This window comes from Onychomys torridus, chromosome 21 (assembly GCF_903995425.1).
Source record: "Onychomys torridus chromosome 21, mOncTor1.1, whole genome shotgun sequence".
Taxonomy (NCBI): Eukaryota; Metazoa; Chordata; class Mammalia; order Rodentia; family Cricetidae; genus Onychomys; species Onychomys torridus.
In genome coordinates, this window is record NC_050463.1 from 3635132 (window position 1) to 3707220 (window position 72089).

The window sequence follows — 72089 nt, forward strand, 5'->3', positions numbered from 1 at the left end:
CTGCTGCCACTCTAAGTGAGCCACTTCTGCACTTCCTTAGGCTTCTATCATTGTAAAAACCACCACACAGTCTCAGCTCACAGTTACACATGAGCAGCTGCAGCTGCCCTCAGCCAGGCTGTGCACCATCTTTGTTCTCTGCCCAACTATGCTATGCAGGGACAGCCAGCCTCATGCTTCACTGATATAAACAGCAGATTTGGTGAAACAACTGGGAATTCTTAAAGAAGGGAATTATTTAAACAAAAGAGGTCTTTTTTATTGTTAAAATGGGAAACAATTTTACAATGAAGGGAGGTAGACCTCTGTATGATTCCATAATGGATGGTTTGAAAATGGAACAATTAAATGAAGAAATAATTAACATAACTGATATTTACATAATGTCAAGTATAATCATCACTAGTTTGGTAATTCTTATTTTAAACCTAAAAAGTTGATTGATATCAATGCCAAATATGAAAAATTGACTGATAAGATAAAATCCTTAGAAAGACAGACTAAAGGAACAAATAAAAATATTCACTCACAGTCAGAGGAGTTTAGAGCAGAAATTAGCACACCATTGCATTTTGAAACTGAAGAGGAATGGCCCAAGGTTATTAGAAAAGCAACCTTAGTTTATCTAGTTACCATTCAAGAATGACCACCAGATGATAGGCACTCCCAAGGCTGCTTAGAAGTAAACTGGGATCCTGCAGAAATACTGGATTTGAAGAGATTTATGGAATCAATAGTTTCATATGGTATGTATTCACCTTTTGTGAAGCAGATGTTAAATGCATGGGCCATTTGGAATAGAATTATTCCACAAAACTGGAAAGATTTAGTTGCAGCAGTATTGAAAGCTTGTCTTCAGTTACAGTGGAAAATTGGTGTAGAGATGGAGCTAGGGCCAGTGCACAATGAGTTATGGTTAGATGTTATGAGATTTCCCAAGATCAAATCCTTGGTAAGGGCCATTATGCTGATGTGGAAAGACAGAGTACATTTGATGATCACACCTTGGCCCTGTGCCATACACCAGCTTTGAATGCTTGGGACAAAATTGAAGAATTAGGAAAGAAGACTGAGCTATTTACTAAAAATTATATAAGGCCAAAAATAAGCCATCACTGATTTTTTTTTTTACAGAGATTGACTTCAGCTGTAAATAGAATGATATAAGACCAGGAAGTTGGATGAATATTAATTGAATCTTTGGCTTTTGAAAATGCTAATTCAGGATTTAAAGGGGTGATCAGGCATTGAAAGGTGAGATCCAAACCCATAGAATGGATTAGAATTATCCCTGATATTGAATCTAATGCTTATGATGATATTTGGATATAAATGACTTCTAAAAATTTTAAGAAAAATCAAAAAGTTAGATGTGTTAATTGTGGTAAACCAGGTCATCTGAAAAGGGATTGTAGGCAAGGCATTCCTACAAACAATGTTTTTTTTTTTTTAGAGAGAATCCAAACATAAGGCCCCAGCTTTCTAGAATATGCAGAAGGTATGGCAAAGGCTGACATTGGACTAATGAATACAGATCAACATGGGACAGACAAGGTAATCCTTTGCCACCAGGAAACACAAGAGGGGGCCTCTGGCAGTCTCCCATATCATTTGGCTCAATCATTCTCTGTCAGCATTGGGGAAACTCTTCCACAGAGCAATTAAAAGACTTAGCACATATTATGCAAAATTATACTGTTCTGAAATGACAGGACAGCTTTTAGAAGATAAAATAAAATTTTCACAAGAAACCATAAAACAATTATTTTGGCAAACTTCTATAAATGATCAAAGACCAAAGTTAAAAATATGAATAAATGGCATTGTAACTGAGGGTTTGCTAGACACATGGGCAGATGTAACAATAATTGGACCAAAACCTTATTGGCCTCTTCAAGAGGTAAATGTTTAGTTTTTAGGGATTACAACTTTATCTCAGGTAAAACAAGTGTGAAATGGGTCAAATGTTTAGGACTGGAAGGATAGAAAGGAAAATTAAATCCACAAGTGGTTAATATAGCAATGAATTTATGGGGATGTGGTTTGTTACAGCAATAGGATACCCAGATTAACATTCCTCCAATTTCAGAAAGAAACCATAAATTAATGTATGTTTCTTGGGAAAATATTAAAAGGTATTGGCAAGAACAGTCAATGACCATCTGAGTTGTACATGAACAGGGCACAGTAGTTGCTGATCTTTCAAAAGTTATTGGCAGGAACAGTCAATGACCATCTGAGTTGTACATGAACAGAGCACAATAATTGCTGATCTTTAAAAGGTACCAACAGCCCTAGCTTTAACTGACAAACCTGTCTGGGTAGAACAATGGCCTTTGACATCAGAAGAATTGCATGCCTTAGAACAGTTGGTACAGAAGCAGCTAAATGTTCAACATATCAAAGAATCAAACAGTACTTGGATTTCTCCTATATTTGTCATTAAAAAGAAATATGGAATATGTAGGATGGCAACAGATCTAAGAGCTATTAATAACATGACTCAATAGTCTGGAATTTCCTTGCTTTCTCTATTACCTAAAGGAGGGTCTATTATACTGATTGAATTAAAAGACTCTTTACAAGAATAGGATAGAGAAAAATTTGCCTTCACAATGAATACTTATAATAATTCCCAGCCTGTAAAAGATTATCAGTGGAAAATTCTTCCACAAGGAATGTTAAACAGCCCTACACTATGTCAATATTTTGTACAACAGCCATTGGAAATAACTCATAATCAGTATCCTCAATGTTATAATTTACCATTATATGGATGACATCTTGCAAGCTGATTCAGATGCAGATACCTTAGAGGAAATGTTTGAAGAAGTAAAGAAAAAATTGCCTTGGAAATTATAAATTGCTCCTGAAAAAATACAAAAAGGATATTCTATTAATTACCTAGAATATAAGATGGGTTTACAAAAATTCAACCACAGAATGTACAAATCTGGAGAGATTAATTTAATTACAAATGCTTAATGATTTTCAAAAATTTTGGGAGATATTAACTGGTTATGGCCCACAAATGAATTGACAACTCAAGAACTAAATGATTTATTTCAAACCTTACAGATGATAACAACTTAAATATACAAGAAAATTATCTGCTTAGGCTGAGAGAGAATTGGTGTTGGTAGGAAAAAAATTACAAAGTGCACATGTGTATCATTTGGATCCACACCTTGATGGAATTCTGCTTTGTTTTGTTTTGTTTTGTTTTGACCTTCTATGAATTCTCCTACTGGAATTCTAATCCGGAGAGAAGGTAATAACTTAGAATGTTTTTTTTAACCATACAAATACAGTAAAAAGTTAAAGACCTATGTAGAAAAGATTTCTGAATTGATCCTGAAAGGAAAATTAAGACTGCATCAATTAGCAGGAATTGACCCAGTGGAAATTGTGGCACCTTTTACTAATGCTAAAATTTCCTCATCATGGGCAGAAAATGACATTAGCTAAGAGCTTGCAGTAATTTTTTGGAAGAGATTAGCAACAAATGTCCCCAAAGCAAAAGACTTCAGTTTACAAAGAGAACTAATTGTATCCTTCCTCACATGGTACAGGGAACACCAACTTCTTGAGCCCCTACATTTATAAGCAAAGCAAGAAAGGCAGGTTATAAGTTAGGAAATTTAGTAAAGTGGCTCAAAGCCCTTATGATTCTATTCAAAAGTCAGAATTATATGCTATTGTAATGGAATTATTAGACTTTCCAGAACACCTTAATATGATTACTGACTATCAATATGAAGGAAACATTGTTTTACATATTGAAACTGTTAAAATTATTCCAGATGATTTAGAATTAACTTTTTTACATATTTAATTACAAGATATAATCAAAGCCGGGCAATGGTGACATATGCCTTTAATACCAGCATTCACGAGGCAGAGGCAGGTGGATCTCTATGAATTCAAGGTCAGTCTGGTCTACAAAGTGAGTTCCAGAACAGGTTCCAAAAGCTACACAGAGAAACCATGTCTTGAAAAAAATATCAAAAATATAAATCATCCATTATACAAAGCACATATCAGATCCTATATGGGTCTACCAGGCACTCTGGCACAAGGTAATGTGAAATTGATCAGCTATTGTAGGAAATGTGTTAGAAACCTCAGAATTTCATAAGAGGCACCATGGTAATAGCAAGAGTATGAAAAATGATTTTTCTAACACTTGGCAACAAGCCAAGGAAATTAAAAGGAAATGTCCTACTTATTCTTTATATAACCAAACTGCCTGAAGGAAGTAACCCAAAGTGTACTCAAAGAAATGAATTTTGGTAAATGGATGTGCTTCATTTTGCAGAGTTTGAAAAATTAAATATGCACACCATACCTTAGATAAATATTCAGGATTTCAATAGGCAACTGCTTTGAGTTTTGAAAAAGCTGATTCTGTAATTACACATTTATTAGAAGTTATGGCCATCATGAGTAAACCTGTACAAAATTAACACTGACAATACTCCAGCATACTTCTCCAGTAAAATGAAACAGAGTTTTACATATCACAGCATAAAGTATATTACAGGTATATCACACAGTCCTATGGGACAAGCAGTTATAGACAGATTGAATTTTACTCTAAACAATATGCTTAATAAACAGAAATGGGTAATAAAGGCTCCCAGAGATAGACTGCACAATGCTTTATTAACATTAATTTTTACATACTTATGAGAAAGGAATGACAGCTATAGAGACGTTAGACAATAGAAAACACTGCTTAATTAAATCAGCCTGTAAACTTGAAAGATGTGCTGACCTCAAATGAAAACCAGGATATGTATTACATTGGGGAAGAGGTTTTGCTTTTGTTTTCGCTATGGATACCCTCAAAATTGATAAAGATCAGATTCAAACAGGAGAGACCTCTTCATTAGAAGTTCATCAGAGAGACCATTTAATATCATTTGTTAAAATGCCTTTAATTTGATCAGATATTACCTGCTAAAAAGAAAACCCACCAAAGTTAGGGTTGTGGCAGGGTTTTATTTTGTCTTTTGTGGAGAATGAAGGCATCCAACAAAGGAATCTGAAGACTATTGGAAAATGAAACATCTGAAGAAAAAAGATGAATAATCCAGAGAAAATGTCCCAAAGAAAAGTGTACATTGGCCTAATAGTATATCACATTTCCAACAGGATACAATTTCATAATTCTTCCCAAATGTTTGTTTCTGCTACAGACATGTAAGGCAAATGGTCTTTTTGTAGTCCCAGTCCAATTAAAAATTAAAACTGGCTTTGGAGTTGGAGATTGGCTCTCTCCTTCTCTAAACCCAAGCATGTTTGTTAAATAAAAATCCAAAATCTCTGCCTCATGTCACAAAAGTCACCTGATATGGGACAGAAGAAAAACCAAAATTAAGAGATTATTTTATTGTCACTAATCTCATAATTCTCTGGTTTTATTTAGACTCTTTAAAATTTTTCAGAAGGTATTAATATCTTAAAATTTAGAAAATTTATATATATACATATATATTACACTTTCATTCATAATATTAATGTTCATGTAGAGTACTAATCAACACTAGAAAAAGGCTTCATCTAGCTTCCTATACATGATTTTGGGTTTGAGTCTCTATCAGGTAACTAGGAATTAAGTTTTTAACTCTGTATAGACTTAACTAATTGTGTTCCTTTAATCTTTTTGAGATATGCTGCATATGACATTTAAAATGTTTAAATTTTCTACAGAGAACCATGACCATTCCTAACAGTGACCTTTGAAGTCTCCAAAAGGAGGATGGGGCCCTACAATGACAATTCCACCTGAATTGCGGCAATGCCACTGAGCTAACAAACACCATGTAAAGATTGGCTTTGGACTACAAACTGCTCAGAACAATTTCGATGTGGCTAACTGAGATGGTCCAGCCTCACAGACTAGCAAGGACTTGAGATAAGCCTTGCACTTTCCCATTATACAGAAACTGGACAACAAATAATACAGTTAGCTTTACCAGGACTTGATAATTATCCCAATTTTTCAGGGTCCCCTAAAGATGCTGTCACCCTAGGCAACAGCAAGTAATTTTAAGAACATGATACCCACATTCCCAAGAGGTGGAGTAGGTGGTTTTTAGTCATTGAGTGAGTTATAGGTACTTGTTACCATTTAGGATGATTGGTTACAAGTTGGTATTGGTAATGGTCAGGAGATAAGCTGAACAAAGGAGATTAGATTTGCTTCTGAAAAGAAAAAGGGGGGATACAGAAATGATAAGGTAAAAGGCTGGATTATTGAATCTACTTTTAAACCAAAAAAGCAACTACTAGTCTTAAATATTTTACATTGGTATGGAATTTTGTATATTGATACAAATTTGAGGTTATTTTTGTACTTTACATACATTTCTACTCATTTAAGGTATTTTACATATGCAGCTAATATAACAATATAATGAAAATTTCTAGTCCTTGAAAGTTATAATTACAAACTACTAAGGATAATAGAGAAATGCAGGTTAGTAGTTAGTCACCTATTATAATCGAACTTGTTTTCAAGGTCAAAGAGAGATATATTTTAGATAGACAGATGATCTTCAAACTCTTCAGAGAGCTACAGAATATGGCATTTAATATGTTTTAATAATATAAGGCTTTTTATGCCAATGAGACATGACAGTGAAACATGTCTGCTCCTGGCAGCACCAATCCACTTCAGAAAGATGATGGGCATTAAGAAAATTCCATATGGCAAAAGTTATCCACTAGGCAAGAAACTGCCTTTGCCTCAACTGCTGAAAGTATGCCAACCACATGGGACAAATAGGACACGAAAGAAAGTGACTAACAAAATTTGCCAAGACAAGGCAGGTGAACCCTTCAAAATTCCTGCTTCATAGATTCCTGTCAGATATTCTAGGCCTGTAGGCTGAATATGGATGCCCGACATTACAGAGAAAACTTTGGTGACTGTCCAGCGAGCCAGGTGTTTCTGTCATTTCTTTTTTTAAAATACATTTATTTATTAAAATTTTTTCATTTTACATACCAACCCAAGTTCTCCCTCCCTGCCCTTCTTCCACCTCCTCACCTCCCTCCCACTCTACCCCCATCCACTCCTCAGAGTGGGTAAGGCCTCCCATGGTAGTCAACAAAGTCTGGCATACCAAGTTGAAGGAGAGCCTAGCCCCTCCCCATTGTATCAAGGCTGAGCAAGGTATCCCACTACAGGGAATGGGCTCCAAAAAGCCAATTCATGCACCTGGGATAAGTGCTGGTCCTGCTGCCAGGGACCACACAAACAGATCAAGCCACACAACTGTCACCCACATTCAGCGGGTCTAGTTCAGTCCCATGCAGGTTCCCAGGCTGTGAGTCCAGAGTCAGTGAGCTCCAACTAGTACGAGCTAGCTGTCTCTGTGGGTTTCCCCATCATGATCTTGACACCACCACTCCTCCTCCTCCTCCTCCTCCTCCTCCTCCCCTCCTCCTCCTCCTCCTCCTCCTCTTCTTCTTCTTTTTCTTCTTTTGAATGCTGAATGCCATTTATTGAAGGAGGGAGGTCTTAAATACAGGCTTACGGCACAATGAGAGAACCCTGGTGGGCAGAAGTTCACTTCTGATTTTTTTTTTTTTTTTGAGCTGAGGATCAAACCCCGAGCCTTGCACTTGCTAGGCCAGTGATCTACCACTGAACTAAATCCCCAACCCTGCTTCTTATGTTTTACAATCTTTCATCTAAGCTGTTAATGCCCAATATGCTGGATACACAGACAAGGAGCTTCACTTAAGCATTCAGGAGGGTGGAATCTTGCAGGGAATTAGCATAGGGAGGATATCATGGTCAAGGTCAGCAAATAATGCAACAGTTATCCAAAACAGGAGCCAGGGCCCTACAGGTCCCCCTCTTATTACTAAAAAATGAACCTCTGCATGGGACGTCAGCAGGTCACTTGACCTGTCATGGAGACACATGCCCAGGCCACACAGGCGTTCTGTCTTAGGTTGGTGAGAGCCCCTCCCCCCCGCCAAGAATTACCCATCTCTGAATATTCATTATCATACAGGCTCAATCCTGTGAGAGCTGCAGAGTTAAATGTTGCCAAAGATCTCTAAGTGGCGCCAGGCTTGCAATCTGTGTGTTCAACACAGAAAAGACCAACAGAAGTCTTAACCCATCCATAGCCGGTAGGCTAAAGGCAGCTGAGGCATTCCCTTACTTAATGAGCTTTACTGCAAATTGGAGTCCTTGTAAGATGGTATCCCTAGAGCAAATGGAACTTGAGTTTGTAAATTTATAATTTTCAAGGCCAATCAAAATGTATATAACTATTGACCTAAATTTGTCATGCCCAATAGAATGAAAGATTAACTGTGGTAGCTACTTTTGCTGCCAGGGTCTCCACTGTGCTAGCTGTAGTAACCAATTATGAAATGGCAATCCCAGAAACAGCAGTAGCAGTGGTCATCACTGTTATAATAGCAACAATGGGAGCAGTGATGTCAAATTCTCTTCTAGAGCGTGTGGGTATCCATTGGCATGGACACAACACCAGGAACACAAACCATTGAGGCTCATTATTCTTGATCCCAGCATGACTTAAGCTGGAAGCTCTGCAAAAAGAACAACTAAGAACCATAAAGGAAAAACAAGGAGTAGAACTAATGGTCTCATAGTGGCTACATTCAGACTCACAAAATTTAAGGTGTCTTTGAAGGGGGCTAAATGAATTTCAGGAGGCCAAAAAATGTTGAACAGAGCCACTCCTGAGAAATAGGTACTGCCCCAGCATGAATAGGATTGTGAGAATAAAAATGCTTAGCTGGCATGCTACTGTTAATAAATGGAGATCAGTGATCTTCAGTGTAATCCTTGATCTCCTAGGTGTCTGGGTGACATGTTCTCAAACATACTTGAAAAAGCCGTAACCATACATTACCTTCTGGAGAATCCAACTGCATGGCTGCAGTTCCTAGGCTTATGTTAATGCTTGCCAAAGCTGGCCCTATTGGGCTTTCAATTCCCATTGGCATTGGAAGGGGAGAGTTTTTCACAAAGGCCCAATAGGTCTCTGCCATGTTGGGCTTCAGCTGCAGCCACAGGGTGCACTCAGTGCTCAGAAACTCAATGAGGAATTTCAATGTCCTTAATAGTGTAATGTTTCATTGAGGGTTGCTCAGTAATTAAGTAAAACCAAATCTTATTATAAGTAACAGTCATCCTAGGGTCCTCCATGCCATATTATATATATAATATATATAACTATAATATATAGTATAACTTTATGGTTCTGTGGGTTGCAGTCTGATTGTTCTTTGCTTCCTATCTAGAATCCACTTATGAGTGAGTACATACCATGTTTGTCCTTCTGGATTTGGGTTACCTCACTCAGGATGATTTTGTCTAGTTCCATCCATTTGCCTGCAAATTTCATGCTGTCATTGGTTTTCTCTGCTGAGTAGTATTCCATTGTGTATATGTCCCAAATTTTCTTAATCCATTCTTCAGTTGATGGGCATCTAGGTTGTTTCCAGGATTTGGCTATTACAAATAATGCTGCTATGAACATAGTTGAGCATGTATCTTTGTAGTATGGTTAAGAATTCCTTGGGTATATGCCCAAGAGTGGTATGGCTGTGTCTTGAGGTAGTTCGATTCCCAATTTTCTGAGAAACCGCTATATTGACTTCCACAGTGGTTGCACAAGTTTGCATTCCCACCAACAGTGGAGTAGTGTTCCCTTTGCAACACATCCTCTCCAACATAGACTGTTGATAGTGTTTTTGATCATAGCCATTCTGACAGGTCTAAGGTGGTATCTCAGAGCCATTTTGGTTTGCATTTCTCTGATGACTAGAGATGTTGAGCATTTCCTTAAATGTCTTTCAGCCATTTGAGATTCTTTTTTTGAGAATTCTCTGTTTAGCTCTGTAGCCCATTTTTTAAATTGGATTGTTTGGTATTTTGATGTCTAGTTTCTTGAGTTCTTTATATACTTTGGAGATCAATCTTCTGTCAGATGTGGGGTTGGTGAAGATCTTTTCCCATTCTGTAGGCTGTCTTTTTATCTTATTGACCATATCTTTTGCCCTGCAAAAGCTTCTCAGTTTCAAGAGATCACATTTATTAATTGTTGTGCTCAGTGTCTGTGCTGCTGGTGTTATATTTAGGAAGTGATCTCCAGTGCCAATGCATTCAAGAGTTCCTAATTTCTCTTCTATTAAGTTTAGTGTAACAGGATTTATGTTGAGGTCTTTGATCCACTTGGACTTGAGTTTTGTGTATGGAGACAGATATGGATCTATTTGTAACCTGCTGTGGATATTGCTCTGTGTAAATAAAGTTCTGATTGGCCAGTGGCCAGGCAGGAAGTATAGCTGGGATAAGAGAGAAGAGAATTCTGGGAGGTGGAAGGCTGGATGAAAGAGACACCGCCATGAAAAGCAACATGTAAAGACTCTGGTAAGCCACAAGCCATGTGGCAAAGTATAGACTAACAAAAATGGGTTAATTTAAGATAGAAGAAGTAGATAACAAGAAGCCTGCCACGGCCATACAGTTTGTAAACAATGTAAGTTTCTGTGTGCTTTCTTGGTTGGGTCTGAGCGACTGTGGGACTGGCGGGTAAGAGAGATTTATCCTGACCGGGCCAAGAAGGAAAACTCTGTAACTACAGTAATCTTTTACATATTGACATCCAGTTATGCCAGCACCATTTGTTGAAGATACTTTCTTTTTTACATTGTATAGTTTTGGCTTCTTTGTCAAAAATCAGGTGTTCATATGTGTGTGGATTAATGTCAGGGTCTTCAATTCGATTCCATTGGTTCATATGTTGGTTTTTATACTAGTACCAGGCTGTTTTTATTACTATAGCTCTATAGTAGAGCTTGAGGTCAGGGATGGTGATGCCTCCAGAGGTTGCTTTATCATACAGGATTCTTTTAGCTATCATGGGTCTTTTGTTTTTCCATATAAAGTTGAGTATTTTTCTTTCCTAGTCTTTGAAGAATTGTGTTGGTATTTGATGGGGATTGCATTGAATCTGTAGATTGCCATTTTTACTATGTTAATCCTACCTATCCATGAGCATGGGATATCCTTCCATTTTCTGATATCTTCTTCAATTTCTTTCTTTAGAGATTTAAAGGTCTTATCAAAAAGATCCTTCACTTGTTTAGTTAGTGTTATCCCAAGGTATTTTATATTATTTGTGGTTATTGTAAAGGGTGATGTTTCTCTGACTTCTTTCTCGGCCCTTTTATCATTTGTGTATATGAGGGCTACTGATTTTTTTGAGTTGATCGTGTATCCTGCCACTTTACTGAAGGACTTTATCAGCTGTAGGAGTTCCCTGGTAGAATTTTTGGGGTCACTTATGTATACTATCATATCATCTGCAAATTTTCAAAGTTTGACTTCTTTTTTTCCAATTTGTATCCCTTTGATCTCTTTTTGTTGTCTTATTGCTCTAGCTAGAACTTCTAATACTATATTGAATAAATATGGGGAGAGCGGACAGCCTTGTTTTGTTCCTGATTTTAGTGGTATCTGTTTGAGTTTCCATTTAATTTGATGGTGGCTGTTGACTTGCTGTAAATTGCCTTTATTATGTTTAGGAATGTTCCTTGTATTCCTGATCTAAGACCTTTATCATGAAGGGGTGTTGGATTTTGTCAAAGGCTTTTTCAGCATCTAATGAGAAGACCTTGTGGATTTTTTTCTTTCTGGTTGTTTATATGGTGTATTACATTGACAGATTTTCTTATGTAAACCATCCTTGCTTCCCTGGGATGAAACCTACTTGATCATGATGGATAATTTTTTTTATGTAGTCTTGAATTCAGTTTGCCAATATTTTGTTGAGTATATTTGCATCAATGTTCACCAGAGAGATTGGTCTATAATTCTCTTTCTTTGTTGCATCTTTGTTTAGTTTGGGTATCAGGGTAATTGTAGCTACATAGAAAGAGTTTGGTAGTGTTCCTTCTGTTTCTATCGTGTGGAACAATTTGAAGTGTATTGGTATTAGTTCTTCTTTGGAAGTCTGGTAGAATTCTGCATTGAAACCATCTCATCCTAGGCTTTTTTTGGTTGGGAGACTTTTGACTGTTTCTGTTTCTTTAGGGGTTATTGGTCTATTTAAATGGTTTCTCAGGTCTTGATTTAACTTTGGTATGTGGTATCTATCCAGAAAATTGTCCATTTCTTCCAGATTTTCCAATTTTGTGGAGTATAGATTTTTGAAGTATGACCTGATGACTCTCTGGATTTCCTCATTGTCTGTTGTTATGTCTCCCTTTTCATTCCTGATTTTGTTAATTTCGGTGCTCTCTCTTTGTCTTTTGGTTAATTTGGCTAGGGGCTTGTCTATCTGGTTGATGTTTTCAAAGAACCAATTCTTTGTTTCATTGATTTTTTTGTATTGTTCTCTTGGTTTCTATTTCGTTGATTTCAGCCCTCAATTTGATTATTTCCTGGCATCTGTTTCTCCTGGGTGAGTATGTTTCTTTTTGCTCTAGCACTTTCAGTTGTGCTGTTAATTCATTGGTATGAGATTTCTCCATCTTCTTTATGTGTGCGTTCAGGGCCATGAATTTTCCTCTTAGTGCTGCTCTTATAGTGTCCCATAAGTTTGGGTATGTTGTACTTTCATTTTCATTGAATTCTAGGAAATCTTTACTTTCTTTCTTTATTTCTTCTTTGACCCATTGATGTTTCAGGTGAGCATTATACAGGTTCTATGAGATTGTAGGCTTTCTATAATTTTTGTTGTTGTTGAAGTGTAACTTTAAGGCATGGTGGTCCGATAAGATACAGGGGGTTAATCCTATGCTTTTGTATCTGTTGAGATTTGTTTTGTGACCAAGCATGTGGTCAATTTTTGAGAAGGTTCCATGGGGTGCTAAGAAGAACGTCTATAATTTTGTGTTAGGATGGAATATTCTGTAGATATCTATTAAGTCCATTTGAGTCATAACATCTGTTAGGTCCTTTATTTCTTTGTTGAATTTCAGTCTGGTAGATCTGTCTTTTGGTAAGAGTGGTGTGTTGAAATCTCCCACCACTAATGTGTGGGGTTTGATGTGCATTTTAAGCTTTAGTAATGTTTCTTTTATGAATGTGAGTGCCTTTTTATTTGGGGCATAAATGTTCAGGATCGAGACTTCATCTTGGTGTATTTTTCCTGTGATAAATATGTATTGTCCATCCTGATTTCTTTCGATTGATTTTAGTTTGAAGTCTATTTTATTAGATATTAGGATGGCTATACCCACTTGTTTCTTAGGTCCATGCTTGGAAAGCCTTTTCCCAGCCCTTTACTCTGTGGTAGTGTCTGTCTTTGAAGTTAGGTGTGTTTCTTGTATGCAGCAGAAGGATGGATCCTGTTTTCTTATCCATTCTGTTAGTCTATGTCTTTTTATAGGTGAGTTGAAACCATTGATATTGATGGATATTAATGGCCAGTCATTGTTAGTTCCTGTTATTTTTGTGGTCATGTTGTGTTGCCTTCTTTGATGTTTGTTGGTGTGGGATTATCTATTGCCTGAGCTTTCATGGGTGTGTTTAGCTTCTTTAGGTTGGATTTTTTTCCTTCTAGTGCTTTCTGTAGGCCTGGGTTTATGGACAGGTATTGTTTATATCTGGTTTTATCATGGAATATCTATGGTGATTGAAAATTTTGCTGGGTATAATAGTCTGGGTTGGCATCTGTGGTCTCTTAGTGTCTGCATAGCATTTGTCCAGGGCCTTGTAGCTTTCATAGTCTCTATTGAGAAGTCTGCTGTTATTCTGATGGGTTTGCCTTTATGTTACTTGGTCTTTTTTCCTTTGCAGCTCTTAATATTTTTTCTTTGTTCTTTATGTTTAGTGTTTTGATTATTATGTGGCAAGGGGACTTTTTTTTGGATCCAGCTTATTTAGTGTTCTGTAAGCTTCTTGTATCTTCATAGGTATTTCTTTCTTTAGGTTAGGAAAGTTTTCTTCTATGATTTTGTTGAATATGTTTTCTGTGCCTTTGAGTTGGTATTCTTCTCCTTCTTCTATCCCTGTTATTCTTAGGTTTGGTCTTTTCATGGTGTCCCAAATTTCTTGGATGTTTTGTGTTACAACTTTTTAGTCTTTAGTGTTTTCTTTGAGTGATACATCTATTTTCTCTATTGTGTCTTCATTGTAGGAGATTCTCTGTTCCATTTCTTGCATTCGGTTGGTTATGCTTGTTTCTGTAGTTCCTGTTCATTTAGTCAAGATTTTTATTTTCAGCATTCCCTCAGTTTGTGTTTTCTTTATTGTCTCAATTTCATTTTTCAGAATTTGGACTGTTTCTTTCATCTGTTTAAATACTTTTTCTTGGTTTTCTTTGATTTCTTCCAATTTTTATTTTGTTTTTCTTCCATTTCTTTAAGGGAATTTTTTATTTCCTCTCTAAGGTAATTTTGCACTTCCTCTTTAATGCAGTTTTTCATTTCCTCTTTAAGGGAATTATTTATTTCCTCTTTAAGGGAATTATTTATTTCTTCTTTAAAGGAGTTTTTCATTTCCTCTTTAAGGGCCTCTATCATCTTCTTAAAGTCATTTTTAGGGTTGATTTCTTCTGTTTCTTCTGCCTTGGTATGTTCAGGTCTTGTAGGTGTAGAATCACTAGGTTGTGATGTTGTCCTATAGGTCTTCATAATGTTTCCTATGTTTTTGCACTGGCATCTACTCATCTCTTCCTCTGCTTGGTGCAGGCAGTGTCTGTGTCTGAAGGTGCCTCTCTTGTTCTAATTGTTAGTCTTGGTTCACTAGGATTTCTTTGTTAAATTGGTGTTATTGGTCTCTGTTTCTTCAGGATCAGCTTAGTCAAATCAGTGTTAGTGGGTTCTGTCTTTGGGAGCAGTTGTTCCCTGTTAGTGTGGAGTATGCTTATGGTTTCAGTGGTTGTTAGGTTCGTAGGGGTTAGTTTTTGTTTGTTTGGTTTTTGTTTTCTGGTTTTTTTGGGGGGAGGAGTAGGAAATGTAGCTGTCTGGTCGCTGGGACACCAATGGGTAGGGCCTAGGAGTTAGAGACCTGATCTGCAAGTCTGGAGATGGGAGCTTACATGTTCTCAGTTGGTGAAGTGTATATTTACGATTCTGGTGTTCTGGTGAGGTGGATGGGCGGTGCCTTCCTTTGTGTTCTCAGGTCATGTTTTGCTCATTCGTCGACTCCTCAGCTGCTCCTGTTTCCTCAGACTGCAAACTGTAGGTTTCTGATTCCTCTCCCAGATGGATTTCAGCTGAGTAGGGTAGTCTCAGTAACACCTCCAAGTCGTTGGGTTTCACAGGACCGGCAGCTGGGCCCTGGGTTGGCTTCAGACATTGTGCAGCTCAGTTCTGGTCTCATCCCATGGAGATGGCTCCTTCCCCAGGTGTTGAGATTAAAGGCGGCCTGTTCCAAGCTCTTGATTAGGAGCTTATTTTCACTAACTCCTCAGCAGATGGTAGCTCAGTTTCTTGTTTTTATTATAATTGCATCTAGGCCACTGCCCTGCTGCTGGGCCTACCTACCTCTGCTGTCCCAGCCCGCTCTGCCTGCCTTGTTTCTGTCATTTCTTAATTTCAGAATTTTTTTTTCTCTGTACTTACTGTTTACTCAGGAAATATTATACCTTCAAAGCCTCCTATAGCATAAAGAGTTGTTTGGAAAGTTCTGTATTCTAGATGGGGCTCAGGCCACCCTGAGCCAAGAAGGAACCAGAGACCTCTTCAGTTGGCAGCTTGGTACATGGTCACAGAATCCAGACAGGAGCTAAGCCAATTTAGAACCTGTATTTGTATACCCTACATGTTGAACATGTTCCTCATATTTTTAAATGTTTGGGAAGGGAAAACATCCAAGGAAAGAATTATTTTGTGACCTTTGAAGGGATTCCAGATCACATTTTGATGTTTATCAACAAAGTTTTAATGACTCATGGCCCTGCCTACTCACAGCACACAGAATCCAGACACTGTGTGAACTACAGGTCAGCAAACACTTCGTCAATCTGGCCCTTTGTAGATAGCCACCATGCCTCCCTGTTCTTAGGTTTTCTGTTGGCACAATTCTGGGAACACTACAGTCTGGATTTGCTTGGCTATGGCCAGTAACCCATTTGTTTAAATAACCCAACTTGAATTTTACTGTCAATTTATAAGATGCCCATAGGTTCACCTATGACCTCCACACATGCATGTCCACACAAGGAACACAAAGAAATGATACAACTGGGGGCCAGTGAGATGATTCTGGGGCTAAACACAATTGCTGCTAAGCCTGTCTTTCTACCCGAGTTCCATCCCTGTGACCTACATGGTTAAACAAGAAAATGGATTCAGGTAAGTTATCCTCAGATCTTCACATATTCATGGCACAACACCTACATTAATAAATACATGCAATCCTAAAAGTTTTATAAGGATACCAATGGGAAACTTGGGTTCAGATCCTGGCTTAAAATCCATTTAATGTCTGTGTGACTTTGGAGGATTGACTTCACCTCTCTTTGCTGTTATTAAGAATGGTGTAAATACACTAGTTGCCATGGTTACAGTAACCAGGTGGAGCATTAATAACCAGAATCTCTCTAACCCAGATTCTCTTCCTCTCTGTGCTACTGTTTCCCATGTGAGAAGTGAGAGGCTTGTACAATATCTTGGCATCTGGGAAGTTCTTAAGTTTTGTGTAATCTCAGTTAGTGGGCCCTGAGAGTGAGCAGGAGGGAACCCTTATTTTGTCATATTCCTCATCCTTTCCCAGGGACTCCTGGCACAGCTCTGGCTCTGGCATGCTACTTGGGCTCTATATGAAGCCACTGAAGCTGCATCTCAGCGTAGGCCAGGTGGGCCTCAGTTGTGTCCATCTCTCTCTTCATAAACAATGCCCCATACTGTATTTGTGGCCTTAACCCATGTAAGATTCTCCAAAAATTTAGATCCCAACGAGGATTAGATCCTGGGCCTCTTCCCATCTTTCCATACTGAAATGATGGCATTCCACCTTAAGGAAGGTTCTGGATTCCAACCTGAACTTAGAAAAGTTCTGATCTTACCATGCACCTCTGGCTACAACTGTGTGTCCCTGAACATATAGTTCAGTCTCTCTGTGCCCTGGCTTCCTCCCCTTCTTCCCTTGGTAGTCTGGGCCTGCTATCCAGGTACTTAGGGGGCTGAGGCCAAGGGGCAGAAGTTCAAGGGCTACAGGGTGGGTTCTAGGCCAGACTAGGCAACCAAGAGAGATGCTGTCTCAAAACACACACTCCCCCAATATCTCTTAATAAAAATTAATGTTTGCAGTCATTGTTTTTGAGATAGGGTCTCAATGTGGACCTGTGTATCAAAAGGTCAGCTACATCAGTGTTTTCAGTTCAGATGGGTCTCATCTGGTAGAGCAATAAGCCAGCATTTACATACAAGGCCTCCCTCTGCATAAAAGGATATTGCAACCTGTTATTCCAGTAATTGGAAGTGGAGGCAAAAAAGGCCACAATTCCAAGGTCAGCCTGAACTTCATGAGCCTGTTTTAAAAACAAAACTTCAAAAGCAACGATTAACAAAAAGATCAAGGCTTGCAGCCAAGACTGATGGTTGTAGTTTGGTCCTCAGGGTCTACATGGCAGGAGAAGGGGACTGTATCACACAGGATATCATCTGATTTCAAATTATACTATGCATGTGCATGCACAAAGACAAGAATAGTGAATTCAATCTTAAAAGAAATAAAAAGATTTGAGATGGTTCCGCGGTTTATTACCTGGTGTGGAGCACACGGTGACCATTACTGCTTGACAAAGTTCCATTATTTTATCATTGCAGATCAAAATTCTCCAGAATCTTCTTACTTTCATCTTTAACAATTCTATACATTATGGGAGTTTCCTTATGCCTTTTCCTTTGGGAAATTTTGTGTAGGCTTCAGTTGGAATAAGGATGTATAAAATGGCATTTTCTTTAAAAAAAAAAAAAAAATTCTTTGGGGAAAATCCCCACCACCATGGAACCATAAATTGTGATAACTCTGCCTACTCCCACACAAAAATCTGCATTGTGCCTCCCCCCACCCCAATTATATCAAGAATAGAGAACTGGACACACCTGGTGCCAAGGATGAAAGTACACTACAGCGAGAAACAAAGGGCTCACATTCAGATAGGCATGTAGATACTTGCTTAACTTAATGCTTTTTCCATGAGAAAAAAATGCTGTGATAAGGTTGACAGACACTTTCATCCTAGAATCATTAAGTCTGCTTTCAATATTGCTTCTGGCTAAAGTATTGTGCAATTATAGAGTATAAGAGGTGCAGTCTTTTTTCAATAAAGCATCAGTTATCCTGATTCACTCTCAGATCCTGTCAGTCTCTTTCCTTCACTGACTCCACACCTCCTCCTTGGGACCTCAACCCTACAGGAGCTGCTCTCAGGCAAGTACCTCTTGCAGAAAACACAGTTCAGTTTCCAGCCCCACATGGCAACTCACATCTGTAACTTCAAAGTTTCAGGGAATGCAACCACTTCTTCTTGCCAAATGAACAGTGCCCTTGTGTGTGGTCAGTCATGGAGACAAATAACCAGGCTCATGGGGAAATATACCTTAAGGAGAGCCTAGTGGCAGGAGCCACTCATGTGAAAGAACTCCTTTATCTTATGTCTGGACACCAGGTCCACCTGCTGCCTCTTGAGTTGGGCTGTCATCTGGCAGTATGCCCAGACCATGTGCAGCCCTTACTGGTTGCACCCCAAGTAGAGCAAGGTATGATCAATGCTCCCACCACCTCCTAAATAGATGAGTATCTCTGAGCATGTTTGTGTAAATGTGTACTTGTAAATATGTTTTATCATATTTTCTTGTGTGTATCTACAGATATGTGCACAGATGCCACTTTGCATATGTGGCAGGTAGAGGACAACTTGAGAATCAGTTCTATTCTTCCATCATGTGGGGGCCAAATTTAGGCAAGTAGGGCTGGCAGCAGGTCACATTATTAGCTGCTCTATGTTGCTAACTCTGACTATACCTTTTGAAAAATATGGGAGTATATGTTTGTGATAGGAATCTGATTGTTGCTGGTATATTTATATATGTAAGGCATGTGTGATGTGTGTGTGTCAGCATGGCTGCCATCTTTGCATGTGTGTTTGGAGAAGTATTTATGGGTGTTTGGGTTTGTGGGAGTCGTGTGTGGCAGAGGTTTTGTGAATGCACAAGATTGCCTGTGTGAAGCTCTGGCATTTCATGACTGACCTGCAACTGACAGACATGGCAAACTTATCAAGCCCAGCCCAACTGTCTTGGTTCTGCACTTGTAGTTCTGATTCTTTCCCTGGCCCAGCCTCTTCCCTGACCACTACTGGGGCCACCTTGGGGCCGCCTAATATGCCACTGCCATGACTGGCTCCACTCACTATGATGAATTTCTCAGTCCACACTGTCTAAATGCTGTAACAACTTTCCCCAAACTTAAACCTCCACCTGCTTCTGATCCAACCCTGCCCAGCATCTCTTTGTTTACATCAACATCCTAACATTCTCCCTCCCCTTTACATCAATCTTCCTGGGACCCACCCACTTCCCTGAGTCTGTAGATAAATAATTGGCAGCAGGGGAATTGTATTGTGAGTAGAAACCATAATGTAACTTGCTTGTGTCTTCAAGACATTCTCCGGCAAATCACAATTATATCACTTCTATTTAATAATATATTGCTGCTGTGCATAGGTAACACCAAGGTCATAATGGGAATGCAGATCAGGCTGCATAGAACTTATTGACCCATTGTCTAATGTTCAGTTTCCACTAAGGCCCAGTAGTATGCCAAAAGCTGTCTCTAAAACGGAGAATACTTGTCTGAAGATTGTAGAGCCTTGCTTCAAGAGTCCAAAGATCTCTTCTTTGGTACAACTTCAGGGAATCAGCATCCCTATCTGCCACTGCCACTTCACATACCATCAGTATGCCAGCCCATAGTATAGAAGCCTGCATAGCAGCCTGCACCAGTCTCCACATGGGCCAAAATTACACATCCAAGAGAGCAATGTGCTGTCTCCACAATCCAAACAGGCCCTCTAAAGATTTTGCTCCTTTCTTGGTGGTTGGAGGGGCCAGGTACAATAACGTGTCCTTCACCTTAGAAAGAATCTCTCTTCATGCAAACCACCATTGGACTCCTAAGAATTTCAATGAGGTATAAAGACTCTTGAATTTTGGTGGGATTTATGACCCATTCTTGATGGGCATATTGTTACCAATGAGTTCAAAGTGGTTGCTACCTCCTGTTCACATGGTCTAATCAACATAATATCAAAAGTGTTCACAAATGTGATATTTTGTGGAAGAAACAGGTGATCCATATACTTTCTAAGTTATGATACAGAGAGAGAGGTAATATTATTGATGTAAAACTGTGAAGAAAAACAATCCAGTGACATCTATCCTTCTATAGTCTTAAATAGATTAGTTAGTGCATAATTAGAGGTTAAACAATCCATTGAAATTGCATTGGGAATAACAATCGCAGTTCAGGAGGCCAGGAAGGAATGGGTAAATAGTTAGTTTTCTGACAGACTCTCCTAAGTCATCAAAACAGAGAAAAATTGAGATTAGATTGACTAGTAAACTATTCACCCCATGCTTCAGGGTCTTTTTCAGAAAATGGGTATGTCCCTAAAGGAGGCTCCAGTGAGCGGAGGGAACTGTCACCTGAATCCATGTCAGTGGTACTTTGCTTTCAAATTTGCCTGAACAAAGAAATTCATCTTTTTTGCCTCTTTTACCAATTTTAACTTTGATAATGAAGTTTATATTTATTCCAAGAATTTGATATCACTTAATGATTAACATCCTCCTTAATTATTGTGACAACAGTCCAAGTTGATGACCAAGTGACCTAAAACTGAACGGGGATCTTTCTCCCTTCTCTGTATGTCTTTTCGTTTTCCTTTCCAACTCTGTCCCATACTTCCTCATCTAAATTTCTACCTTCTGGAAACCAGGAGTTTTAAACAATTTGCATACAATATGATAGTAGTGCTTTTAATATCGTGCTCCTCATTTTCAAAATGATGCACCTGTTTAAGGCAAAGCCTGCTCTGGTTTCTGCATCATCATTCTCATGCACATCCTTCTCTGAGGGTCCTTGCTTTCTCATCTTGTAGGCAATTTCTAGTGCTTGTTCAAGAGCCACTTGTCACCATTCTAGAAACGTTGGCCCTGATAAATGAGGCACACTAACTTCTCATGCAAGAGCCTACTTTATTCAGGGTCCCAGACAATTTATACTCTGAAGGTTAAGAAAGATCACATGAGTAAAGTTCTAGTGTGTTCAAACTGTACCCAATGACAAAAACAATCTACATAGAACAATAACATGTTTTTCCATGAAGGCATATAAAGCAGTTTAATTCAATAAAAACAACAAACAGAAATGAGTAATATGAAGTAAACTCATTCCTAACTGCTATATTGTGAGGAACATGAAAACATATTCAAAGAACAATTCTGTGTTTGAAGAAACTTAAATCACAATAGCCTTGTCTTGTTTTCTTGAAGTATACATACAAGCACTCAAAATTCTCCTCACATGACTTCATCCAGGACAGTGTTCTGACAATACACATGAACAAAAGTAATTTTATTTTAAGGAAAAAAACCCATAACATATACATGAAGAAAGTTTATTTTAAAATATGGAGTCTCTCTCCTATCACACATATACATATATGTATGTACACACCAACCTTTATAACATTAACATACCTGGTGCCCAAGGAATGCAGAAATGGGCATGACTTCCTGGACCAGAGTTTACATGTACTTCTGAACCACCTGATGTAGGCACTAGAAACCAAACTTGCATGCACAACAGCAGCAGTGCTCCTGAGCCAACTCTCTAGCTCACAAAGATGTCATTACACTGCAGAAAATGAAGATGCCCATTTACTCCTTTTGCCTTCCATCATTTGCAGGTGATGAAAGTCCCTGCTACTTGTTCAGTGAATGATTGAATAGATTTCAATCCCTGTATGGATGGACTCTGCACACTGCTTATTTTAATTGTTAACACAATTCTCTTGATGGGAATGACCCCAATAAATGACTTAGCAAAGTAGAAATGAGTCCACATTATACTAGGGAAAGTTTCACAATGTGATATATACCTTTAAAAGGGATTATTTTGCTTTTACATGAAGAGATGTTTTGCCTTCATGTATGTATGTATGTATGTATGTATGTGTTGGATCCCCGAGAACTGGATATAAAGACAGTTGTGAGCTTCTATGTGGGTGCTGACAATTGAACCCAGGTCCTATAGAAATGCAACCATCCTTCCAGATCTTGGTTTTTGATTTTTAAAAAAAAAAAATAAAATAAAGGATCATACCTAGGGCCATCTTGGAATTCAATATCAGGTAGTCAGGATTAGTAGGAATCACATTTCCTCACTGACAAAATTTTCTGCCATTCATTTGTGTTGCTGAGAATATGAGATAAAGTATTTAGTCCTTAGAATCAAGTACCATGATCCAAACTAATGTGATGATGCTATATATGTTTCATTTGCAAATACTTTTTTATTATTCAAATTAGTATGTGTTTCTCTATTCCTGGAATAAAACATGTTTACAACTTAAAAAAGAGACAACATTTTAATTATGAAGCGTCTCTACTAACTTTACTCAAGCACCAGTGAGGTAACTCAGTGGGAAAAAAGTATGTGGACTACAAGACTTGACCTCATTTATTAGTTCATGAGGATTTTCACAGGGAATTTATTCATGATTTGAATGGACACTGCAATGTGCAAAGACTTTACCACACTAATTATATTCAGGTTTTTTTTTTTTTATTATGATTTCTATCAGGACTGTGAAAATGACTGTTCTGTGCAAAGTCTTTACCACATTGATTACATTCATAGGGTCTGTCTCCAGTATGAGTTTTCTTTTATTTGAAGGGGACTGTTAAATGCAAAGTCTCTACCATACTGATTATATCCATAGGGTTTCTCTCCAGTGTGACATCTTTCATGCCTTCGAAGATGACTTTTACGTGCAAATGCTTTATCACACTGGTTACATTCATAGGGTTTCTCTCCAGTATGGATTCTTTCATGACTGTGAAGATGACTATTATGTGCAAAGGCTTTACCACACTGATTACATACATAGGGTTTTTCCCCAGTATGAATTCTTTCATGACTGAGAAGATGACTCTTCCTTGCAAAAGCTTTACCACATTGATTACATTCATAGGGTTTCTCTCTTGTATGATTTCTTTCATGAATGAGAAGATTCTTCTGTGTAAAGAATGTAACACTTTGACTATATTCATAGGGTTTCTTTCCAGTATGACTTCTTTCATGACTAAGAAGATTACTCTTCTGTGCAAAGGTTTTACCACATTGTTTACATTCATAGGGTTTCTCTCCAGTATGAATTCTTTCATGAATGAGAAGATTACTCTTCTGTGCAAAGGCTTTACCACATTGACTACATTCATAGGGTTTCTCTCCAGAATGAATTCTTTCATGACTGTGAAGAGAACTCTTCTGTGCAAAGGCTTTGCCACATTGGTTACATTCATAGGGCTTCTCTCCAGTATGACTTCTTTCATGACTTCGAAGATTACACTTCTCTGCAAAGGCTTTACCACATTGATTACATTCATAGGGTTTCTCTCCAGTATGAATTCTTTCATGAATGAGCAGCTTATACTTGTGTGCAAAGGCTTTACCACATGGAATACATTCATAGCGTTTTACTCCAGTATGACTTCGTTCATGCCTATGAAGATTACTCTTCTGTACAAAGGCTTTACCACACTGATTACATTCATAGGGCTTCTCTCCAGTATGAATTCTTTTATATATTTGAAGATAACAGGGACTTGAAAAGGCTTTATCACATTGCTGGTATTCATACATTTTTTCTCTATTATGAGTTCTATGTACTTGATAAAGACTATGACATGCAGATACTTTATCACTTTGCTCATATTCATAGGGTTTTCCTTCCAAATGAGTCATTTGTTCTAATTTTAAAGAGGAATCATATCTAAAGGTTTTATCATGTTGTTTACATTCATAGGTATTCTTTTCATTATTGGTTGTTTTGTGTGTTTGAAGATATCTGTGATGGCTAAAATCCTCAGGACAAAGTTCACATTTATCAATTCCTCTTCCGAAATGAATTTTTTCATGTCTTTGAAAATAATTGCAAGAATTCAGGTTTTTAACACACTGATTGCATGCATAACATTTTCTTATACCGTGAGTAATACTATATGTGCAAAATGAACCAGTAGAGACAGATGAATCTCCATATTCCTTGTACTCATAAGGGTTTTCTCCAATGTTAGAGTATAAACTTGTATCACAGTCATCATGTTTTCTCATAGTAGTGACTATAACATATCTTCTAATTGTTCCGGGAGAAAGAGAGGTATATTGGTTCTTTCCATATTCCTCATGTTCACATGGCTTGTATCCAGAGGGACAGTTGATATGCCTGTTAAAGGAAGAACAACAAATAAAAGATTTTCACATTACATTCACAGAGTCTAACATTTTGTGCCTCAGAGATGTGGTATATGGATTCAGGTTTCTACACCATGATAATTCCTTGTCTCTCATTAAGTGCTCCTCTCACTAAACTATGCTAAGTCACTCACTACAAATATATGAGCAACACTAGCTTCAATACCAAAGTTTTGCTTATAAAAGGTATTGGCCATACACTAATGCCCTCATCAATGATATGATAATTGGAAGGCATGATGGTAATTAGATGTACAATTCTACAATATGCCTCTCACATGGCTATGATTGAAACTGTGACATCTATTATGGCATTGTTTCCTTGTCTTATCCTTAAAGGAATGCTTTGCAAACAGTGATCAGCTACCTGACATTGGAGTACATGGTGTCATGAGAATTTATTAACCATCACACAGTTGTGCTAATTTACATTGCTGCTTTTCTTTAGAAGCTCAGGGTACATTAACATTTCTTCCAAGGTACATATGTATCAGCTTGCACATGAAAATTACCTTCCATGTCTTCTAGAACTTTGACAATTTTCTTCAATATTGTGGTCTTCCCATTTGTAACCTAAAATACAGTACCAGAAAATGTATGTTATATATTACTGGAAATTAGACAAAACTGAAATTACTGTCTTTTGTGAATCTTTAAACATTACCTGCTTTAGTCACTATATTCTTCCTCTTTCACATTTAAAAACACAGAAGAGCAACAATCTCCAAGAAAGTCTTATCCCTTTAAGTCAGAAAGTGACAGAAACCTCACATTCTTACCTATAGCAGAGAGGTTCCAGTAGGTTTCCAGCATCACATCTTTGTAAAGACTCTTCTGGGAAGGATCCAGCAAAGCCCACTCTTCATGAGTGAAGTTCACATGCACATCCTCATAGGTCACTGCATCCTAAAGGATCCCATAGATGTACATAATAGAAATGGTGAGACTGACTGCATTGTAAATGTACACTCCACTGGAATATATCTACATAATTCTGTGTGCTTGATACATGCTATGACAGGGGTCAGTAAATACCAAATGCAGTCCCCAACTCATTTCAAAAGAAAGTAGAAAAGGAGAATCATGCCTTCCATTTCTGTGCCCACAAAACAGAATAGGGCAGTGTTGGAGAAATGCCTAATAATATGCACAGAGGGATATGCAAACAGAATAACACTATCTAGTACATATCAGCAAAATGTTATACAAATTATTAACTTCAAAACAGGATAGACAGTATGGGTGTGGTGGTGGCCACCTTTAACCCCAACACTCAGGAGGCAAAGACAGGCGATATTTTGTGATTTCGAATTGAGTCTGGTCTGTGTAGATTTCCAGTACAGCCAAAGGTACACAGTGAGACCTGTCTCAAACAAGTAAATAAACAGAAAGCACTCATGCTCACTTGATATTTATCCATACAGTTAAAACACTCATTCCAATTCTGTACTTGTCAATCATAAACTGGAGTGACCCCTTGTAAACTGTAAGGGTAATAATTCCTAAGAAGCTATGCATTTTTAGTGAGTTACTGACTGTTGAATCAGAGTTCTCAATAAACATTAGTAAAGTAAATGCTGATCCTAAAAAAATAATAAAAGTGATGGAGTAAAGATGTATCAACAGATATGATCACCTGTTGCTTTTGAAGAGGTCCTAGATCACTTCTAAGCACTCAAGTAGAGGTTATCAACTTTTCCTATAATTAGGTAAAGAGATTAGGCAAAAATGCTCTGTTCTGACTTCAGCAAATACTAGGCAGACAATTGACAGCCACTCACAACCACCTGTAATTACAGCATAGAAGATCTGGTTCTTTCTGGTCTCCATGGGTACCAGGCATACACATTGTACACAGGCATGTAAGTTGGTAAATATTCATACATAGCAAAATTATTATCCTAATAAAACAAAAAGAATAAAGGGACTGAAGGTGTACCTCAGTTGGTAGCATTCTTGCCTAGCATGCATGAATCCCTTAGTTCAATTCCTATTCCATAAAAGGGATAAGGATTGGGATGCCTGTAATCACAGCACTTGAGAGGTGGAGGTAGCAGGATCAGAAACTGAAGGTCACTCTTGGGGACATAGGAAGTTTGAAGGCAGCCTGGGCTATATGACATCATGCCTTACAAAACAAAAACACAAAAAGAATCACAAAAGAATGTCCCAGGAGAAAGGAAAGTATATGGGATACAAGTGACTAGAGCGTTATGAAAGGCCATAAAGCTGGAATAGCTATCAACATCATTCATAGCTGACAGAAATATCAACCTGGGTGTGGGAACTGAAACATCTTCTACAAATTTCATAGGCACACTTTCCACTGAGCCATCTTTCCGGCCCCTAGAAACAGATTATACACAATGTGGCTTCAGTTTCTGATTGTTATTACCAGAAGATGACATTTATCTTGCTTAAGTGGACTTCTAGAATGCCCAAGCAAAGGCTATATCTAAGGGAAACAGGAATTTACTGTCCACAAGCAAGAACCCATAAGATCAAATGAATAGTCTTTGCTTGTCAAGTTACACCCATCACATCCCTATACAATTATGTATGGCTCTGAAAATAAAATAAAAAAAATTGAGGTTTAGGCTAAAGACTGAAGCCTGCAAAATACTCTCCCTAAAATTAATCTTTTAGTATAAGGTCTTTTTCAGGTAGGCATGGAGACCTGACATCCCTGCTCTCATCAACTGGGAAGTGGAACCAAGAAAATCAGAACTTCAAGGCTAGTTTTTGTCCCAAAAGATCCTATCTCAAAAAAAAAAAAAGAAAGAAAAAAAGAAAGAAAAACAAAACAAAAGTCTCTCTAAGGTGACACATTAAAGTCCCAATTGATTAAAAGGAGCTCTAGGAAAAAATAGAGAAATAGTGCCACATAAAACACTTCATTTCCGCCGGGTGGTGGTGGCACACACCTTTAATCCCAGCACTCGGAAGGCAGAGCCAGGTGGATCTCTGTGAGTTCAAGGCCAGCATGGGCTGCCAAGTGAGTTCCAGGAAAGGCGCAAAGCTACACAGAGAAACCCTGTCTCGAAAAAACAAAAACAAAAACACTTCATTTTCATTGTAAGACTTACCTTTTTAAAACTATACATAAATTGATGGTACATTTTAATCCCATCACAAATTTAAGTGTAATCCAAGGCCAAAGTTTATTCTTTTTTCCTATTTAGACAATTAAAAATCTAGTATTGTGTGTATTTGTGATACATTGGTATGATATGTGTGTCAGGGCAGGCACAAGAGTGCCATAGTGAGAGGTTGAAGATCAGAGGACGAAGTCCAGGAGTCAATTTCTCCTTCCACCAAGGGTTCCTAGGGAACAATTTCAGGTCATTCGGCTCACATATCAAGCACTTTTCATACTGAGCCACCTCACCAGCACTATCTCATTGAATTCTAACTCACAGAGGGTCTCACTCCTATATTTACACACATCTCTATTTTTTGTGGCCTTTTTGACATAGGATCTCTTTGTAGCTCTGGCTGGCCTAGAACTTACTCTTTGGGCCAGGGTAGTCCTGAACTTCCTGTATCTGCCCCCAAAATACTAGAATGACAGGGGTAAGCCTTCACACTATTAATTCAATGTACTAATTAAATCAAAGTATAATATTGAGATATATGGCAACTTCTTGAAGGACTGTGGAGGACACACCCCGACTTTTTTGTTCAGGGTACTCCTGAGGAGTGAGGGATAAGAGACTTAGATAGAAGTATAGAGGGGAGAGAAACACAGGATAGCCTTGGGAAGGCCTGAATCCTGATCCACCGGCCCCTTCTGTCTCTTCTAAAGGGCTTTTTAAAGGAATGCCAAGGGGTGGAGTAAAAGACCTCCCCCTAGCACAGCCAAGTGAAGACCCTTCTAAACACCTGGTAACACACACATGGCCAACCCATCTCCTTATGCAACTCTGCTATGTAAAGCAAGCTCAGGTCTCAATAGGAAACCTCTGTGGGCTCCCACAAAGTGCAAAAATAAAGTGAAAGCTACAGATTCTTTTTAAAATCCTTTAACTCTAGTCAGTGCAAAGTTTAACCATGTAACAGGCATCACCACTTGGTCTCCCATTGACCTTGAAAAACTTCGTATTTTATTTCTCAAGGGCACACTGTACAATGCGCACAGCATGTTCCCTGGTGAGATCTTGATCCTACAATGACAAAATTGTTGTTTTTGGAGGATGGTCTCATTCTATGTTCTGGTTGGCCTCAGGCTAGTGGTGATCCCTCTGCTTTGGCTTTCCAAATGCTGGGATTACAACTGTGAGTCACTAAGACTAGCTCAAGAAATTTTGTGTCAAAGATGACTCAGTGGCAGATTATTTGCTTATCGTGTGTGAAGCATTTGGGTTTGACCCATAATTCACAGGGGGCAAATGCAACCTCATTGCTCATCCAATATGCCTATAAGCACCTAAAATGCATGTGAGGCTCTTCAAACCAAAATTAATCAATCAAAAAGCGATGGAGGACACTACTAATTCATTAAAGGAAAAATTCAAAATGATGACTTTTCAATTTCTAACATCTATTCCCCAAACACAAGGGCACCCTCACTTGTAATAGAAACACTACTGCAGGTTACATTGAATATTGACCCTCACACACTGATAATGGGAGATCTCGATACCCCACTCTCAACCATGGGCAGGCAGGCCATCCAGACAAAAGCTAAACAGAAATACTGAAGTTACCAAACATCATAAACCGAATGGACCTAAGTTATATTTACTGGACATTTCACCCAAACACAAATGAATATACCTTCATCTCAGCACTGTAAAAGGCCCCAAAACCTTAGCACAATGGACTCCATGCTTCTGGACACATTCTGTACCACCTGCCAAAACTAAAAACAGAGGTCTAATCCACCGAAGTCCACAGTTACAGGAAAGTCTCTAAATGTACTAACCTTGCTGTTTAGTTCCTATAGTTCCACTTCTGGCTAACTGTTCCCGTTAACTGAAGTAAATCAAACAAGAACATGTTTTCTGTGCTTAAAAGCTCATCCTGAAACAGGCATGGGGCTACACTGGGATCCTAAATAAAGACATTCCATTGGCTTAAATGTTTGTCTGAGCAGTCTTCTCTGGTGAATACCCACATTTCTGGAGATCCCACTGAGTTCCCAAGATGAGACCTCAGAACACCAAGAGGTCTCAGAACCCCCTGAAGAGAGGAAACATGCAACGATTAAGGGAATACTACAGAGTACACAACCTGAGACAGTCAGGTCCCCCTGGTGTCTTAGTTAGGATTCTACTGTTGTGAGGAGACATCAATGACCACAGCAACTCTTATAAAGGAAAACAGTGAACTGCAGCTGCCTTACAATTCAAAGGCTTAGTCCATTATCATCATGGCAAGAAGCAAGCTTAGTGCTGGAGAACCGGCTGCAGGAGATTGAGGCACACAGCTGTCAAAGCCCACCTTCACAATGACACACTTCCTCCAGCAAAGCCACATCTACTCCAACAAGGCCACATCTCCTAATAGTGCCACTCCCTATGGGTCAAGTATTGAAATTCAGTCTATGTGGGCCATTTCTATTTAAACCATACCAGTGCTCCTTTTGATTAAGTACTGCCTAATGCTTCAGAGGGATCTGACATCACCACCCTAAAAGGAAACAAATCAGAAACTTGCCTGTTCTGTCACCTCCAAAGGTTAAGTCTGGTCGAGGCACCTTCTGTTTAGACACATAGCAGAGGTCAAACATGGATGCTGATACAGTGTCCAGCAACTATGGCACACATCACTGGATCCCTTTGTCTGTGTAGGTATGGATATGTGATGGACACCCTGGTTATTTTACTTGTATGTCTGCTTCTCTGACTGTGTGTATCTCTGTATGTATGTCAGTTTTGTTTCCCTATATTGGCCAGTGTCTTTCTCTGGTGTGAAACCCTCCTCCACCAAGTTAAAGACATGTGCTCCCTCCTGTTGAGGACCTGAATCCCTCTGGCTCTGCGAGGGCACCCAGAGCAGAAAACAAACAAACAAAAAAAAAAAAAACAAAAAAAAGCTGCATCTGTCCTACTCTAGGAGAAGAAGCATTAGCTTGTTTTGTTGCTTGACTCCTGCTCACACCCAGTGTTGGTTCCAGTATAGAGGTGGGGAGGGCCGGGCCTCTAGTTCAGACCCCACCTCCCCAGCCATCTAAGTGAAATGAAGGTACACAGGGTGGGGACAAATAGTTTCCCCCAAGGTGAGCATTCCCTTCACTTTGTAAGCAGTCCCAGGAAAGGAGACATGTTTTCCTGGTCTAAACCAAAAGCAAAGGAGAAAGTTCCACTACTTTCTCTTTCATAATTAGTCTCTTTTTCAAGCAGTGATCTGTAGAACCTACCATCTCTGAAATCACTGCCCCTGGGCAAGGGAACTGTTGCCAAGCAACACAACCAGAAAAAATAAATATTCTCCCCTCCCCAACACTGACCAAGGAAACTTTAATCAATTTCACTAAGTACATTTTAGAAAGATTACAGATGGCTGCTAAATAGAGTTCCTTTGTCACACAGTAAGCCAGGGTATTAGGAAAAAAAAAAATGTTACAAAGGTTTAAAATAATTTAAAGGTATAAGGGAGACCCAGTTGCTGAAGTATTTCAAAAGTTGCCAATGGTGTTTCAACAACAGAAAACTGATTGGGATGAGACGTATTGCATAAACTGAAAGCCACCTTCACTTTCTCTGATAATGGGACACAATTAGACCTACAGATACCCGGCAAAATTTTGGTATCTTACCCTCTCTCGGAAAAAATATTTCCTAGCTTAAAGTTATGCATCCAATCAAAAGATACACATTACCCAATGACCCTGGAAACAAAAGGGAAAATTGAAGTTTATATTGCCTGGCTTGGAGAGTCAAGCATCCTGGTACTCTGCCAGTTACCCTGGAATATGCCTCTCCTACCTATAAAGAAACCTGGGACCTCTGGTTCTCATGAGACTGGTTCCTCTAGAGAAACAGGTGTATGCTGTCTTGGACCTGAAAGATGCATTCTTCAGCCTCCCACTGGCAGAAGTGAGTCAATCCATCTTTGCTTTTAAGTGGAAAGACCCTGTGAGAGGTTATAGTGGGCAGCATAACTTGAACAGGTTACCCCAGGTGTTGAAGACACTAAAAGCAGAGTGCCTACTTTTCCTTAGTTTTCCTGAGAAAACAGACTATAAAGGGGCCACTGAGGGACTGCTGCAATATTTACAGAGCTTGGGCTACAAAGGAAAGGCTAGCACTGTAGAAGCCTACCTATCTTGGCTAGTAGGTAGGGGAGGCAAAAGGAGCCAGCCTTACAGAAGGACTGAGGACATACTTAAGAACGTAACACAAAAGACCAAGAAACAGGTTCCAGAGTTCCTAGGATATTGCCGCCTTTGGCTATCAGAGTTTGTGGGAACGGCAAAGTATCTACACACCAGCACAAAAGTGGGCTCTGAGCAACTAATCTGGACTGAGATGAAAGAAAAAGCATTTAAGGCTTTAAAAAACAGTTCTGACTTCTGCACCAGTCATAGAATTTCCAGATATTTCAAAACCTTTTCACTTCTTTGTCCATGAAACAAAAGAAAAATGGGATTTTAACCCAAATTCTGGGGCCATGGAAATGATCTGTGCCATATCTGTCCAAATGACTGGACCTATAGCCACAGGTTGGCCCACCTGCCTAAGAGCAATGGTAGCTACTGTTGGTGTAATGAAAGAATACAAACCAGTTAACTGTCAGGGACCAAGATGTCAGGAACCAAACATGAACTATGGAAAAGTACTAGCTAGGCCAGAGAACAAGTCATACAACTACTGCCCTTTCCCAGAGCAGTAACACCTGTTTACTAACCAGAGGCTCCCCAAAGATAAGAACATTCCACAGTCAGGTGCCATGACAACCAAATGTAAAGAGCATTCGATGGTCAGGTAGCCTAGCAACAGAACAAATGGCCCCTGACCAGTGACCTTAGCCGACATCTTGCAGTTGCACTATCTGCACGTCCGTCCCCCATGACCTGCACGTCCCCCATGACCTGTACCCCTTCCATGTTCTACACGCCCCTTTCCCCATCCCTCCTTCCTGCCCCCTCCCCTCCTGTACTATATAAGCCTTGCTGAGGAAAATAACATTTGCAGTTTGATCAGAATCCTGTCTTGCTGTCGTCTCTCGTGTCCCCTGTTCCTTTCATTCACTCCCACAGGTGGGTCGCCCTCATTGAAACTCCGCTGGCCAGGGAAATTAACTCTTGGTCAAGATCTTATACAGACAGCACACCAGGACATGGTTGAGACCCTCCTCCGAGGAGCTCTAAAACACTGACTGTCCAACGCTGTGTGACCCAACACCAGGTCTACTCCTGGCCCACCCTCAAGTCTAATTTGAGAAACCCACTGCCATCAATTCAGCTACTCTCTTGCCTGACAACACAGATGCTCACCCATGACTGTTAGGAGATATAAAATGAAATGAGGTTCTTGGAACATCAGCAATTCCATCAATTGAAATAATTTAGGCCAGCCAGGCAGCAGTGGCACACGCCTTTAATCCCAGTACTAGGGAAGCAGAGCCAGGCAGATCTCTGTGAGTTCTAGGCCAGCCTGGCCTACAGAGTGAGTGAGATCCAGGACAGGCACCAAAACTACACAGAGAAACCCTGTCTTGAAAAACAAAAAACAAAACAAACAAAAAGAAATAATTTAGGCCACATAGAGAGAGATTTATCCCCTATGAGATTATGTTTGAGAAATAACCCCCACAGCTTCTCAGGTTCAGAAACAAACAGTTGCCAGAACTATCTAGCCCATACTTTCTCAAGGAACTAGAGGCACACCAGTTCTCCATAATGGCCATTCATTGGACTATCCGAAACCAGGCTGACCTCTGAAGCCACCAATAGTTTCCTCTTGTTCCAGTCCAATGATACAGTTTGGGTCAATCGAGTAGGCAAGAATACAACCTGGAAAGGACCCTAAAAGGTGATTCTCTCTACTCCTATGGCAGTGAAGACAGCTGGCATTATACCATGGACACAACACACCCAGGTTAAGAAAACAGAATTTGCAGATGCTGCCAAGTGGAGTGTCTGCAAAATGGACCCATTAAAACAAATGTTTCATCGGGTCCCTGTTGTATGATATTTTGTTAGTGTCCTGACAAATAAAACTTGCCTGAAGATCAGAGGGCAGAGCTAGCCAACAGTTAACCACAGAGACCAGGTGGTGGTGGCTCACACCTTTAATCTCAGCACTTGGGAGGTTCACACCTTTAATCCGTGGACTCTGGAGGTGGAGACAGGATCTCGGCCCTTTTCAGCCTGAGTTTTGATAGAGGTAAGGAGTCTCTGGTGGCTGCTGCTCTGCTTCTCTGATCTTTCAGCTTTCACCTCAATATCTGATTTCTAGTTTTTATTAAAAAGGCTAATTAGCATCACATTTCAAGTCTCCAAGCCCTTCCACTCCCTATCCCTCCAATTCCTCCTGAATCTTACAACTTATGAAAACAGGGTCATGCTCCAACCCCCACATCCCTTAGCCTTGACATGGGAACTAAAAAGACAGACACAGTGAAGGTACTGCCTAATTTAACTACAGACCAGTAACTCATATTGATTTTTACCTTTGCTCACTGAATCCCACTTTAAATGTCTGGTAGTATTTGAGAAAGGAAAGATATGGAGGTTTATCTTTTGATATAGAAATACGGAGTTTACAGTTCTATGCATGCCCTGGGGCTGGAACGCCTGGTTGCCAGAAACAAAGGAGTTTCCATTATTTAAAAAAAAAAAAAAAAAAAAAAAAAACACTGGGTTTGTGAAACTGAGGCCTCCTGGAAAAGTTCAGAAAAAAAGATTCTGGTATTACTGAAGTTTTCCTGGTCCCACCTGGCTCCTGTGGTGCCACAGTCCCGCAGCTGCTCAGACCCAAATGAACACACAGAGGCTTATATTAATTACAAACTGTATGACCTAATGGCTTAGGCTTCTCACTCGCTAGATCTTACATCTTAAATTAACCCATTTCTATAAATCTATACCTTGCCACGTGGCTCATGGCTTACTGGTACTTTACATTTTGGTTCTTATGGTGGCAGCTGGCAGCGTCTTCTCTGCTCTGTCTTTCTCCTTCTGCTATATATGTTTGGATTTCCCCCTACCTCTAAGCTGCCTTGCCATAGGCCAAATGGCTGTATTTATCTACCAATCAGAGTAACATATATTCACAGCATACAGAAAGACATTCTCCCATCACTCTGGACTTTGGGAAACAGTGAAAAACTGAAGAATCAGATTATATGCCACAGGAAGGTGCCTTGGGGATGGAGTTAATCAGTCTCCACAAAAATCCACCAGGATTGCTAGTTATGCTTAAACACCTGGCCCCTGTCGTACTACATGGGGATAGGAACTAACCAGACTGACACAGCATTAACTGACAGAACTCACTGTGACTGGGGGCAGCCAACATTAATGTTCTGCTCTATGGGGTAATTCATCTGAATAACAAAAACATTCCTAAGCCTCTGAGATGGCATTGGTGGGCATGTAGCAATGATTTCACTAAATATGCCTTTTCTGATGCTTTTCAAACTAAGTAGACAGGTAGATCACAACCAGATGGTATTAAAAGTTTCCATTTCTGAATTAAATCGGCAGTTGGATTCCCTTACAAAAATGGTCCTACAAAACTGAAAAGACTTAGACTTATTTCTCATGAGATAAAGGAAAGTATGTATGGCTTTGGAAGAAACATTTGTTCCAAATGATAATTGATCAGGAGTAATTTAACAAAATATTGCCATGGTTGAAGAAATAATTGATACCAGTCTCTGTTCTCTTGGTCCCCCTGGCTAACTACTCTATCAGTATGGATTGGGCCTTTCATTTTCATTCTGATTGGATTAATGGTGGGGGCCCTGCATGTTAAATGAAAACAGGATAAGTATATGATTTGATTCATTCACTCAGTCCAGTGGGGAATGTAAGAGGACCCAGAACACAGTAGGCCCAAGATCTTAGCATAACTGACTCAATGATGAAAATGCCATTCAGACTGTAAAACTCAGCAGGTAAACTACACCATCTGCCAAAAATATAAAGAAAGGCCTAATTGATCAAAGTCCACATTTATGGAAAGTCTCTAAATGTACTAACCTTGCTTTTTAGTCTTAGTTCTGTTCTTGCTAACTGAAATACATCACCCCAGATCATGGTTTTTGTGTTTAAAAGCTCAACCTGAAAAAGGCTCAGGGCTAAACTGGAATCCAGAATACCCAGTGTATTAAACTCATGTTCCAGAAGTCTACTCTGGTGAGTACCCACAACAAGCACCTCAAGGAACTTTCTCGAAATAGACCACATACTCAGACAAAAAAGCAAGTCTCAACAGATACAAGAAAACTAAAATAATTCCCTGCATCCTATCAGACCACCACAACATCAGAAGAATCAGATTGCTTACAAATTCATGGAAACTAAACACCTCTCTACTGAAGGAAAAATGGGTCAAGATAAAAAAAATAAAGAAATTAAAAGAGTGTCTAGAAATAACTGTACAACAGACTTAATGCTTTCTCAAGAACTCAGTCTATTTTTCTTTCAGCCTTACTTGATTTCACAGAACATGCACGGAATATAGGGAGATAATATGTCAAAATATTATAAAAACAGTATGTTTTAGTGACTGTTTATTGTTGTGAAGAAGCACTATGATCAAGGCAACTCTTATAAATGGACGGCTTTTAATTTTGGGATTGACTATAGTGACTATAGTTACTTGATTATTATCTCAAAAGGAAGCATCACCATAGGCAGGTATGGGTTGGGTGTTACATCCTGACACAGGCAAGTAGGCAGAAGGAAACACTTGCCTTGCACTGGTCTTTTGAAAGTCCACCTACAGTCTCACACCTATAGAAACAGGGCACACCTACTCCCACATAGATGTATCTCCTAATTTTATTCAATTAGTTCCATTAATTGGGAGCAAGCATTCAAAGAGAGGAGCCCGAGGCTGTAGAGCAACTATAAACCATGAAATAGTATATTTTTTGTCTTAATCGTTTTATCCAGATTCTAACTTTGCTTGACACTGTTCAACACCCAATCAATTCTATGGGGTTAGATTTCTAAACACAACTCTAATCCTTACATCCTCCAGATTTCAATTGTGAAATAGCTTTTCATGACACTAACATAACAAGACAGTGGGTATCAGCATCTTGACACCACCTTCACAGTACAGGTTTTATTTGCAGCCACTTTTGGCTAAGAATACCAGAATTTTGGTTCATTGTGTAAAATCTTGTGTTATGCCCAGCATTTTTAACATCATCCCTTTAATCCCAAGACTCTGGAGGTAGAGACAGGCAGATTCTCTGAGTTCTGAGTCACTCCGCTCTAACTATGAGTTTCAAGCCAGCAAGAATATACAGTGTGGTACTGTCTCACAATACAACCAAACAACAAACAAAAAAGGGTACATTAAATTGGATCAATTTGGACCAAAGAAATAGCTGGGTGAACAGTGTTGTTTGTGGGCATATGAAAGCACCTGCATTCAATTCCCCAAGCACACCTAAACCCTGTAAGGAGAAACTCACCAATGTTTTCCTTTGACCTCTTCTCCCCAAAAGCCCATGGTATGCATATGCCCCCAACATACCTCACAGAAAGATGATAATTCTATTCTCCATCACTTTTATGGTCTCTTTGATTTGTATGTGGTGAACCCTTAGTAGAGCCTAGCCTGCTGGGCCTACCTAAGTCAGAATTTTCTTTGGAAAACCTTGGTAACAGCTGAACATTTCTCTCTAGCTGGGTTATTTCCTGGCAGTCAGACTGTTTTCCCTGAGTTATATCAAATCCTGTCTCAGAACAAAAAGAAAAAAAAGAAGAAAGAAGGATGGATGGATGAAAAGAACACCAGTTGGCTGGGAAAGACGGCAAACTTTTTCCTCCCTGGACTCCATGTAACAAAAGAAATGTGTAAGAAAAGCCTGGGATAGAATGGTAATGGTGATTATTATGCAAATAACTTATAAAAAATCAGAAGCTGGGAGAATGGCTCACAAGGAAAAGCTGTGCAAAGCATGATTCTGAGTTCAGCATTGTATTCACTGAAGGGGATCCTGGTCCCGTCCCTGTGCCCTATTTCCCTGTGATGGCTATGCTTGGTTGTACACTTGATTATATTTGGAATGAACTAAAATACAAAAAAATGGAGGGCACATCTGTGAGAGGTTTTTCCTTTATTTGAAGTAGGTAAATCCACTCATATGAATCTGTAAGGTAGGAACACACAGGCCCTTAACCTGCATCCTGAAGCCAGAAGCCAGAAGACGTACCATTATGCTGGGTCACACCTTCAGAAGCTTTTGCTCTTTGCCCTCTTTCCCTCACTTTTATATCAACCCCATTCCTACACTGGCATTGGAGCACATTTCTTCCAGACTGAAGGGTTTACTGAGGAGCAACAGATTCATAGACACGTGTGGACTGAGCAACTTCTGGATTCTTGAAATTTGCAATCACTGCCAGCCACTGTTGGATTAGTTGTACTGTTGCCTAAGTCATTCCAATAAATCCTCTTTGTGTGTGTGTGTGTGTGTGTGTGTGTGTGTGTGTGTACACATATATGTATGTACAATCATTCTTTAAGTTTTGTTACTCTAAAGAATTGAGACTAACACAGATTTGATAATAGACTTCCCCCCACCATTGCATATTTTAATGGATTCTGCATATTGAGCTCAAACAATTCCTCTATTAGAAACTGCAAGACTTGAAACCAAGCACAATACTAGGGTTATTTTACAACCATTTGTCTCTCTTCAGACATCTATACAAAAACAAATTTTTTTCATTGCTCATTCTTATTTGCAAGGTCTATTAACATCTGCCAATGCCCAAGCCAAGAGACTGGCCTCTTCCTCACCCCTAGTTCTTTCTTTTCAGGTCACTCAAAAATCTCACTTTTTTTTTTTTTTCAGCAAAATGCGAAATCATTACAAGAACAATTCTCTTTGCCTCATGAGCAAGCCCAGCAAATTAACGGGACTTGTCCTTGTTCTTCCTTTACTGTTGTCATCTGCTGGCAGAATTAACCCTCAGGAGTTAAAATCCGGTACTGTTTGGCAAACAGATAATACTATCTCAGAATTTGACCATTTAAAATACGTTCACCTAACAGTTGATACCTATTCAAATATGATTATTGATTCTCTTCACAGACACAAAATGACCTCAAATACCATTAGTCATTTATTATACACCTTTCCCTTTTTAGGATTACCACAACAAATAAAAAGTGATAATACCCCCTTTTATACCATCAAACACTTTAAAGAAATTTTCAGTGTGTGGAATATTAATCATGGTATGAGAATCCCTTACAATCCACAAGGACAAGCTATTGTGGAACAATCCATCAACTACTAAAACACTTTCACATAATGCACATCATGCCCAATACAGATAGGAAGTGCGCCCATTACTACATCCTAAGATGAAATCAAATTTAACCCTCTTCATTGGTGAACAAAGGACCTCTACTGTCATAGGGTCCTGGAATCCAATTAGAGTCATTAGTGTAAATTGGAAAACTGGGATCACACCAATACACTACTGGGTTTAAGGGAGGGGTAGGAACAGAAGCCCAATAAGGAAAAACCTTTTGTTTTACTTACTTGAGCACTGGTGATCGCTAACAGGGACAAGAACAAGGATTCAGTTGTTTTACTCCATATAATGAACTATCTCTTTTTCTGAACTGGCTCCCCCCAGGTAGGAAAGGTACAAATCAGTGTGGAAGAGAATGGTTTGGTAATTGTTTTGGGAGTCTGACCCAAAGTCAGATGAGCTATTTGTTCGGTGGGGAAGTAAGGTTAAAGTCATGGTCACTTGCTCATTTCTTAATTTCAGCAGTCTTTCTAAAAACTTACCATCACCTGTATCTGTGGAAACATAAGGATACCCTTTCCCATTTATAACATTCTTTTTTTCCATTGCAAAGATACTTTCCCTTCATACCAATTAGATTGTAGTACATTACTCTCAATATCTTCTCCAATAGTAGACTGACAATGAATTTCAATAGGTAGAAGATGGTTATCATTACAATTCAAAAAAGTTGAAGTAAATAATGAGTAGAATAGGATGTTTGTAAAATTAAGAGCTATCTTTCCCCCTTTTAGTTTAATTAACATGCTTTAATGTCATGTCAGATCTTTCAATAATGGCCTGTCCTTGGGGAGTATAAGGGATATCAAAAATACGTTTAGTATCTTGTAAAAATTCTTGAAATTTTTGTGACATACATACTGGAACATTATCCATCTAGGTTGCTGAAAAATATAAAAAATGTAATATAACTAATGGAACCTTTTTAATACTTAATGCAGTGGCTTTTTGAAATGTTGAAAATGTGTCAATACAATGATGTATGTATTACAATCAATCGAAATCTTCCTTTTTCAAGACAGCGCTTCTCTATGTAGCTCTGGCTATACTGGTACTCATGCCATAAAACGGGCTGGCCTTGAACTCAGAAATCCACTGTCCGTACCTCCCTAGTACTGGGATTAAAGCTGTGGGCCACCACCACCTAGCTACCAAAAAATTTTCATGTGCATTACATCCATTTGCCATATCTCATTCAATATATTACCTCTAGGGTACTTACCAGAAGATAATCAAGGTCTAAGAAAATTTGACAAGTTTTACACTGTGAAGGTATTAATTTTGCCAATTTTTTTGAGTTAAAGGAAATTTTGTTTTAAGGCACTCCATTTAGCATGTGATTCTGTATGAATCTTAATAGCTTTAGGTAGAAAAGTACAATGATATATTTGATATACATTGATTAGCAAATCTGTGAATTGATTAACATTGGCCATAGGACTGGAAGATTAGTGAGTGCTATGACAAGAATAATAAAATGCCATCTGCTGCCAAGTATACAGCAAAGACTTCAGGGAGGTAGGCAGGGTAGAGGCATTGGTCTAGAGGTTGGAGCATCAACCAGAGGCTAGGTGTGGCTGATGCCTTGGAAGGGCATGAAAATGAGAAGAAAGTCTGTGGAGGGCAGGCACAGTTGAGGAGGAGGGTCTATCACCAACGTAGATGGAGCCAGTGCTGAAAGAGGTTTGGGGAGGTCAGTGTGGACATGGCCGCAGCATAGGAAGGGGCAGCAGCAGGCAGAGTAGGAGATGGGAAGGACCAGAGCAAAGGAGGTGGAGCCAAGACAACTGTGTGTGGCTTGATACTTGATATATGGACCACAGTCGCCCTCAGTGCTAGACCTACCTAGTCAAACAAGAGCTGCACACAGGAACCATGGTGCATCCACAATGCCCCTGCCATACCAGCCTCCTCCCATGAGCCTACACACCTATGACTTCTCCAAACACACACACACACACACACACACACACACACACACACACACACACAAAATGATGGCAGTTCTGCTGATACAGATATCATGCATGTCCCACATATAAATCTACACACAGGCTACTCCCACAAACATACACTCACAAGTTTCTCAAAATGTATAATTAGAGTCAGAGAGATGGATCAGCTGATAATGTGGATTGATGTCAACACTACTGACCTGAATTTGCTTCCAACATGAGGAGAACCAAATCTCAAGTTGTCCTCTGACTGACAACTATGCCCTATGGCATGTGTGCACCACAAACAGAATATTTGGGGGGGGGGGGGGGAAATCAGTCCATTACTCTTTCATTTAGCCTTACGAGATTTCACAAGACATGCACAGACATAGAAATATTATGACAAAATATTAATCACTCTTGTACCAGTTTAGTCTTGAACTTCGGCATCTGCCTCAAAAGTACTAGGATGACAGGTGTTAGGCCTCATGCTCAACTAATTAAATGTACTGATCAAATCAAAGTACAATAGGGAGATATATGGCAACTTCCTGAAGAATGGGGGGGGAGGGAGTAAAGTGAGAGTAATTTTAAAATCTTTTAACTCTTGCAAATGAAAAATTTAACAACACAACAGGCATCACAACTTGGTCTCCTATGGGCCTAGGAAACCTTTGCATTTTATTTTTCAATGACACACAGCAGAATATGCACAGCTTATGCCTTGGTGAGATCTCGGTTTTGTGTTTTTGTAGCAAGGTCTCATTCTCTGCTCATTCTGGGATGGCCTCAAGCTAGTGGTAATGCTGCCCCTTCAGCTTTTCCAGGGTTGGGATTCCAGGTGTGAGTCACCATGACTGGCTAAAGGAAATTCTGGATAAAAGCTGACCTAGTGTCAGATTATTTGCCTATCATGTGTGAGGTGCTTGGGTTTGATCCCTAGTCCTGGAAAAAAAACAAAATAACTAGTGTGGCCTCATTGCTCATACACTATACCATAAGCATATGAAATATATGGGAAGTGGCTCTTCAAACCAAAATTAATTAAAAGACATGGGGAAGGGAACTACATATTCATTAATGGAAAAATCTACCAAATATTACATTTCAATACTTAACATCTATTCCCCAAACAAAATGACACCTTGTTTGTAAAAGAAACACTACTACAGTTTAAATCACACATTGACCCTCACAAAGTAATAGTGGGAGATGTCAATACCCCATTCTCACCCACAGACAGGTCATCTAGACAAAAACTAAACAGAAATATCAGAGCTACCAGACATTATACACCAAATGGACCTAGCAGATATTTACAGAACATTTCACCCAAACACAAAAGAATACACCTTCTCAACACTTCAAGGAACTTTCTCCAAGATTGGCTACAAATTTAGATACAAAGCTAGTCTCAACAGATACAAAAAAAAATTGAAATAAGCGCCTGCATCCTATCAGACTACCACAAAATAAAGCTGGATATCAACATCAGCAGAAGCATCAGAAAGCTTACAAACTCATGGAACCTCAACACCTCTCCACTGAATGAATAATGGGTCAATATAGAAATAAAGCTCAGAATTTAAAGACTTTCTAGAAATTACCATACTGTAGGTGAACAGTTTGGTCAGGAAATCAGTCCATTACACTTCCATTGAGCCTTATTCAACCTCACTGGACATGGACAGGATACGAAGAGATAGTACACCAAAATATTACACAAATAACGTGTCTCACTGACTGTTCTATTGCTGCGAAGAAGCACTATGACCAAGGCAACTCTTATAATGAAAGGCTTTTAATTTGGAGATTGATTACAGTGACAGAGGGTTAGCCCATTATCACCTTGAAAGGGAGCTTCAGAGGCATGCATGGGGCTGAGTGTTACATCCTGATACACAGGCAGGCAGGATGAAAGAAACACTTGCCTTGAACTGGTATTGTAAAATCTCAAAGCCCACCTACATTGACACACCTATACAAACAAGACATAAGTACTCGAAAAGGGCACACCTCCTAATTTTACACAATTAGTTCCACTCATTGGGGACCAAGAATTCAGAGATAGGAGCCTGAGGGTGTTGAGCAAATATGAAGCCTCTCAGGAACACAACCTAAAAAGAAAGGCCTCTAAAGTAAAAGTGTGAAAGTTATGGAGAGAAACGGAGAAAGAAGGGGACAGAGAGAGGAAGAGAGGAAGGGACAGAGGGAGAGAGAGAGAGAAAAGGAAGAAATACTTCTTCCTAATGGGGAGAGAGCCAACTCCTCTGGCTGATTACAGGATTTCTTACTAAACATTTCCCACCCCATCTACAAAGAGATTGAACAATTCGAGACTTCCAAACTCAAGTTTACATCTCTATCATTTCTCTTAGTGCATGGTATTATCCCTTGTTTCTCTCCCTACTCAGTTCTTTCATAGAACCTGGGAAACCTAGGATCAGGTCTGGTGGAAACAATAAAGGAAGTCTCTTGGTGTGGTTAAATGTGCCTGTTGTAGATGATACCATCTGGAAGCTGCATTTCTAACTGGGTAGAAATGTTTCACAACTCTACTATGGATTTAACTATTTTAACAAGTTGAAATCTGAAACTCTTCAATTCCAGCCAACATTAAGAGTCAGAAATCTGTGTGATCACAGCAGAGACCATAATCAACTGGAATAAAGTGAGGCCAAGCATCATCTGGTGTCTGGGTATGGAGATGTGTGAAAATCCTGGATGACAATGCTTGGCTTCCACAGTACAATCTGTGTGGTAAGACACAGGGATGGACCCAACTGTCTCTGCTTGAGGCCCTGGAATACTTCCCTCTGTTCCTTAGTTGTGTGGGGCCTACCTGCCAAGGGCATGGGTAACATCCCTCCTACATTCATGCTAACCTCACAATGGTGTTTTCTTAAAGAAAAGGGTGTGATAGTTCACATTTAACCTTTGACAAGTGTGGATCCCACTTGGACCCGTAACTGATGGAGGATGGGATCGCCTCAGCTACCCTTGAGTAGAAAGCAACCTTGTGGTTTGCTGCCATCTTGGCTATTATGTCAACAGTACATCACCACAATACAGAATTTGGCTCTCCTTTCAGCACAGTCCTATAAAATGTCTAACAATTTATTCTACCAAAACCAGAAAACTGATGACTGAAGTCATCCTTAATAGAAAAATGATGAACACAAGACTGACTAAATAGTACAAACAATGATACCAACTGACTGGAAAATTCAGCATACAACTGCAATAAAGACTGTACTGTTTCCAAAAGACAAAGAGATCATCAGAACATGACAGGACACCGAACAGAAAACAAAAATTGCAATTAAGATAGAGTCAATTTTTACAAATGAGGCCAGGAAACCCAGTAAGCCTAGCTTTACTAATTCAGGCAGACAGGACCACTGTGGCACCTACATGCAAATGTGTTAATGACATAGACTTTACACCCTGCACAGAATTAACTGCAGACAGATCTACACCTGAATGTTCAGTGCCAAGTGCAGAACTTTTAGAAGACACTAGAGAAACAAGGGGTCAGCAAGTTAGCAAATCTGCTTTCCCTGGCAACAGAAAAGCAGCTGAGGCTCACTGCATATTTATGTCAGCAACAAGGATATTTCCATCCAAGAGTTCCTGCTCCCTATGCTCTGCAAATTGCAACATGTAGAACTATATCATTCAGAGCGTCAGCTTCTGACTAGGAGTTGAAAACCTCAGGGGACCAAACAGTATGGCATCAGACTCGAAATATGGCCATGGCTTCCCATCAGCATCCCCACCCTGGAGGAACACTATCCAGGCTCTAGTGGCTCCACCCCTTATGGAAACTGTAGCCCCTAACTCACCATGCTGTGGATTCTGAGTTCACCCTGCTCTCCTCACAGGTCTCGGCAAAAGGCAACAGATCACAAGTAAACACACAGGAACACCAGAGCCTCCTACAGCCCTTGGACCTCTTAGCCTAAAGTTTCCTCCCCATTCTGTAGGTGAATTGGCCTAGCAGTCCTCCTGGAGGCCAACTGGCTAGAGAGGTTTGAGTGACTAGAGCACCTTCCTTAGTGATAGAGTGTTGTAAAGATACAGCTCAGTGGATCCAAGCCCTGGCTTCCCTCACAGGAACAGAATTTTGTAGATTTGAGAGATTTGCATTGTAATAGAACTTGTGCCTGGCCTCTAAAACTTGATCATTCAGTCTTCCTGTACTCAGATGGCACTTCCCTTTATTCCTCCTGGGCACTGGGTCTCTAGCATACACAAACCATTACTCAAGGTACAGTGGAGCAATCCTTCTGTCTGACAGCTGAGGGGAAACTCAGTCAATCTAGGTCAAATTTAAAATACCTAATTGATACTCACCAGGAATCAGCAATTCTAAAAAGGCTCATCTATATTTGCTCACACCTCTCTCAGCTGCACATTGGTAGTCAAAACAATAACACCTTCCCAGCCTTCTGTGGTGGTACTGGAAGGTCAAGCTAGGACATCCAATGTCTTTCTGTGTGCTATTACTATGTTTTGCTCTCACTGGCTAATATAGCTGTTTGGCCAATGGTGAGGGAGAATGAGATTAGGCAGCGCATTCAAACTGAAGACTGAGATGAAAAACGGTGGAGTCACAGCAGATGCTTCAAGCTGCTGCCCAAAGAAGCAAGATTTGAGAGAACAAGTAACGCCATGATGCCACGTAGCAAAAATGCATAGATTAATAGAAATGGACTGTGTTAAGTTGTAACAGCTGGCCAGCGAGAAGACTGAGCCATTAGGCCATACAATTAGTAATTAATATTAAGCCTCTGAGTGATTATTTTATAAGCAGCTGCAAGATTCGGGTGGGAGAGTTTTGTCTGGACCTTGGAGCTAGGCAAGACTGAGAAACTTCCCACTACACCATGGTCTATGACACCAAAGACCAGCAACTAGGGTCATAAAAGGGAAGGTAACCAGGGTGAGGATGTGGGATGAAATATAAAACTTAGAAAGTTTGGTATGAACATGTCTTACATAAACTGAAGGCTCATGCTTAAGTTCCGTAATATGTATAGCTTTGATACACCATTTGTAGTTAGAGAGTAAGACAGTCAGCTGAAAGATAATTTAGCAATGTTGGAGAAAGTAACACGGGATACCTCAGACTGAGCTCACAGTGGCCATGAAGAGCCTGGTTCCCTTGACTCCTTCATGATGCTCACTCAAGCATTGGATCAGACCTTCCCAAGTCTGCCCATGGCAAGATATAAAAGTAGTGTTCCTTGGTGCTTTCATCATGGCATTTGAAAAAAAACCTTGAACAGGTCAGGCTCCCAAAAGGCCCAACTTCAACCTACACAAACAAAAACACATATGAAAATGGAAATATAGGGATTAATGCATGGAAAAATAAGGCTTAGAAAAAAGAGGTAGAATCCATATAATAGAGAAAAAAAAAAACCTTAATGACACCACTAGGTGATTTTAAAAACTGTAATTGATATACCTTTAACTATAGTACTTTTAAAGGAACAGATTCAAATTGTTAATTTCTCACATGAACTTAAGTTGGGAGAGGTGGTGCAATCCTGGAACCCCACCACATGGCAGGTTGAGGTAGGAGCATCACACAAGTTTAAGGCCTGGTATGGCTACAGACTAAGTTGACAAAAAAATTGGGCAACTTAACCTGCCTCAAAATAACTTTTTATTTAAAATTCAATAGACAGATGCTTGTCAAGTATGGGAGAACTCTAGAATGAGTACCCAGTATTCTCTACCCCCAAAATGGAAATAGAGCAACTACACCAAATATACTGAAACAGGTGGGCTAGAAGGGAGCGCTACGACAGGAACCAGCTAGTTGGCTCAGGGAGTAAAGACACTGTAACCAAATCTGGGGGCCTGAGGTCATTACCCAGGAGAGAACCCACACCTCCAACTTGTCCTCTGACCTTCACACGTGCTGTGGCATGTGTGTTCACAGATGTCTCATTACCACTTATTCAGAATTTTTAAAAAGAAAACAGAAAACAAGAAAAACAAAAATGTATCAAAACTAAAAAAATTTCAGCAAAATAGCTAGCTATGTTGTAGCTCAACCAGTGATCAAATAGGAACTCCTTCAGAACACGACCAGCATGGCAATTGGGAGCAAAGCATTTACAGTTCACTTCCTACCAAATCATCAAGTTATCAACGTAGAGCTCCCTTAGGGTGAAAGGAGAAAATAGTGTTTTACAGCATTACTTATCTCCCAGGTACTTTCCTTTTGGATTAAACAACTAACTCTACTCCATGTCAGAAAAAAAAAGAAAGAAAGAAAGAAAGAAAGAAAGAAAGAAAGAAAAAGAGAGACAGAAAGCAAAAAAAAAAAAAAAATCATAATATGAATCATGAGCATAGGGCCTATCAAATCAATCCCTTAGCAGGATGCACCAAACCCTGTCTCTGTGTATGGACTTTGCCTCACCCCTGCTCAAGCAGTGCTTACATAGCATCCAGACTGAACACTGAGTCTGCTCTATGGCCATCAGCTCATTACTGAGCTCCTTTCTGCTGGGAACAGTGTATTGTGGGCACTTCTCACCTCTGAGAATATGTGATCTTAAGAGTAGGCAGTTCAACACACAACTGGGCAGTGACTCCCCCTGGGGCTAAAGTGCTGGATCACGTATGAATCCTCCTCACTGATGTCCTGGGCCTATGACACTTATAGATGTTACTGGGATTTCCACACAGATGCAGAGGTGACAACCACACATGGTCACCTTCCTACTGTAGTGTTGTACAGATGTGGGACAGGTGCAAGAGGTTGCCTGCATGCCTTCCATTTGAGACCCCACTCTGCAGTCCTGAGAGTCACCACCAAGCATCATCATCATGCAATGCTGTCTAATAGCCTCCATGTCCTGTACTGTTAACACCCAGGATAGACCACCCTTTCCTAAGAGCTATGTAGCTAATTCACTCTGGGACATCTCTTACCTGGCAGGTGAAGTGATACCTTTCCCCAGCCCTACTGTGCTGCTAGTTGGTTTCTTTGACATCTGGGAACAGAAAGTAGTGAGTGGTAGAAGGAACTGTGTTTTTAAACTTTATTATACATGTATGAAAGCTTAGCCTACATGTATGTTTGTCCTCCACAAATATGAAGTGTCCTTGGAGATTAGAAGAGGCTTGGTGGATCCTCTGGGACTGGAATTAGGCAGTTGTTGTTCACCATGTGGGTGCTGGGAATTGAACCCAAATCCTCATGAAGAACAATCAGGGCTTTTAACTGGGGTGCCAATCTCTAGCCCAGATAGAATTAAGTTTTCAAATCAGCCTGCAACAAAAGGTTTTGACCTAATTTTGACTTCTAAGTTGTTCCTGAGAGTAAAAATACAGTGTTACTTATCTACATAAAGGCCTGGAGAGATGGTTCATCATTTTCAGACCACTGGCTGTTCTTGCAGAGGAACAAATTTCAATTCATTGCATCCAAATGACAGCTCAAACCATTTGTCTCTACAGTCCTAGAGGACCTGACACTATCTTCTAGGTTCATCTGGGCATTGAATGCATGTGCTATACACAGGTATATTTAGGAATAATATCTATCCATCTAAACAAAACTTAAGATCTTAAGAACACAAACACAGGATCTTCTGGATCTGTGGTTCATAGACATACATACCAACTTATCACAAGGCCTGCCTGAGCTACAGAAGGAATGCTAGGCCAGCCTATATCACTTTTTAAATACTTTATAATTGTGTTTCTGTGACAGTTGCATTAGCATATCATGTTGCTTATGGGGCTCAAAAGACAACTTTGTGGAGTCTCTCTTTACAGCTTTTACATGTGCTTTAGGGACTAAATCCAAGTGGTCATGTGTAGTGGTATTTGCTCCACCTATGACCTTGGGCCATCCTGCTCAAAAGAGGCAGTGCTTTCTACCATTGTATGTGACCTCTTAAAAGGAGCAGGGAAAAAAGGGCATGTGATCCTTCTCCCTCTCCTTCATGTGATTCATATGCATACAAACACTTTGCACACTAAGCCATCTACCTACTTGACCCAGCCTATCAAATTACATGCGACCTTTATTCTTTGTTCTTTGGTTGTGTTGTTGAGACAGTACTACACTGTATATTCTTGCTGGCATGAAACTCACCATTAGACCAGGGTGGCCTGGAACTCAGAGGAATCAGTCTCTGCCTCTAGAGCACTGGGATTAAAGGGGTGCTATTAACAACACTGGGCTGTAAAGAAAAGAATTTACAGAATGAACTTGACACTTTGGTATCCTTAACCAAAAGTGGCCATAAGAAAATCCTTAACTGAGAGGATGGTGTCAAGAGGCTGGTACCCACTGTCTTGTTATCTTAGTGTCATGAGAAGTTATTACAAGGGTAAAATCTGGAAGATTCAAAGATTTGATTTGTGTTTCTAAAACTATAATGCTATAAAATAAATTGGGAGTTTGAGAGTATCAAATTAAAGCCAGACTCAGAGTAAAATGATTAAGATACAACTTACTATACAATAGTCATGGGAAAAAGAATCCACTGGGACTGAACTTAGCCTGGAACTGTAGAGGTGACTGACTAGATATATTAAGGGTATGAGAGCTGAGCAAATTCAGAAACTGAAAATGTGTGAAAAGGTGGTTAAAGGAAGATGGGCTTGGTGTCCTCAGACTTGATCTTTCTACCCAGGTTCCTGATGGCTGGGAATTCTGATTTTGTTTGATCCCCAGGACCCACATAGTGGAAAGACAGAAACAACACACATAAGTAGTTATCTGAGATCCACATGGGGACCAATGACATGGGGATGCCCTTCTCCATACAAGCCAGTAAACAAACAACTACCATTTTAAAAACTAAAATATATCCACATTCTCATAAGCAAAGTCATTCATACCCTCAAACCTGGCAAGGATCCAGCTTCAGTTTCCATCCCAGTGCTGTGATGGAAGGTGTGCTCCACACTCCACCCACCCCTACCTTACAGTTCAGTTTGTGTACTCCACACTCCTCCACCTCTACGTTACTGTTCAGCTTGTTGATCATCTGTCCCATTCAGAGCATCTAATTCCTGTAATGGGGACTCTAGCCCACCAAAATCTAGTTTATCAATAACATGTAGCTATTTCAGTGGTAGTGTGAGATCCATCACTCATACTAAAGACCACTGTCTAGTTGTATTTGCTTACATCATAATACACAGCACCTGAGTTTCCATGCCACAGTTACCCTGAAACCTAAACCACATAAATAAAGACCCAACAAAGAAAGAGAATCAAAGACTTTTTCCTCTTATGAACATAGATGCAAAACAGCCAATAGAACACTCAAAAACCAAATCCAAGAACACATCAGAACAATCATCTACCCATGATCAAGTAGGCTTCATCCAAGACATTCAGGGATGGGTCAAGATACAAAACTCAAGAAATGTAATCCACCATATAAACAATCAGAAAGAAAAATAAACCCCTACATTATCAACACATTAGATGAAGAAAAGGCCTTTAATAAAATCCAACACCCTCTCATGATAAAAGTTCTACAGAGATAAAGGATACAAGGAATATACCTAATCAGAATAAAGCAATTTCCAACAAGCCTATAGTTAACATCAAATTAAATGGGGAGACACCTAAAATCAGGAACACAACAAGACTTCTAGTCTCACCATGTCCATTCAATATAGAACCGGAAGTGTTAGCTAGAGCAATAAGACAACTGAAGGGGATAAAATTGGAAAGGAAGAAGTCAAAGTATTCTTATTTACAGAGGATGTAATAGGATATGTAAGTGACCTAAAAATGACACAGAATTCCTATGGGTGAAAAACACTTTAAGCAAAGTAGCATGGATACACAATTAACTCACAAAAATCAGTAGCTCTTCTGTGTAAAAATGACAAAGGGAATGAGAAAGAAAGTAGGGAAACAACATCTTTCAAAATAGCCCCAAATTACATTTAAAATATCTCACAGTTTAAATAAGAACATAAATAAATAAAATATAATATCTCACAGTAACGCTAACCAAGTAAATGAAAGACTTACATGATTAAAATGTTCAAGTCTTTGAAGAAAGCTAGATATCTCACACTCATGGATTGGTATAATTAACATAGTAAAATTGGCAATCCTCCCAAAAGCAAGCTACAAATTCAATGCAATCCCCATCAAAAACCTAACACATTTCTTTACAGACCTTGAAAGGGTAATTCTCAACTTCAAATGGGAAAACAGAAAACCCAGGATAGCTAAGCAATTCTGGACAATAAAAGAACTGCTGGAGGTCAATTTCAGATTGCCTGTTGTAATATAGAGGTATAGTATTAAAAACCACATGGTATTGTCATAAAAACAGACACATCAATCAATGGAATAAAATTGAAGACTCTTGACATGAACCCACACTCCTATAGATATCTGATTTTTTATTTTAAAAAAAGCCAGAAATACACACTGGAAAACAGCATCTTCAATGAATGGTATTAGTCAAACTAGATGCCTGCATGTAGAAGAATGCAAATAGATCTATACTCATCATCCTGCACAGAACTCAACTCCACATGTATAGAGACTGTATGGCCATGCCCTGTGTGAAATGTTAGCTGCTGAGTGCTGTATGTTCACACACAAGCCACAGCCAAATGCCCAGTGTCTCAATGCTCTCACCTGACTAAAGTGAGACAACCAAACTTGCACTTACCAACATGAGAGTTGCCCAATTAGAAATTTCAATGGCTCAAGGTAACCACCCCCCCAAAATTGTACACCTACTAATTTGGTTTTCCCTAATTCACATGGTATGAATTAACGCACACTGGGAAAGTACACAAAAAGGCACTCACCCTGCCCAATCAGATCCTTTTTTAAAACACAGACACCTAGAGGTGATTGACTTAAACCACCTCTAATCTAGCTATTGCCTAGCCTATTTCCCCCTGCAGTGTATACAATAAACTATTCCTTCTATTCTCATCTGAATGGAGGAGGTCTGTTCAACACAAATACTTTTCTAATTAGTGCAATAGACAGCCCACTCTGGCAACAAATAGGTAGTTTTAGAACAGTATGATGCTGTAAACCTTTAATCAAGAATTGAGAAGGTTGAGTCCTGAGGAGAGCAGGGTCAATGCCCTGTGGACCTAATCATGGCACCAAGGCAAAGAGAGTCAACATAACAAACCTTATCTTAAAATATTTTTCTGAAAGCTGGAAGGTGTAACTGTTCTGGAATTAATGTGCCATCATAATGAGAAAGCATACACTTAAGAGTGCTATTCAGAAAAATCTCTTCAGTAATTACAAGTCTCCAGTTCTACCAAATACACAGAGGACCTGACAAGGAACAGTTTGCTAACTCACATAAACCATAGGCTTATGCATTCTGTGTATGCTGTCAACCTGGAGAAATGCTGCTAACAAGGCTTGCTCAGTTTGATTCCTTATAGAACTCAGGACCACCTGCCCACAGTGGCACCATCCACAGTGGGATGTCCTATTACATCAACCACTAATCAAGAAAATACCCTATAGATTTGCCTACAGAGCAGTGTGACTCTAGCTTATGCCAAGCTGACCAAATTTAACCAGCCTGTCTACTAAGTCATCTCCCAACCCCCAAAGACAGATTTATAAGCAAACCTCAACTCTCTTAACACTTGATTTTCAGCATATACTTGTGCACACACACAAAGTTTTGAAAAATCTGTCAAGTTTAGGACTGGAGAGATGCCTCAGCATTTACCACCACATTTTGGTCTTGTAGAAGTACTGGGTTTGGTTCCCAACACTATCATGGTAGCACACAATCATTCCTACATGCTGTTGAAGGGGATCTGATGACTCCTTTTGTCTTCTGTGAGCACATATGCAAGCAAATCCCTCATACACATGAAAAAAAAAAAGATAACAGAAAAATTAAAAACATATACCCTCATATCTCCTATAGGTCATCATAGATAAATAAGCCAGAGATATACAGAAATGTAACAAATATCTGTAGCCAAAACTATGACTTTGTAATTAAAGAAACCAAGAAACTTGATCAAAGGAGAGAGATTCCATGACTGTAGACAAGAAGCCTAAATATTATGTCAGTATAGAATTTGCCTATAGATTCAGCAACAGTCCAATTAAAAAATCTAACAATTTTTCTTATCACCAACAGAAAAATGATGACAAAGGTCATCATGAATGAAAACATGATCAACACAAGATTAGGTAAACAGCACACTCTCTGACACCATCTGGCTTTAAAACTTCCCATACTACTGCAATAAAGATTGTACTGTCTGGGAAAGAATTAAGAGATTAATAGAACATAAGAGAAAACTTAGAAACAAAATCACAATTAAAACAGTGTCGAACTAAACACATTGAGGCCAGGAAACTCAGGAAGTCTGGCCTTCCTAACAGACATGACTGGACCACCCTGGAATTCACATGCAAATGTGTTAATGATACAAACGTTACACCCTGTACAGAATTAACTGCAGGCAGATCCTACACCTGAAGGTTCAGTGCCAAGTGCAGAACTTCTAGAAGACACTAAAGAAAGTAGAGCTCTGTCAGTTAGCAAATCCGCTTTTCAAAGCGATGCTGAAAGTGGCGCATGCGCGCACGCTGCATGGTGCCCTCACAATGAAGATCTACACACAGTTCCCACGTCCCTGGTGTTCTCTGCAGCCGTAGCAGCAGCCCGCAGACGGAAGTTATTCAGAAGCCGGGAGTTGTAGGGACAGCATGGATCTCACGGACCTCACGGGGCGCAGGTCCTGCTGCTGGTTCCCACAGCCCCGGGACCCCACCCCGGCTCCCGCGGCTTCTCCCCTCGCAGAGACGGCGGCCCCTCGCTCACCATGGCGGATTCCGAGCTCTCCTTGATCTCCTCACCCCTCCCGGCAGCGGGTCACAGCGCAAACCAGGAAACACGAGCGGCTCCTTCAGACCCAGAGCAACCAAAGCAGACGTAGGGAAGACCGGAAGTGCCATCACTTATTCTGACTGGCAGTCCGCTTAAGAGCCCTGATTGGTTAGTGCGTCCTGAGTAGGGGGAGCAACTCCCTTAAGGCTAGAGCGTTGGGAAGGGACGCCCCACAGTAGTTCCTAGCCCTGGCTTCCAACTTTAGCAGAGAACTGTCTCAGACTTGCAGAAAATACCATTGCAACAGAACTTGAGCATGAACTGCAAAGACGTCCCTGAACTTTTCCTGCACTCATTAGGCACTTACCGTCCCTCCTCCTAGACACAGGGTGTTAAGTCTCAAACCTAGTCCAAAAGGCTGGGGTGTGCATTTAACCTATAAAAGCAGACACTGGCTGCCAGGTTCTCCCTGTCTCCCACAGTCCCTACCTGTGTCAGAAGATGGCTGCCATGCCCTACCCCCTTCCCCTTCCCTGAACTTTTCCAGGCCAGAGGCTGAGCGGCCCTTCCCTATATACTAACCATTCTGATAACCCATTTTTTTTCCATCAACACTTTATCTTCCTGACCTCTTCAACTGGCTTTCCCCACTCCCCTACCTCCTCTTCTCACATTGCTCCGGCTCGTGTCCACTCTGGATTCTCCCAAATGTCCCTGTCTTTCCCTACACCTTCCCTTTTATCAAAAACAAACTTTCTCCTCTACCACACCTAGGAGCAGTCATATCCTTTTCTTTTTCTTTTTTTTTTTTCTTTTTTCTTTTTTTCTATTCACAGCATCTCTAGCATACACAGATCACTGCTTAATGTATAATGGAGTGATCTCCCTGTCTCACAGCTGAAATGATGCCCAGCCCATCCAGGTAAATCTAAACCACCTGATTGCCATTCACCAGGCACCAACAATTTCAACAAGGCTCTCCTAGGATGGTTCACACTTCTCCCAGCTGCACATTGTTAGGCAAATATGGACACTTTCCCAGCACTCATTAAGTAAACAGAAGGTAGGTTTAACACACAACTGTACTCTGTACTGAGCACACTGTGGTAGGAGGATCACTGTGAAATTTAAGCAAGCCTGGGTTATACGTGAGACCCTATCTCAAAAGAGCAAATGGCAAAGCACATGCAGCCTCCGCCACCCCAGGTTTTGGGACCATTAGTATCAGTCTTTGTCCTGGAGTCCACGTGGGACTATGGCACCCTGGCCTCTGCCCCCAAGTCCACTGCCCACTTTTGGACACCCTGTCTGGAACCTGTGACAGTGCTGAAGCAGCAGCCAGCAGCAGTGGCAATGTCATGAAGAATCCCTGTCCAGCTGCTTTACTGCTGTGCTCCACTGCTCTGTGGAGGAATTCCATCCAGTGTCCTGCCTGCAGGCCTTCCACTGAGGATTCTTTAAAGACACACCAACACTTGACTGGCAGGTTCAGTCTGTCTCACTTTATGATTTCTAGCTCAGTAATCTATTTTCCCAGGGCTACTCATTTGTACCTGAACTTAGAAACTAGCAGGTGGAGTTCTATACTAATGGTGATTACTAAAGGGTTGGACAGTCATTGATGGGTCCTGGATAGGCCCAAGATGCATGTGGTACTATTGTCACAATTTATAAACAATTATGCTAAAGATGGCTTTCCCTTCCGAGATGACACTGCTTGGGGACAAATATCTTCAAATTCCAGCACACCAAATATCTGCAAATTTCAAAGCATAAGCTTATGTTTATTTATACCATCTTACTTGTGAACATGAACAGCCATGATGACGATGACAGATAATTTTACAATGACTCACTCTTTTTGAGGGCACATTAAGTGGGAGCACTTTGGCTGCCGTGTTTTTATTGTTAGAAAAGAAAAGGTAAGTAAAACCATCATCCAAGCGTACTGGCTCACCAACTTCAGAAACCTGCAGTGGCTGCAGAGAAGGCTGAGTTGTCAAGACTGTGCTGCTCTTGCTGAGGACCTGAGCCTGGTTCCCAACACTCAGGATGGTGGGCTTTTAAATATCTGAAAAAGTAAACCTGTTGGTTTAAAATTACAAAGATTTAATTTTTATATTTTTAGCTGGAGAGACAGCTGGTAGGAGCACACCTTGCTGTTTTGGAAATTCAAGTTCCACTCTAGCACCTATATCAGGCAGTTACATGGAGAGACCTTGAATCATAATTTAACTAAAAAACAAACACATCAATTCATTTAAAGTTTTTATTTTTGAGACAGGGTCTCTTTTTCTCTATGTAGCCTTGGCCATCAAAATTGCTCCATAGACCAGGCTGGTGTTGAACTACTATCCTTCTACCTATCAAGTGCAGGTATTAAAGGCTTTTATTGATTAAGGTCCTTTATAAAAGCAACAAGTGATCTTCATTGTAGCACCATCTTTATATGCTCTATTTTTGTTGTTGTTGTTGTTATTTTTTTATTATCTTAAGATAAACATTTAATTTATTAACATTTTTGAGAACTGTTTTACCTGTCAGTCAGTAACTTATTAAAAATGGATTCCTCCTTAGGAATATCATATTTGCCTTACACTTTAAACAGGGTCACTCCAGTTTTCTGATAGACTATTACAGAACTGGAGTGAATGTTTAACTCTTTGTAGAAATTTGAAGTGAGCCCCTGAGTTCCATCTACCTTTTCTTTTCTTTTTTCTTCCTTTCTTTTCTTTCTTTCTTTCTTTCTTTCTTTCTTTCTTTCTTTCTTTTTTCTTTCTTTCTGGCTTGTTTGTTTGGTTGATTGGTCGGTTGGTTTTTGGTTTTTGATTTTTTGAGACAGGGTTTCTCTGTGTAGCTTTGAAGCCTGTTCTGGATCTCACTCTGTAGACCAGGCTGGCCTCAGATCTGCCAGCCTCTGCCTCCCAAATGCTGGGATTAAAGGCGTGTGCCACCAATGCCTGGCAACGACCTATACTTTTCATTAGTTTTTTTTCAGACAGGGTCTCATATGTACCTTTAGTTGTCTTAGACATGAAATCCATGCTGGCCTGGAAACCAAAGAGTTTCACCTATCCCTGAGTCCTTAGGTCTTAAAGTTGTGAGCCACCATACCCATCCTGTCCATCCTTTATTGAAGCAAGTAATTTTGATACAATTTTGCTGATAAAAACTCAGTAGTGTTGCACTGTTTACATGTCTCTCTGTATATGTTACTGGGCACTTCTTCTGAAATGCCATATCCTATTCAGGGGGCAGAGCAATGAATGAGAGGCATGATCCTCCGTCTCTGTTTCCCTCTAAAATGAGTTGGGGACTGCATTTGAAATCATGTGACATGGAAGTAGTATATAAAGCACCCAGAGTTATGTAGCTTTATTCTCACTGAAGTGTACATTTACAATGCTGTCAGTCTCACCACTTCTATTACATATATATGGAATATTTTAGCATGTAGTGATCTATGAAGATGTGTGTGTGTGTGAAGTTCACTCATGAAAATGGGCTTTGCCAGATCCTTCTCAGAAGAGTCTCTACAAAGATGTGATGGTGGAAACCTACAGGAACTTCACTTCCATATGTATGAAAGGGAGTTTTCCTTCATTTTTAACTTAAGGGACAAGCCTTTTTTTGGAGATTGGTGGTCTTCAGTAATTTGGACTCTGAAAGAGAAAAGATGTGGTGAATAAATCAGGTCTTATTCTAAGGTTCACCAAAGATACTAATTTCAGTTTTTTTCTTAATTTCCAATATTGTTTCATACATTTTCTATTACTGTATTTTAGGCTACAAATGGGAAGACCTCAATATTGAAAAACATAGTCAAAGTTTGTAAGACATGGTTGACAATTTCCGTATGCAAGCTGATACACTAATCCCTCTGAAAAAATTTTAATGTGTCCTGAAATTTTAATGAAAAACGACAGTGAAAATAAGTACAGTTTTGTGAGGATTATTGCATTCTCACAAAACTATGTTTATCACTGTCAGGTAACTGATCTGTTTTTGTAAAACATTCATTTAAGGAACAAGACAAGAAACAATGCCATAACAGATGTCACAATGTTAATCATGGCCTCGTTAGAGCCATGTTGTAAAACTGCCCATCCATTTAGTTTCATACTTTTCAAGTATCCTAAAAGGCATACACATTGATTAGGGGTTTAGTGTATGTGCAAGATCTAAGAAAATATTCCATATTAAAGTGAACATTACTCATATGCTTGAATTAATTTTCCCCACTTTATTCAGAGGGGCAGTTTATGAGAGTCAAGAAGGTTGTTGTCAGGAGAGACCTTAATCCCTATACCATATCTCTGTGACGAACAAAAAGTTAAACTGTGTGAATGCAAAATGAAAACTTTATTTGTTATTCACTCTTTGATAGATATATTATCTGTCACTCTAGATACAAGCCATATGAGCATAAGGGATATAGAAAGAAAGAGTGTGCTTCTTTCTCTTCTACAAAAGTTAGAAGACTTATAGTAGTCTTCACTATGAGAAGACATGGTCAGTGTGATACAAGATTACAATTAATTGGTTTTCCACTTTCATGGGAATACATCAACAAAATTACATTGAAAAAATCATTTGAGTATGAGGAATACAGAAATGCTTATGTCTGTTGTGGTTCATTTTGCACATACAGTATGACTCACATGATATGAAAACATTAGAAATGCAATAAGTGTGTGAAAGCTCTGAGTTATTCCAGTTCTCTTCAAAGTCATAAAAACAAATATGGTAAATGGAAGCAATAAAAGTGAGCCATGTATTAAAAGCTTTAACTATCACAGGTATCTTCAAAGACAGGAAACTACCAATAATGAAGTGAATCTCTATAAATATTATCAATATGATAAAAGCTTTGACTCATGCATCTGCAGTGAGTGCCACTGCGTATGTGTATTGATATAACATTACTCACCCTTTCCTTGTGGATTGGATAGACCCAGTTCCTTTTATTAATACTAATGTCTCTGTGTTTATGACTGGATATTGAGTCTGTAATAGAGTCATTCGTTCATTTTAAGCAGGGAGTGCATTTAACTTTTCCTTGTAATTTGGATCACTTCACATTTGCATAGGACATTATGACATTTGTATTACTATTAAAGTCAAAATGGAGTGAGTTCCAAGAGATGCCAGAACTACTTATTATATGGGTCTCTTTTCAATCTATTCACAAGATTTTCCTGCCATCATAATAATGTAACCAACAATACTGCTCTTAGTTTTTATTCTTGTTCTTGATTGCAGAACAAGTTTCTAAGTTGCAGGGCACATAGGCAGCAAAGATGGCGCTGAGAGGAAGTTGGACAAGTAGAGCTCAAGTTATTTACACTGAGATTAGATTGGATAAAAAAATCAGGCGAGATGATGTCAGCACATAAACAGCTCGTGGACAAAGGAATGAGTATAGGGTGCATGAACGTGATAGGGTGACCTTTAAAATGATTGGTTGGAAAAAAAGATTGGTTGGTTCCTTTCACCCTCTCCTAGGGTTCTGCTGTTTTCTGCTTTAAAAGATGCTTACTGCTTAATAATAAATGAGTTCTTGCTTGACTTGACTCCCCACGGTGTCCAATTGTCTCCAGGACAAATGGGAGGCTAGGGAATGGGCAAGCGGTGCACCTACCTTTCCTCGGACCCAGTCCATCCTTGTTCAGGTGGGCTAAGACCCTGCATCTGGTGCCCAGCGTGGGGCCCGGAAAGTAACATCTCAGCCGAGGCTAAGTGGTCTCTCAGGGTAAGTCAAACTCTTAATATGGGTAATTCTGTTTCAACTAAGGAAGAGCCAGCCCTAAAGGCTTTTCAGCTCATGCTCAAGTCCAGAGGGCTTGAGTTATCTGATAGTAGTGCTATCAAGACCTGGGACACTATTATCACCCTGGTCCCCTGGGTCTCTAGCTCCACCCTTTTCTCGTGGACTACCTAGGCCCACGTGGAGAGATTAGCCATAGAGAGAGAAGAACATTTTGGCACCATGCTGCCCTTGGGATTCTACTCCGCTGCCACAGCCCTTAAAACGTCCTTCCACATGGATAGGATACCCCCCAGGGATCCACGAAGTAGAAAAAGACAACACTGGGTCTGGGAGAAAAGGGGAAAAGCATCAAGGATAAGACGTAAAAAGAATGGGCTAAATTCCACAGGGAGCGCATTGACCAAATTGAAGCACCCACAGTAGAGGTTAAAATGAAAGTAAAAGTCATCCCCCACAATTCTTGCACCCAGAAGGATCCTGGGTCTCTGCTATATGCTCCTAGGGCCGAGCCAGGAGCATCAGCCTACACGGCCCTGTGGAGGGACCTGAGTGACCTGGATTATTATGACCGGCCTGCCTTCCCACAAGTTATGGGGCTGGGGGAAGCAACCTATACGGAGGCTTATCCTTACAAGGAAGGGCCGTGAGGGGACTCCAACCTGGTGCAGCTGGGCTCGCTCCCCCAAGGTCCCTAGAATAGTGCCCATGGGAGGCCAAAGGTCTTAAAAGAGCTCTGTAAGGCAGTGGCTAAGGACGGCCCAAATTCTCCTTGGCCTAGACTCTATTACAGGACATTGCCTGCCACCCGTGTGTCCCTAAGGACTGGTTGGACATGGCCAAGGCTGTCCTTACTAGCTCTCAGTTCATCAAATGGTTTGCCTTTTTAAAAGAGGATTTTGGGGTGCAGGCGGAGGCCAACCGACAAGCCCACCCCGCGATTCCAGTTATCTGTGCCATGTTGGCGGGGACAGGAGAAGGATGCTCCACTGGAGTACAGTAAGCTTTGATACCCGGCCTGTATCGTGACCAAGTGAGAGAAGTAGGGCTTACTGCCTGGTACAAATTGGATGAAGGGCCTACCAAGTCCCCTATACCCTGGGTGAGGCAAAAACCTGGGGAGCCTTTGTCAGACTTTATAGACTGGGTGCAGCAGAGTGTTCATCACAAGCTCTGAGATCAGTTTGTAAAATTGCTGGTTTGGGAGGGAATGAACGCAGACCACCTCACAGCTGAGGGCAAGCTCCCTAAGCAGATGAGTAGTGACATCCTAGGATGTGGGCATGCAACAACATCAATCTCAATCGCTGGCCCTGGCCCTACAAGCTCAGACATCTGCAATGACTGAGGCTATCACTCAGGCCTTAGCGGCCCAGGGCCAAGGGACTTTGAGGCCCTCAGGGAAGGGGGTCTGTTTTAACTGTGGATAAGAGGGCACTTTAAGAGGGAGTACCCACAGCATCCCCTCCCCCCGCCAATCAGCTGGGGGGAATGAAAGCCACCCTCCATCCCCTGCCCTAGATGCAGGAAGGGGTATCATTGGAGAAAGGACTATAGATCCAAGTTTGATCTAGAGGGAAAGCCTTTAAACTAGAGAAGGGGCATCCTCCAGCCCTGTTAACTCAAGGAGGAACCCAAGAGACCCACTCGGGTGTACCCCCAATCCTAAGGGTCACTGCACCAATACCTCCTATCAGGTGGAAGCCTGGAAGTTCTATTTGGGTGGAGCAGTGGCCATCAATCAAACCTAAACTTATGGCACTCCACCTTCTGGTGGAAGAACAAATAACTTTGGGTATATATGCCCTTCCATGAGCCCCTGGAACACACTGGTGTTCATCATCCAAAAGGCATCCAGAGCCTGGCATATGCTTCAGGACATACATAAGATAAATGAGAGGATGGAATTGTGAGCACCCCCTTAAGGGGTATGCCCCGGACCCCGCTATGCCTTCAGAATATACCCTAGTTGTGATTGATATTAAAGACTGTTTTTTCTCCATCCCATTACATCTGGATGATTATGAGAAATTTCCCTTTTCCATCCCTTCTCTTAATTTTTCCCAACCTGATCAATGATTTGAATGGACAGTATTGCCACAAGGGATGGCCAATAGTCCAAGCTTCTGCCAACCATACCTAGCCACACTCTTGGGACCTACATTGAGCTCAGACACCTACCTTGCTTAGTCTATATGGATGATATAATCCTGGGACACAGGGACCCCACCTGCTTGGAGGGCCTCCTGACCCAAGTCCTACAATACTCCAAGAAGAGGGGTTCACAGTAGCCCCCAGTAAGATTCAAAAGGTACCTCCTTTTAATATGCTAGGGTCTCATTCTACCTTAACCCAAGCCAGGCCCCTTAAGCCCCTGTTGGATATCCCAGCATCCATGACCTTAACCCAACTTCAGAGCTATTGCATTGGGTCCCTAACTCTAAAAATAACTTTGCAGACAAATTCCTAAACAGTCTTGTTAAATAAGAAACACAGAACCAAATACAGGGGTGAAAGCTGTAGAGATCAGAGAAATAGTGAGAGCCACCAGCTAACCTTAGCTCACCACGCCGCCCTAGCTTCCCAAGAGAGAGAGCTTCCTTCTGTCTAACCTGGACCTTTATTGCCTTGCTGTTCTGCCTTCTCATTGGCTCTTAACCCAGTTACCTAACTTCCTTGTCACTGCCTGTCTGTACAGACCTCCAGATCTCTATGGTTGGTACTGGAATTAAAAGCGTGTGTCACCATGCTGGCTGTGTCCTTGAACACACGGAGACCCTGCCTGACATGTGATTGGATTACGGGCATGTGCTACCACTGCCTGACTTTTGTTTATGGCTGGCTATGTCCTCTGATCTCCAGGCAAACTTTATTGATTAGCATACAAATAAAATATCACCACATTTCAGTACAAATAAAATGTCACCACATAAAGGGCAAAATGCCACAAGATATTGTTACAATTACAGAAAACCATCGGGCAATATTTTTACTAATTTACTTCCTCATATTCCCCAAATACATATTTAAACTGGATGGTAATCCCATCTCCCCTCTCATGGTTCAGAGGCCTGCTGGAGGGACAAGGGGCTTCCATTCATATCCAACATATAAGGGGACACTCAACCTTACCAGAGGCCACTCACCTACATGACTTGACCCATATTTATTGGAGAGGACTACAACACAGATTCCCCCAGGTAGGCCCTATAAAGGACCTCAAAAGGATAGTGCACACTTGTAAAACATGTCAGCCCTTTTTAAAGGTGCCCCATTACAAGTACAGGGGTAAACCCTAGAGGCCTCAGACCCAATACTCTTGGGAAAATGGATGTTACCCACTTCTTGGCCTTTGGCAAGTTCAAATATGTTTTTGTCTCCATAGATACTTATTCAGGAGCTTGTTGGGCCACAGCACATACAGTTGAAAAGACTAAACACGCACAAACACACTTCCTTCAATGCTTTGCCACCTTAGGCTTACCAGCACAAGTTAAGACTGACAATGGAAAAAGAAAGAAAGAAAAGAAATCTGCTGGGCGGTGGTGGTGCACCTTTAATCCCAGCACTTGGGAGGCAGGCAGATCTTTGTGAGTTCGAGGCGCAAAGCAACACAGAGAAACCCTGTCTCAAAAACAAAAACAAAAACAAAAAGACTGACAACGGACCCTGCTTTACTAGTAAGGCAATGTAAGTTTTTTTGTTTTTTGTTTTTTTTTTTTGACAGATGGCATATTAAACACACCACGGGGATCCCTTAATAACCCCAAGGCCCCCCATACTCAGTTACTCTGTACCCCGCGGCCATCACGCTCTGACCTCGGAGCTACAAGGACACCCATGTCGGGCCCCAATCAGGGCCTTCTGCTCCCCAGCCACCCCTCTGTGCCCTTTGTGGGGTAGGAGCTCCTGGAGTGACAGTCCCTATAGAAGCGATGACAGAATACAGGCTTGTGATGGGGTCGGGGGTGCTTGGAGGCGTGGGAAAGAGTGCCCTGACCATCTAGCTGATCCAGAATCATTTTGTGGACGAGTACGACCCCACCATAGAGGACTACCATCTGAAACAGGTGGCCATTGATGGGGAGACATGTCTGCTGGACATCCTAGACACAACAGGTCAAGAGGCATATAGTGCCATGCGGGACCAGTACATACGCACAGGGGAGGGTTTCCTCTGTGTGTTTGCCATCAACAACACCAACTCCTTTGAAGACATCCATCCGTAAAGGGAGCAGATCGTGCGGGTGCAGGACTTGGATGATGTGCCAATGGTGCTGGTGGGGAAAAAGTGTGACCTGGCTACTCATACTGTTGAGTCTCGACAGGCCCAGGACCTTGCCTGAAGCTATGGCATCCCCTACATTGAAACATCAGCCAAGACCGGGCAGGGTGTGGAGGATGCCTTCTACACACTGGCACAGGAGATTCAGCAACACATCCCGTGGAAGCTGAACCCTCCAGATGAGAGTGACTCTGGCTGCATGAGCTGCAATGGTGTACTATCCTGATGCCAGGTGAGGCAGGGACCCACAGACATTTGGGGCAGTGGCCCCAGCTGGCCAAATGAACTTCACATGTCCCTGCTCCCAATCACTCATTCTGCCAACCTGCCTGCCTACGGTCAGTGGTGTCCTTCGTGCCCATCCTGGTACAGGCTCAGGACGTGGAGGTGTCAGATGCAGGAAGGAGGTGCAGATGGAAGAAAGGAAAGAGGAGGGAAGGAAGGAAGTGATGCTGAAGCCAGTCTGGTCCAGGGATGGTGGACAGAGGTGACCAAGACCTTCACATAGACAATTTAAATGGACAGTCATGAACTGTCCCTGTTGCCACTGGCACCCCAGTCTTCATCCCCTCTCTGTTCCCTCTGGAATCTCAGCACAGTCCCAGGGATGAATTGTTCAGGGTAGATGGGAAGGGGATTTCTGGTACTCCTGATGCAGAGAGAAACTGGTAGCAATTGCCTGCTTTGACATATTAATGGAAAACTCAGTTAGCAGTTTGTCACAAATTTGAGACCTAACAATTATAATCTCAAAAATTATTTTAAAGCATTAAATCAAGCTTTATGGTCCCATGTGTTCAATGGACTAGCAATGTTTATTGGAGCATACCAAGGATTAATCACACCCTTCCTCTCTAACTGTACATTTTCAGGCAGAAAAATAATAGACCAGTTATTCAGAGTCACACCAATTTGTTCAACACCTTTTTCTGTTCGAACTAGTGCAACAGCAGTAATTAGGTTTCTAGAAGGAAATTCACTTGTTTGTCCAAATTCTACAGTCCTGGTTGGCAGAAATCCCAAAATTATTTATTTGGACATATTGATCAACTAAAGTTGGTTATCTTACTAAACACTGAAAATCTCAAATGCAGACAAATGTAGACCTATCAACCTCCTTCCTGCTACCACCCTTTCTCTACTGTGGATACACCAGCTTGCAAGTGGACAATGGACTCTGATTCTTACAAAGGTCCTTGTGCATTTGAAACTCCCCACCAAAAGATTAGACTCTATTAGGACACCCATTCCCTTGTCTTATTCTCCTTCTCCTCCTGCCTCCAGGTTCCTACCCTGTTTGAGTTCCTGTTATGTGTTGGCCGACAGAGGCTATCTAGTGAGACCTTATTGAGGGTCAGAAAATCAGGGCTTGCTTTACCTAGCATGGCTGCATAATGGGATGATTTGGCCAGGGGTTTGTCTACCAGGTGTTTGGAAAGGTCTATAGTTGGCTGTATGTTGTGCTTTGGTGTTGCAAAGAAGAGGTCTTTGGCCCTCCCCTTGTCATATGATAAAAGCCCTTTTGAATAAAACTCTATGTGACTGGGTATTGACCCAGGGCCCCCCTGAAGCTATCCTTTGTCTCTGTCTTTCTCATCATCTCTTTTTATCTTTCTACCTAATATTTCCTCATTCCTCTCTCCTCTAACCAAAAACCCTTCAAAAGGTGGAAGCTGGACTCCCACACTGTTCTGACTTCCTTTGATGATGAAGAATGATATGGAAGTGTAAGCCAAAGAAACTGTTTCCTCCCCAACTCATGTGTGGTCATGGTGTTTCATCACAGCAATAAAAACCAAAACCAAGATACCTACCACACATATTTCTCAAAAAAACAAATAAAGAAATAAGCATTTATGAAAACTCGAGTATAATTCTTAATGACTTGGAGACACTGGGGAACAGAAGGAAATACAGATTAATGATTTATGTAAAAAGTAAAATAGAAAAGGTGATATTGTAGTATTTGAAAGAGAATGACCCCATAGGCCCATATGCTTTAATACTTACTCATCATGGACTGCTGCTACTAAGGAGGGATTAGGAGGTATGGCATTGTTCAAGTAGGTGTGGCCTTATTAGAGCAGATGTGTCACTGGGCATAGGCTTTGAGGTTTCAAGGGCACAAGCCAGGCACAGTGCCTTTCTCTCCTCCTCCTGCCTGCATATCTGGATGTAGAACTATCAGCCATCATGTCTGCCTATGTGCTGCCATGCTCCTCACAATTATGATAATAAAATAAATATCTGGAACTATAATTTAATGCTGTTCTTCAAATACTTGCTCCAGTAATGCTATCTCTTCACAGCTATAGAACACTAGACAAGAAAGAAGTTGGTGCCAGGAAGCAGGGTACTGCTGTGATGGGACAGACCATGCTGCTTGTTCGTGGAATGTGATCCTTAGGGCTTTGTATTAGAAAAATGATGGAACAATTTAAGTGGGCCTTAATGAGCCATACTAGAAGAAATGTAGTAGACAGTGGTGCTGAGAGAAATGTAGATTATGATGGTCCTGCTCAAGAGGTTTTAGAGGAGAGTGTATGGGCTAGAAAAAAAAAATATATATATATATATTGCTGCATTCTGCCCTGTTTTCTGAAGGAAATTAAGAGGTTTAGAATAATTGCATCGGCAGAAATAGTGTCAAGACAGCCTAATTTGACTCTGTCCTGTGGTTTTTAGAGGTCGCTCTCATGCAGAGTTATAATGCAAGGCAGCAATCTGAGCAAGAAAAAAATGTCCATTTTTTAGCAGAAAAGGAGAGCCAGGAAGTGCAACAGAAAGCCAGTGGAAATGTAGTTAACAGAGATGGCTAAGTCCAGCCTTAGCAAGCAGCAGAACTTGGCAGATTTGGACTTAGTTCTGGCTTTAAAGTCAAGGATACAAGAAAAATGTTGTGGAATCTCCCCCTGAAACTAAGGACAGCCACTGAGGTCAGGCATGTGTCAGGGGTGGCTCTCTATAGAAGTCCACAGAAACCATTTCCTGAATCTGTAAAATGGAAGACTGGATTGTGTTGGAGACCCTTAATGTTAGAAAAGCCAGAGTCATTAGGTACCTGCCAAGGAAACATGCTAACATGGTGTGAACAAACCCAAGGCAGAAAACAATGTTTCTGTCAACAAGACTGAAAAGATTTGGAGATCTGAAGAGTGGTTTGACATCAGACATGGAGATACAGAACTTTTAGTCTGCCAAGTTGCTTTTTAGTCTTGCTTTGTTCAGTATTTCCTTACTGTCTTTTCGTTCTGCCCTTCTGTAATGGTAACGTTTATGCTTGGAAACTACATTTTTGAAGTATGTGATCTGATACACAGTGGCCCCTATAGGCCAATATGTTTGAATGTTTAGTCATCATGGAATGCTTTAAAGGGATTAGAAGGTGTGGCCTTGTAGGCATAGGTGTGGTCTCTTTGGAGGAAGTATGCCACTGTGGGTGGGCTCCAAAATTTCTTGGTCCTAAGCCAAACCCATAGCCTTTCACTATTCCTTATGCCTGTGGATAAGGATGAAGAAATCTAAGATACCATGTCTGGTTATGTGCTGTCATGCTCCCCATGACAATGGACTAGACTTCTGAAACTATAAGAAAACCTTGGTTAAATACTTTCCATTATAAGAATTCCCATGCCTGTGTTGACTTTTCACAACAAGAAAACACTAAATAAGATAGATGTCAATGACTGGCTTTAGACAATGTAAAATTAACTAAAGAACTCTTAAGAACATTGGTTTTTAAAAGAGAGTAGGTTCTTTCCTGGTTGTGAGAATACCATTAATAAGAGATTGTATGACCCTGTCCTGTGTAAATGTTAGCTAGTGAGTGTTATATGTCAAATGCCCTGTGTCTCAATCTTCTCACCAGACTGAAGTGAGACAATCAGGTTTGCACTTACCAACATGGGAAAGTTGCCCAATAGGAAATTTTATTGGCACACCCTAACATTCCTAATTGTATACCCACCAATTTTGTTTTCTTTCATTCATATGGAATGAATTAATGCATTCTGGGAAAGTACACAGAAAGTAACTCACACTGTCCCATCAGAACCTCCTTTATAACATAGACTGGTGCATCTCACTGACTTAATCTGAAACAACCTCTAATCTAGCTCTTGCCTAGCCTGTTTCCCTCTGCAGTGTACATAGTAAACTATTCCTTCTATTCTGGTCTAGAACGAGAAGTCATGCTTCACACATGAATACTTTTCTTCCTGTTATTGCAATGGACAGCCCATTGTGTGACTCAAATCAATTCTATTAGAATTGTCTTACAAGATTTAATACAAGAATTTAGGATGTTGAGTCATGAGGACAAGGTCAATGCCCTGTGTGACTACACATGGTGATAAGAAAACATGAGTCATCATAAGAGACCTTGTTTCACAAGTATTTTTCTGAAAGGCTGGAGGTGAAGCTGTTCCTGATTTAATGTGCCTTCCCAATGAGAAATCATCCCCCACACATATGGCTTAATAAATACTAGTCTATTTAGTAATAACAAATCTCCAGATCTGTAAAATGCTCAAGAGGATCTTCCCAGGAACAGATTTGCAAACTCATATACACCATAGGCTTAGACACTGCACATACATTGTCAACCTGGAGAAACGGTGCTTTCTGCCCTGCTGCTATCATGGCTTGCTCAGTTTGCTTTCTTATACAAATCAGAACGTCCTGCCCAGGGTGTCATCAACTACAGTGAGATGGACCCTATTACATTAATATCAGGAAAAACTCTAGATTTGCCTACGTGTCAATCTGTTATAGGAATTTAGCAGAGTCCCTGTATTTGGGTAAACACTAGAGTGAAGTGTAGTGGGTAGCTGTTACAGCTTTGACCTTTGACCTTGAAACACGGCCCCTAGAGTGATGGCAGGTAACTGCCACACCTGCCTATGACCTGCCTCTGGGGATGACCTACCCCTGGGGCTGGCCTGCCCCTAGGATATGGCCAAGAAGGACCCCCTTAAGACTTGAGGTGCATATGTGTTTGATCTCTCTTTTGGATACCTCAAGGTCCTAGAATCTGGCTGGGAGACCAGGCCTGAATTCTCTGCTGGATGGTACCTCATCTTTCTTAGACCCTGTAACCCACAATTATTGGCTGTAAATTATCCTAGAAATAAACCTCTCTTGATTACCAGATAAATTATGTGGAATTGCCTCATTAAATACAGCAATATCTGGTGCCCAACATGGGGCAAACAATAAAATTTGGACTAGGTATTCTTTTTTGGAAAAGAAAAAGGGGAATGGATAGATGTAGGATACTAAGGTAGTTTTTTCTTTCTTTTTTGTTTTTTTGAAACAGGGTTTCCCTGTAGCTTTGGAGCCTGTCCTGGAACTCACTTTGTAGACCAGGCTGGCCTCAACTCACAGAGATCCACCTGCCTCTGCCTCATGAGTTCTGGGATTACAGGCGTGCGCCACAACCGCCCGGCAGATTTTTGCATTTATTAGTAAGCTAATTTAGTAAAATATCAGCCTTAAATAATTTTCACTGATATAGATTCTTGTATGTTGATACAAATGCAAACTATTTTTATATTCCTATTTAAGATAAATTGTATGTTGATACAAATACAGAACTATATTTGTTGTAATATACATATATTTCTACTCCTGTTTGAAATATTTTATATATTGATGCAAATGTAAAATTATACTTGTCATACTGTAGGTATGTTCTACCTCTGTTTAAGTTATTTTGTGTATTGTCACAATCTTGAGGTCATTGTCCTTATACGGTACATCTGCTTACAGTCTGTTTATCTTATTATGTGAATTCTTAGTCCTTAAGTTATTTTAGTAGAGAAGACTTACTGAGTTATAATCACATGATTGTCATTGCTATAGTTATGTTAGTTAGGTTCTTCAGACTTACAGAATATATCTAATGGACAGGTAGTCTTCAAACACTTCATAGACCTAGAGAACATGGCATTTAAATGTTTTGATAATTTAGAATTCTGTTGATGTGAGACATAATTGCTCCTGACAGCACCAATTTGAGCCCAAGAGAATGTTGGGCTTCTGAGACATTTCCATTTGGAAGTTTGTCTTCTTCTTGGCACAAAAAAATGGTCTATGGGCAAAGAAATGCCCTTGCTTTGACTGTTGACAGTACGAATACTGCCCTTTTGCTATGAGCAGGATACGAGGAAAAGCAACTATTGAACTCTGCCAAGACAGGGTAAGATAGTCTTTCAAAAAACCTGCTTCTGAAATTGGTCTGACAGATACTCTAGGTCTATAGCCAATCTGAATGCACCAATGATATTGAAAACTTCTAGGTGACTGTCCAGGCTGCCAGCTGTCTCTGTCTACTCTCGTGAGACTCCCGAAAGTTGCTTGTGTCCTTCTCCCGTTTCTCAGGTATTATTATTTTCCTTCTCAGGTCTTTGATGGGATTGGAGACTAACAATTATAATTACAATCTTCTTGTATTTTATCTAGAACATATTAAGTATTAGATTCAGGTTCTTCAAGATAGGACATCTTGGAAGGACCTCCGCAATGTGTCATTTACCTGTGTTCCAGACTCTTCTGGATTGTAGTATGTGTTTCTTGTTTGGTGTTGTTATTGTTGATATATTTTCATCTTGTATAGGTCATTATCCCTTATTCCTCTGGGACAACATTTAGTAATCACCCCTATTATAAATAGTTTTGTATTAGCTTAGAATCTTCTTATTTAGACAAAAGGAGGGAGATGTGGTGGGCAGCTGTTCCAACTTTGACCTTGAAACATGGCCCCTAGAGTGACGGCCGGCAACTGCCACACCTGCCTATGACCTGCCCCTGAGGCTGACCTGCCTCTGGGACATGGCCGAGAGGAACCCCCTTAAGATTCAAGGCACATTATGTGCTTGCTCTCTCTTCTGGATACCGTGTGGTCCTGGAATCTGGACCAAGCCTCTGCTGGATGGTATCTCATCTCTCCTGGATCCTGTAACCCTTCCCTATTGGCTGTAAGTTATCCCAGAGATAAACTTCTCTTAATTACCAGTTAAATTACGTGGAATTGCCTCATTAAATACAGCAATAGTGAAGATTTGTTTTCTAGGCCTTGAAGAAATGATTGTGGAAAACATGGTTGTTTTCTGTGATTTGTAGAATTCTTTTTCTTAGGAGGCATTACAGCTTTTGCATGATTTTGGTCACAGACACTTCTGACACACCTGAAGGTTTTAATTATTGGGTACTGAAAATGGTACACAATAAGGACTAAAGTAGGAGGGGCATGATATTTTCCTTTAGAGAAACATATAGATTTGATTAGGGACCTTTGTATGAGTGACTTATTTTAACAATCAATAAATATGTCTGTCAATGGCAGTTTTAGGTTGAGTCCATCAAAAGATGGACCTTCCTGCTGCCACACAGGCCTAAAAAAATCATCTTGGAGTGACCTCTTTCTTTGACCAACTCATGTAACACAGAGTACCTGAAATCAATCTAACTCTAGATTGCATCAAGCTGACAAAATTTATCAAGCATACCTAGACAGTCATCTCCAGCTCCCAAACACAGGTTTTTAAACAAACCTCAACTCTCTTAATACTCAGTTTTCAGTGTGTGGATCTGAATGAATACACACAAAATTTTTATAATCTGTCAAGGTTAGGACTGGAGAGATTGCTCAGTGGTTAAGTCTACTTATTCTTCTATTGGAAGACATGAATTTCATTTCCAGCACTAACATTGTGGTACACAATCATGTTGTACATCCTGTTGCAGGGGATATGATCCCCTGTTCTCTCTTCTATGGTCACCAAACATACAAGGAAGCAAAACACATATAAATAAATAAATACAGGAAATTAAGACGTTCTCATATATCTCTTTTATGTCACAATGGAAAAAGCAGCCAGAAATACATAAAAATGTGACAAATAGCTGTAGGACTAAATTGTGCTTCAAGTGCCTCTGTTGACCTTACCCCAAGATATGCCCCAAGTTCTTCATTGGTGTTATCTAGGCAGGGCCTTTACTCCTGAGCCACAACTGCATTCCCTGGTTTCTTTAAATATTGCATTGCACTCATGTTTACTGCTGTAACTTGGTTTATGTTCCAGAAGCTTAGACTATCTTCTGGGCCCTTTGCCCCATCCCTGCCCTCACCCAGTGTTCTACACTGTTTATGTTTCCTTTTCAGAGTGAGTATATATTCCTGTGTGGATGGTTGTGATATAGGTGGCATATTGGAAGTTGTAACATATCAGGTGTTGTAGAGTAATGGGAATCAGAGGGCCAGAGTATAGGGAATGGTAGTGTGATAGGATCATCTGG

The 72089-nt window shown here is 40.3% G+C and overlaps 1 protein-coding gene and 1 pseudogene across 2 annotated transcripts; one reads left to right on the forward strand and one right to left on the reverse strand.

Moving 5' to 3' along the window:
* Positions 1 to 22808: 22808 nt before the first annotated feature.
* Positions 22809 to 53838, reverse strand: LOC118571401 (zinc finger protein OZF-like). Of its 2 annotated transcripts, XM_036170386.1 has the most exons (5): positions 53734 to 53838; positions 25279 to 25405; positions 25012 to 25072; positions 23308 to 24470; positions 22809 to 23226 (listed from the first exon to the last, which is right to left on the reverse strand). In XM_036170386.1, the coding sequence occupies exons 1-5, from the start codon at positions 53734 to 53736 to the stop codon at positions 22877 to 22879; spliced, it is 1704 nt and encodes a 567-aa protein (XP_036026279.1). In that variant the 5' UTR covers positions 53737 to 53838; the 3' UTR covers positions 22809 to 22876. The 2 variants fall into 2 exon arrangements, with proteins under 2 accessions (XP_036026279.1, XP_036026278.1); XM_036170385.1 differs by having other exon boundaries at positions 22809 to 24470.
* Positions 53839 to 63414: 9576 nt separating this feature from the next.
* LOC118571406 lies at positions 63415 to 64017 on the forward strand (annotated as a pseudogene).
* Positions 64018 to 72089: the final 8072 nt, after the last annotated feature.

What these genes read in the sequence shown, in the direction of transcription:
- LOC118571401 (XM_036170385.1), bottom strand. An exon ending in CTGGAACCTCTCTGCTATAG is followed by an intron (nt 25,073 to 25,278) that starts GTAAGAATGTGA and finishes ACTGTATTTTAG; the next exon opens with GTTACAAATGGGAAGACCAC. An exon ending in AGTTCTAGAAGACATGGAAG is followed by an intron (nt 24,471 to 25,011) that starts GTAATTTTCATG and finishes TTCCTTTAACAG; the next exon opens with GCATATCAACTGTCCCTCTG.